Source organism: Dipteris shenzhenensis, chromosome 21, assembly GCF_047967505.1.
Source record: "Dipteris shenzhenensis isolate YYH24624 ecotype China chromosome 21, Dip_SZ_1.0, whole genome shotgun sequence".
NCBI lineage: Eukaryota > Viridiplantae > Streptophyta > Polypodiopsida > Gleicheniales > Dipteridaceae > Dipteris > Dipteris shenzhenensis.
Window position 1 is genome coordinate 39,954,986 of NC_141616.1, and position 72,089 is coordinate 40,027,074.

Sequence of the window (72,089 nt, forward strand, 5' to 3'; positions counted from 1 at the left end):
GTTGGGCAACGAATGGCCTTGTAGGAAAAGAGGTGAGACCCCACTAACATCCCATGAGGGGCAAATGGAACCATAGACATTTACACCCCCACTTGGTATGGGACAGGTAACCATGAGGTTGTCAATGTGCACATTCCCCCTTGAGCATGAAGCCATGTGGATTTATGACAACTGCATGCTTTGAGGCCTCATGATTCTTGTAATGGGTTTCGTGCTCTAGATCAAAGAAGTAATATGAGCATAATGGATTTCAATGGATTGATTCAACCCACCACACTCATACAAGACCTTCCTCCCTTGAGCCTACCTCATGAGCAACTTGGGATACCTGCTGCAGTATCTAATGCGGGGTAGAACTGCTGGAGCACACTAACGCATAGCCGATGATGGTTTGACAAGCTTCTATTTCACTCTAAGGACTAATAGGGTGACACGTAACCCAAAGAGTTTCATGCTTCAGAATTGACTCCAACCAGGTAATGTTATACATAGCCTTGCTAAGGTCTCAGGCTCTCGGGGCACGATTGAGCATGTTCAACAGAGACATGCCCGAGATAGATTGGTTTATGTATTTCCGCTATGTCAAACTTTGTGCTAAGTGCTTGAGTCAAGCACAATGATGTCGACCCTATTTTTGATCGATTAGTTGTGAAAATATGTCGTTTGCTTAGCAACACTTCCCCTGTGGAAAAGAGGGTTAAGGAATGGGATAGAAAAAATTAATCTAAGTAAAGGTAATCTAAGAAGAAAATATTAAAGATGATGAAATGTTTAAAATATTAGGTAAAGAAAATGGAAAAAAAGAGAGGGGTAAGGACTTTGATGGGATGAGGACTATAAGAAACAACCTTTTTGAATAATAAAATAAAATCTTTTTCTTTTAATTGAAAGAAATAAAATCTTAAGAAGGGTTAAGAATAAAATTTGGAAAGTGTAGGGTAATAAGGGAGATAACGAGGAATAAAGTAACAATGAGAGCGTTTAATTACACTATGATTAAAAGGGGAAATAACAAGTATATAGACATAAGAGGGGAAATGAAGAGAAACATTTTGAAGATGGGAGAATCAAAGAATTAAGGAAAATAAAAAAGAGGGTTTTTTAATTAAAATTTTTTAAGAGAGATAAAGAAAGGGGGTTAAGGAGAGGCATATTTTAAAGATAGAAATTAAAAGAAGGGGGTAAAGGAGAGAGATTTTACAAGGGGGGTTAAGGGGGACATATGGGGGGGTTTTCAAAGAAGGGGGATAAGGGGGAAGGGGGGGGGGGGGGGGGGGGGGCACCTAAATAAAAAGGAGGCTAAAATTTTGGGGGGGAAATTAAGGAGCACCTATGACTTTGTGAGTCCAAGGTTCAAAAACTCGGGTACGACGAGTAGCAAGGATGGACAACGGGACACAGTCGCGAATCATGGCACTAGGAGAGTGTGTGAAGCGTATAGCGATGGAGTGGTGGGAAGAGTTGACTAGGGTCATGGTGCTACTGCGGGCGGAGAAGGTGCAAATTGCGGTTGCTGCTGCAGGGGGAGGTGTAGACAGACATCACAAAGCTGAGGTAGGCAAGCAGCTAGTCTGAGCGAAAAGGGGGTAGAGAAGACCAGCGAGCTAGCGAGGACTTAGTGGTGAGAGGACTTAGGAGTAGACAATGAATACGTAGGAGTGTAAGGGGTTTAAATAGGGTACGTAGTCGGGGAGGAGAAGAGCAATCGAGAGTGGAAGGTCGTGGGAGAGTTTGGAGGTTTTAGAAGTCGGAGGGGTTGGGGGTTGGTTTGGGGGGGTTGGGAGGGTTAGGTTAGGGATAGTTGTAAATAATTATAATAATGAAGGGAAGATAAAGAGTAGTTAGCGGGGGCGGTTACTTAGGGAGATAAATGTAGTCAGATGATTAGGTAGGGAGAGTAATATGAATTAGCGCAATTTGGGGTAGTGTAAAACTAACCCAAAAAGGAAAAATTAAACAAGAAAGGAGACATTAAACAAGAAGGGTAAAAAACCAAGGCAGGGAGGGTTATTTGGGGGGAGGTCAGGGAATACCTTGGGAGGCCAGGGCATTTATACTATTATCACAAGTTGTAATGAAAAAGTAGACTTAATTTAAAAATTGGGGATATAAAATAATTAATGAGAAATTACAAAGAAAAAAATTAAGAGAAAACATAAGAGAGAGAGAGAGAGAGAGATCCCCGGGGGGTAGGGTCAAAAAAGAGGAAGATGTAGGAAGAGAGAGATGGTAGAGAGAGACAAGGAGAGGGTAGAGAGAGAAACAAATATGAAGAAAATTAGAGACAAATTAAGGGGAGAAAAAGGGAGTTTGAGGGAAAAGAAATTAGGGAAATTAAGGGGGGTTGTCGAGGGGAGATCTAATGAGAGTGGCCAAACCAATGGAGGAAGGGATTGTGTGTGTGTGTGTGTGTTATCAAGAAATAAAAATAAAAAAATAGTATCTTTGTCTTATCATATTCACATTAGTTCTAATTACATATACTACAACCCTTGTGCAGAAGTCATGATGTTTTTAAGAATTGAATGAATGAAGATCCATGAAGTGAATGAAAACTTTATGATATAGCTTCATATTTGATGGTTTTATTGCAAGAATAATGGATCTTGTCGAATGACACATTTGTTTCCTATGTTAAAATCGTATTCTATGTAAAGTACCTACGTGAATATTGATACTTCTTGTATCTTTTCTCCAGACTTCTCCAATTATTTATTTTCACAGACATGAACAAGGTAAGTAGCGATTTCACATTTTATCTAGTAATTCAATTAACCCTCCTACCTTGAAGGGATTAATTAACAGATTTGAATCATAGAAATGACATACCATAATGTACTTCAAGATGGGATGTACTCTTATAAAGGACAAAAAAAACACCGATCGCTAGTGGGTACAATATGTCATCGTGTGAGATATGGTCCCATGTGTAATGGTACAAATTATCTATATGTTTTAGAGCCGTTATGGAAACATAGATTTTCAAACGAGAAAAGTGCATCCTAATTATCATGTGTGTGGCCATTGACTCATTGAGATCCATCCACATAAGCACTCATATTCACATCCTCCTCTCTTACAATTTGGTATATAGAAATATAATTTTTCTTGGAAGTCACTAGGGCAATTGGAGCTTAAACCTTTTCTTCCCAATGTGTAACGATAGCCGATGGTAAGCTTTAAATTATCCTTATGTACCAAAATAATTGCCTTCACGCAAAGTGAGACCCTTTTCTATCCTCCCAATGCCCACACTAGAAATTGAAGATAATGTGATGGCGAATATCCTAGGTCCATGAAATGTTGAGCCTTGTATGTAACTTGTGTACATTGCTAAAACTACCAAGCTTTGAAATGGCAACCTAAACACACTTTTGCTCAATTAAACTTCTAAATGAGTTTTATATCATGGTACAACTCAACCAATTATGAGCGTGATGCATTTGTTGTTGTATCTTCCAAATTGGTCTAGCTCACCCAAGTCCTTTAATTTGAAGGACATTCAATACCCTAGTCCTTTCATTTAGAAGACTTAAAGAGTAATGGATAATATAGCTACAAATAATATATATCTAGATGTACAAAAAAGCATGGCAAATAATGGAATTTACTATACTTATCAAAATTATGCCTTCGATTAAACCTGAAAAATCTCAATAATCTCATACTAAAATTAGGATGATTGCCTCAACACATTGAGAGCCTTCACGTTTTGTTCACACATCAATGCACTTTCACTATAAACTCTTTCAACGATTCATAAATTCTTTGGTAAGTCCCCACATAGGAATTTGTGTATATATCCTTTTGGTGGTTCTTCATGTCATGAGCAATTGCAAATGCCATCACTATAATCAATCCATCACGACCATAGTGAATATATCATTTTAGCAATTCATGTATTGAACCCATTCGATATAGGTGTATATAAACCCCGTCATTTTAGGTGATTGTCCACATCTAATAAAAAGCAACCTTTAATGACATTTTCCCTCTATTGTAACACCAAAATCATAAGCCGCCAAGTTGCATGGCTGGAGAGTAAGGAATGAGAGGAATGAGACTACACAAAAGCTAGCAAGAGTACCCATAGGTGGCAAGGATAATTTAATCGTGTTACTTTTGTTTGAAAGAAAAACCTTTCACATGCCTACACATACTGGCAAGCATATATACCTTACACATATAGAGCGCCATCCTAGTCTTATTTAGAACTTGTGGTTTAATTTAGTTTGACAAGACCATAACCTTTCACCTAAGCAAACTACTTTTAAAAATAATAATTACATGTGAAAATTCACAAAAGGAGATTCCAAATCTCCACTTCCAAACAATGCTAAAAATAAAAGCAAACTCACTAGGTGACAATAAAATTTACAAAGTTAAGGATTTTGTAAAGATTTGCAACTAATTTTCAAAGGGAAAAACTTATGGGACGTGAAAACTTTGACCAAGAATTGATGAAAGGCATGTGTACTTCTTATACAAAGGTAGTACAGATTGAATCCCTTGGTGGGATTGAAGCTCAGACATCAAATCACGTGACATGTCTTTAGGGAGAAGAGCAAGGTCTTGTGAATATGATTGCCTACAATTTTGCTATAAATCTACTCCTCTCACTTACTCTTTCTGTTTTGACCTCTTTATATCTCTCAATCCACTTTTGCATGTCAATGACTTCTTTTCTATGGACCCCATTCGGACGTCAATGAAAAAGTTCATTTTTTTGAAAGAGTTTTCTCGTTTTGCCCCTTATTCTATTTATGTCCACTTGCTTCAAAGGCTTGCATGATAGGGCAGTACTTATTCCCTTCAAAGTGGAGCTCCATTGGTAGAAAGCTTCTCTCTATCTGCCCCTATTCTTTTATTATCATCTATATATGTTTAATCGGAGTACCCAAGTAGCACGTTCCATTTTGAATTTGCCATACAATTTGTGTGCCCCCAATCACAAATCCCGATTTACACTTGCTTGTCAACGCATAGTCTAGCATTGCACCTGCTCCTCTAAAGCTTGTAAGCCCAATCAAAGAGCAAATGAAAGTTCTGGTACAAAAGCCATAGTTTTCTTTATCCTATCAAAATACTCCAGCTCTGCATCAAAATCAAAATTAGAGTTGATAAAAGTTTCTCATGTCTGCAAAGCATTCTATGCAGTGTACCTCCATTGAAATACACTGTGAATGCAGGCATTCACAAAGCCTACGGTGTGAATTCCCAATGTAGAGAACCTATTGACATAGCAAGGACTCTCCCCAGCACACTATGCTTCAGTTGCGTAGATGCCTCCTCCATCAACCTCGTCAGCTTTGCCTCCGCAGTGTGCCCTGTGCAAATGACCCAGATTGTCCCTCCCATATTTGTTAAGTTATTATAAAAGCTACAAACATGGAAAACCTAGGCAAGAGCGCTAAGAGGCTAATTTTTCTCACATGGTGCAAAAGCTCATAAGCACTCCCTTGAATTGTCCTTACTCCTATGTCAAAATTTAGAGGTGTCCAAAAGCTTAGCACCATTTAGAGCTTACTATCTCAGTCCCCATACAAAGATGCCGACAGTTGTTACATCTCTGTCACACCTTTATCAGTTCGGAGGATTGAGGAATAAGGAAGAGACAACAAACTCTCTCTTTCAAATTATTCCAGTATGAATTTGTTTTAAAAACAAAAATGGTGCTTTCTGCAGACCTTGATACATGCTGGGATCAAGAAGAGATAAAACATAGATTAAAAAGTAGCGAGTCACTACTTCCAAATGTGATAAACCTGCATGCATGCTAAACTTCTGCAAACATTGAATTGCACCACAGATGAGTTTCAATCTGATCTATCCAGCAAAGACGGGTCATCACCCTCAATAGACATTTGCAGCTTCACGGCCTGTGCCATAACAAATAAACACCATAAAAATCCCCACTTAATTCTTCTGACATGGAAAATGACCCTTGGGGAAATAACAACTATTCGGGAATTTGTTGCCAAACAGAGCACTTACTGTCTCAGGATTTACACCACAGGTGAGTATCAATCTGGTCTATCCAGCAAACAGGGGTCATAACCCTCGATAGACATTTGCAGCTTTACAGCCTGTGTCATAACAAATAAACACCATCAAAATCTCAACTTAATTTTTCTGATCCAGATGCCAAATCGAAAATAACGCCAAACTCTTGGGGAAATAACTACTAATCAGAATTTTGTTGCCAAAGAGCGCACTTACTTTCTCAGGAACCCCAACCCGCAGCATGCGTAAGAACCGAGAAAAGTTTGGGTCATCCTTAATCTGGTAACAAGGTCATTCCACCGCATGATTGCAAAATAAGTCCATACTGCTCTGCTTGAAAGATTGTTTGATCTCCCACAAAAACGTGTCCCCCTGCCAACCTTGTAAGCACTTACCATGGAAATGGGCTGCTGCTCCGTTAATGGGGACGATAAATCTGATAATGTTGGCTGCTCGACCAATGTGGTTGAAGTTGATGCTGTAAGAGCCCCTCCGCTGCATTCAATTTTAATAATATTTATTATGAGATAAAAATTGCAGACAATAGCAGAAAAGCTGCATAGAGCTGAGAGAAGTTTGGATGATATCTCAAAACCTTGATAAGACTGTAACACCACTGTCATCTTCTGAAACTCCCTCAGTGCTCAACAGGGGTACATCTGGCACTACATCAGGAGCAGAAGGGTCCTCCACCCTGTCCAGACCATCTATACTTCGAAGTTTTCCCTCCAAAAGTGAAAGCATTGCATCAATCTGCAGTATCCTCCTGCAATTTTAGCAAACTGTCAGTGGCACTGAAGTTACCTCACCACCGCCTCATTGGTTTGCATAATTACTTCAATTGTAGTGCTATGTCTTTTGGTAAGTTGCATTCAAGACAAGGCATTTCACACTCTCACAAGCTTTTGTGAGCCTTCACTTTAGACAAGATTTGAAACCTTGAGACAATAGACAGTAACCCAAGCTGTTGCTGCATGTAAAGCTCTCAGGAACTCACTTAAAGGCATCACATACTCCTCTTTAGCCTTGAGGAAAAGAACCTGGATCCAACGTTTGAGAAGTCTATTTTTATTAAGGATATTCTGAAATTAGGGTTCACCCACACAAATCTAACTTATTCTAAAAGAAAAAGGGAATAATTTTCCCTGAACTGTTTAGGAGTTTATACACACACACACACACACACATGGGAAATCACCAAGATACAAGCATGCTAGAAGCAATCAAAGACCAGGTCTTCAAAGACACAAGCACAACTCCATGCACAAAACTTGCACCAACGTGAAGCACTGGTTGAATTTACGAACTGCATGCAGGAGACACCAAGGCTGCAGATACAAGCCAGTCCTATGCTGCTTCACATGCACTCTCCTGACGGACATAGTTGAGGGTGTAGTCGTCCTTATAGGTCATGGGGTGGCAGAAAAAATAGAGAGCAATTGTACACCTTCTTCTGTTTTCTCTTTTCAAAAAGTAATTGAATTGTGAGTATCAACCGCCATTTATGATGCGAATCTGTCTTCTGCTTTTCTGTACGACCTGCAAATGTCAGTACATAAAGTCCTAGTTTCCGGATTTCCTCTGGGTATGAGAACAGCTTAGAAGTCAGGATATCTGCGAGCACATCCTTTTGACAACAGGGGCAGTACATAAACTTCACCAGAAGCTTGAAACTCTCGGGCTACCGATAGGCCATTTCATTGTTAACATATGTTCGCCATTCGACTAGTATTAATTTGTTTGCTGTTACTTTACATGTAGTAAGAATGACGGCTAGGCACATTCGTGCGCAGCATGGCAAGATGCGCTTACCGATGAACTTCCGCAATCTTCTCCTCACAAATTGCGGAGAATTTGTTGAGAAAACGAATGGTGTGGATGATATAAACGTTCACCTAAGAATGCCCAACACACAGAATCGACTCTCCACTCAGCAAAGGCCTCCTGGCTCTGTGCACCGGGGCAAAATTAAAACAGCGTGCACACGAAAGCAAAAGCTTAAAAATGCATGGAAAGCAGCGGCAAGAAAGACCTAATTACAAAGCACATACCAAGTAGAGAGGCCTTTGATCTGGCGGAGGGTCTCCATATCGATCATCCATGGAGGAACCCAGATCGACAGATATAAATAAATTAGCGATAAAAAAACGAAGACCTTTTTGAACACAAATTGGTAAAAATTTTGCCTTGCCTTCCTGTAAATGCATTCCAAGCTTTAATTTTGAGGCCTTATGCACTTAGGTGAAGGTTTGGAGAGCCATCTTTCTTTAAGCTCTTAACCATGGACAAAGGGAAAAAAAAGCAAGGACACTTGGTACCTTGGAAGAGAAGAGCCTTCCACGTGTCACAAAGAAAGAGCTCTTGGATGGAGGTTGGGAGAGGGGAGGAGGTGGAAAGACAAGAGGCATGTTTTGAGTGGGGAGGAGGAGGAAAGACAAGAGGCAACTTTGGGAGAAAGGAGAAGATAGAAGGTCAATGGAATGGAGGAGATGGAAGTTTACCTTTGGGAGGAAGGAGGAGATGGAAGGTCAATGGAATTAAAGGAGGAGATAAAGCCATGGGTTAAGACTTAGTCAAAATTTCAAAAGCCAATCCAAGTATGCAAGGTTAATTGATTAGCTCTCTCTCTCTCTCTCTCTCTCTCTCACAGCAATGTGTGGGTTTTAATCCAAGTATGCAAGGTTAATTAATTAGCAATTTAAGAACCAATCAATGCATGTGCTAAAAGGAGCTCTCTCTCTCTCTCTCTCTCTCTCTCTCTCTCTCTCTCTCGTAGCAACGCGCAGGTTGCATACTAGTTACTACCTATTGTTGGTTAATTCTTATTACCCACAAGTATCTTGATCCGTCTCCCATGGGCAAATACCCAAGCTAGCCAAAGCTATAAGTTTTCTTACCACTCATATGGTAAACTAAAATGAATTATTTTCTCAAACATTTTATTAACTAAACCTTACACTATCCCACCCCCTCGACTAATACTGATATCTGAATTTATCTCATCGTGGGCTGAGGCAAGTGTAGCCTTGATATCTATCCCTTATGACCATAAAGCTCATCACCACCTCTGACCTCTTTTGTTTTGTCCTTCCCTCTCTACTTTCTCTCCTCTCTTCCTAGATCTCTCGCCACCCTTTGCTCTCTACCTCTCTCTCAATTCCGCTCACTACTTCATGATCCTCCCACCCTCTCTCTAGTCTCTCTCCCTTCATGACCTTCACCCCCTCTGTGCAATAGTTGCTCCCCTCATCACTGCTCCAGCCATTATCCTCACCTCCCCTCTCCTCGTGGTTGTTCCTTCACCGGAGCTTCACCTCCCCTCTCCTTGTGGCTTCTCCCTCCACCCCTTTTCTCTACCCACCACCACCCCCCTTGCACAATTGCTCTCCATCTTCGTCTTCTTATTCTTGCAAGCTAGCCTCCTTGCAGTTGCTCTCTGTCCTTTTCTCCATGTCTCCATCCTTTCTCCTTGTGGCATGGCTGCTCACTTTGCCCCTCACCTCTGCTCCCTACCAACTTCTTCCACCACTTTTTTCTTTCAGATGTCTTTAAACCCCCTCAATTTTATCCACCTCCTCCTCCCCACTCCTTATGATTGCTCCCTTAGTCCCTAACCTCCACTCACTACTCCCTCCTTCCACAGCTACTCTCTCAACCTACATCATCTTTGCTCCACCTTCCCCTCCCATCTCCTTATGGTTGCTTCCCCTCGCTTCCATCATCACTCACCCACTCCTCCACCCCTCCACACCTAACCTCAACTCTTCCTTACAGATTCTCTCTTAGACACCGTCCCACCTTTGCTCACTATGGCTACTCTCTATGCCTCCCTCACCTTCTCCCCTCTCTCTTTTCTCTCTCTCTCTCTCTCTCTCTCTCTCTCTCTCTCTCTCTCTATACACACACACACACACACGTGTTTTTGTTTATCTAAATAAATATCAATATATAAATATTATATATATACATATAAATTTAAAAATAGTAATACACACACACACATATATATACATATGTCTATAAATATATATAATCATGTTTACAGTAGGCAGCCTAAAGAGATGTTTGGGTTTTCTCACATCTCCTTGAGCCATGTGTCATGAATAGAGGCCATTGATGTAAATTGATCTAAACGGTTGATGTTTGACAAAAGCTTTTCACGTGAGCTTTTCATGTAATGCTTTTAAAAGCGCAAAAATAGAAAAAAATGGCTTTTGACAGAAGCTTTTCAAGTTAGCTTGTGCTTATATATGCATTAGATGTCTATGTTGTCCCCAATCTTTGTCAACTTGGGATTGCGTGGGAGTTTTTGTGTAGGTGGGATTTTTTTGCGCAAATAGCCCTTCTTCGCGCACCCAACCTTCACTGCTACTAACCATTGATCGTATGTTCATCGCTTCTCTGAGTGTTCAATAGGTTCTTGTTTAGATTGATTCCTGGAAAGTAAGATGAATGCCACCATCGTTTAGACAGAGAAGAAAAAGAAGATTGTCTTCTATCTATTGTCATCTAATATGAATTGCTCCTTACAACAAACACCACCTAGCTTTGCAGCTTTTCCAGCTCCCCTTCTGACGTATTGATGGCCTCCCTTCCATCCAACATCTCCACTCACTCCATCGATGGCCTCCACCGCTGGATCCTCCACCACATGCAGAAACGCTATGCTTAACATCCTCCTCAGCTGCCGAGTGCTATCCCCTTCTCCTCCCACTTCAGCCAAGGTTGCCTCACCCGCATCGTTGACCCTGACCCCCTCTGGTCTCTCCTCGCTTCTCGCTCCATCGCCCATTACTCCCCCTCTAGCTCCACTTTGGCATCCCTTTCCATCACCCTGTCGGCTCCCTCCACATCTCCCCCTTCTTCGATGAACCCGACGATAGCCTATGTCGATCCCTCCACGTCGGCTTGGACCACGATGCCTGCTTGGAATTGATTGAGAACTGCACTTCCTTACAACAAAAATTCCCTTACTACAACGCCCTCCCTCCCGATGTCTACCCCCCCCTCCAACTCCACTCTGCTGGCATCCCTTTCGATCGCCTCGTCGGCTCCCTCCATGTCTCCCCCCTCCAACCTTGCATCCGTTAACCCCCTCATTTGTAGTCCTTGGAACTGCTTGCAAACTGTGTGTCTCGTCAACCCCCTCTGCAATAGCGTAGTGAAATACCTTCACCCACCAAAGAGGATACAACACAAAGGAGGTTGTTGGGAGAAGCATGCCTTATGAGTGCAAAAGTAGCTTCAGAATACAGTTTATGTGCAAAAGGTCCAAGGCATGTAATCGACACATAAAAAATAAATTGTAAGGCCAGAAAATGAAGGTATTGGAATCGGATCTCTAGAGCCATTATCAGGCCGAGGATTTTGCTATATGGGATGACAGTCTAGTGGGGGCATAACGAGATTTTGCAGCGGTTTCATAGGGATCTTGAGGTTGTTGGCTATCCCAAATCTTTGAATGTGGTGCTGGGTGCCAGTGTGCAGTCCATCACCCAGCTCCACAAGATTCCCAAGTGATCACTCCAGCTGCTTTGTGCAATATGCAAGCATTGGAGGAATCACTGGAGTTTTCTAGCCCCAGAGAATGAGCTGCATTCGTAGAAAGAGTAAGAGGAGGTAGGAGCGTCGAAGTCATAAGGTCCTAACGCCTAGGCCAATGCGTTAGCAGTCAAATAAATCATATCTCCTCTTCATAGAACAAATACTAGTCATGGATATTGAGCGCTCGTAGTCGCAAACCCTTTTTATGTTGAGGCTTTGGAGATTAAAAAATATTGTTGCTTCCGAAGATTAAAAAATCTTCTCGCTCCCTACTCATGTGAAAAGCACCTGATGCTCCTCTCGTCACTGATTCTTCTTTCTTCATGCTTGCCAAGTAAACGAGCCATAGAGCACAATTCTTTGCTCTAAATCGCTTAAACCTAGACTCAAGCTACAGCTCCTTGGATAAGCCCATACAGACCCTTCAACAGCTGATCTTGGTAATGTATCTCAGAGGTTACGGACTCTGGTAGAATACGAATGTACAAACATGTCATGAAAGGAAGCTTTAACATGTTCAACAACCTTTATTAATTTTATAAGCTTTAATATCTTGAAAAGTTTAAATATCTTTACGGTAGTTTTCATGGTTTCAGACCGATGCATCTCAATTTTTGTTTTGACTTGCACGATTTCATTCACAACGCAAAGAGAGAGAGAGACAGAGAGAGAGAGAGAGAGAGAGAGTTTAAATGTCTCAGGATTTGTCCTAAAGGAGCTTTAATCCGTTAACTTTTCTGCTTCCTACAAATCGTGCTATGGTAAACAATGTAGAGCATGTAACATGGTCAGATGAATTGGAAAAGCATGTGACGACTATCGTAGGAACTATCACATATCATGCACAACATGTAGATGAATCGCTATCTTCGAATGAGAAGTGTTTGGCTTGGCACAATATGTGGAGACAAAGGAAAGCTCGTGGTATACGATCAAATTTGTACGTGATAGCTTAGAAGAAGATTGGTCCAAGTCCAACCGAGGAATATGCACATGCCACAATAAACACATCGAATAATGATTCTATGCAAGAAGTGGACATTATAGCTACGAATTTTCCTAGAGCGACCTATACTACCTGGCTACAAGATCATGCATATGAAATATATAAGGATAAAAAAATCGGTGCTGGGTCTGAAGGGCAACTTTTCCTAGCAAGAATCAAAGGAGTCTTAGGCATCAGCCCAATTACTTATTATGTAGCCAAAAGTTTTAAAGGCAATGCAGAGAAGAGGCAGTTTACTTTCATGAAGGAATCAACAATGCATAGCGTCCTGGTTCGGCCAATGGCTATGTCAAACAAGTGCACCACATTGGATTTTCATGCCATATATTAATGGAGGGACACTGTACACATTTTTCAAAGAAACCAAAAAAAGGTTCATGCATTGCAAACCTAAGTTAGATGCAAAGCCAATACCTTCACATAATATAGAAGAGGTCGTGACTTTGGTACCAGAACTTTCTTTCCAATTGGGGGACTTGTTTCACTAGAAGTGATTAATATTTAAATTATTAATGAATATCATCATTTAGAAATGATATTTACATTATCAATAAATATCATTATTTGGAAATGTCTTTCAAACACTGCATCACATCTTTATATAGAGGATAAGATAGCATTGATTTTTTTTTGTCTTCATTCTTGCATAATAATATAATAACAGATGGAGACATGTGGGGATGTACATGATCCAAATATTTGTTTCCAAAAAATGATAAAATAGATGGCCTTTATTATAGAAAAAACCAATATGTACAAAATTGTGATCGGCTACCAGGGGCAAACTACCCACGGCCAATGCCAACCCAGAAGATAACCACCTAACTCATCTTACAAAACTATACTCAACTCAAACAAGCATGAACCCACTAGTGAGCCTCTCTTGGCCACTAGCTTAGCCATATCTACCAGAATGCTTCTAGCTAACGCAACTACAACACTCTCCCTAACTCACACCTTTACAAAACACCAATTCATTCTAACCCGCCATACTACCACTAAACCAGCAATCCTAACAAAGCACCAACAAGCTACCAAAGTAGATGGCAAGCCTCAGTATCTCCCAACAGCATAAGTCCCCAATTCGCTCAAACTTAGAACCTTCCCATCAACCCAACATTTATGACTGAAGGTAGGGTACACCCAACCCAAATCCATCTTCTAAGAAAGAAAACCAGTTTCCCACATCTAAACAAGTCTATGTTTCCACCAGCCACCATTGGAGCATCTCAGCTTCCACTTCTCATTCAACTTCGACACTAGAGATAACCTCACCGTAAGATTTCTGTAAATTGCTCTAGCTATAATCTTTCTAAAGTCCCGACGCGATCCCAAGCTCCACTGATTACCTCTCCAGGACCTAGATGCAATATTATTAGTCGGCCACCCCTCCGGAATACTGAGAAATATCTCATTTAGCTTTCCCTATCTGACAACCCATATTGGTCCTTGAGAGACTAAATTGATCCCCAATCTGCTCTCCTTTGATCCCATATATGCACCCAAAGCCTAATCCCTTTCTTGTACATCTCCCTTGCGCTATGAACATCTACCCTAACAAGAGCTTATCCTTCCAGAGTGATTGCCCAACCCACCAAATCCCTTCAAAGAGGCTTGAATCCTCCCTAAGGCTTGATCTGTACCCTTCCATGTCATTAGTGGGCTACATGTCTTCCATGCATCCCCACTACCCCCGCTACTAGATTCAAACCAGTAATCTTCAATGGGAACAAAGAGCAAAGCTTATCATACCACTCCATATTTTTACCCACACCCCTTCCTTTCACTCTCACAATGAACCACTTGCAAAATTAATCCCAAAGGGCAATACATATCAAACATCCTTGGCAATTGCTTGCTATCAACGCAACATTCCTCAAATCCACATCCGAGACTCATAGCCCCCTAGCAGACTTTGAAACTTTCATGTCTTCCCATGAGACATAGTGCCATTTTTCCTCTCCATCTCTTTGGCCCATATGAATGCTCTCAACAACTTTTCTATCTCTTGCCAATGATTTTTTTTGAACCTACACAAAGTAGTCAAGTACGCGGTGGATGCTGCCAACACATGTTTGACAATCAACACCCTTGCATTTCATCCCAACACTACCCCATGCCAGGCTTGAGTTAAGCTCTAATCTTGTCCTTGAACCAAGCAAACCTCTACCTTAATTTAACTCCCATCCCATGCGGAGCCCCCAAATATCTCACCACCACCCCTCTATCAATCCATTTCATTGGCCAAGCATTCAATGAGTCAGGTAGTGTAACCTAAGCCCAACAGTTTTAGGCCTACTACAAACCAACCCTGAGGCCATACCAGACACCTACTTGATCTTACTCTATTATAGAGATCATATCATTTGCAAATAGTTGAGTACAAAAATGCTCCCTAGAAGGCAACACTACACCCCTAATCAACCCGTCCATCACAACCTTCTTTATCATATTTATTAGGGGTACCATACATATTGCAAACAATAGGGGTGCTAATGGACACCCTTGTCTCACCACCGACCTATAGAGCTGGATTTGCCCCACAACCCCACCATTCACATAGAGAGCAAATGAGGCATTAGCGAATAGCATATAAAACAACCAACATGAGGTCCCATCTCACTCTATCATATGCTTGATTAATATCAAAACTAAGTATTACACATTTACACCCAACACCAGAGGCATGGTCTAGCACAAACAACACATTTAGTATGTTTTTGTATATGTTCCTTGCCTTAATAAAACTATTCTACTCCTTGTCTACCACCTTCATGCATATATTGCTTATTTTGCATGCCATCGCCTTGGAAATCAACTTATAAGATGTATTGAGCATAGAAATTGGCCTCCAATCTCTTACCTTGAGCCTATTTTGCCTCTTGAAAAGAGTTTGATAAGTACCACATTAACATCTTTAGACAACGACCCTCTACCCACCGCGTTAATAGCCATTTTTGTAAAATCACCTTTCAAAATATCTAGAAGGCCAAATAAAACTCTGTTGTAAGACCATCTAGCCTAGGAGTTCTATACTCTGTCAAGGAGTTAAGTACTTCCCATAATTCTTTTATAGAAAAAGCCAATTCAACACCTGTATAATGGCAACCCAAAACCCTCTCTTGCAAATCACCTAGCACTTCATTCACACTTTCTTCCCAATCCTTGCTCACCTCCCCTGGAAGCCTCACAATATTTTCCAATTCCTTCTTAAAAACACGGGCTATGTGCTAGAATTTTGTAACCAAATTCTATTGTTGGTATTCCACATGATCAAAGCCTTCCACCATTCTTTTATGCTTCACAGCCTGGAAAAGGAACTTTGAGGGATAGCTCCCAAGGGACAACCATGTCAGTCAGCTCTGTAATTGAGCCTTTTCAGCCCTCTCTACAAAACTTCTTCCACTTCCACCAATGGTGTTGCAATTGAAGCATCATCCGGTAGACTCAGAGACAGTGCCTCCCTCATACTTGCTTTGCATAGAGACAATCTCTCATTCAAAATCCTCTTATCCCTTCTAGTTCTTGGATGCCATTGCTTTGAACACTGCATGACCTCTCAGATTGCCACATCCCACCTTAAACATGGATCTTCCTTTCCAACACTTGCTACTATTGATCTCACACTATTCTCGCGTCTTCACATAAGTCCTTCTTCTTCAGCAAGCTCTTATCAAACTTAAACAAGATATTAAAGGATCTACCATAATAATACAATGTAACAAGAACAACTAGTTAATAGGGACATGGTCCAATAACCCCGAATCTAGCAATCTCTCACCCCCCATGGGTGCACATAGCCACCACCCTTCTCTTGAAAATTAAAGTCTATTCAGCCTACTAGCTCTATATTCACCCCCCTTTCTCCTATTACTCTAGGTAAAACCACTCAACACTTTAGGGTCTAATTCCACCGCATCCAACAACCCCTTACTTAGACAAAGGTCCTCCCATAGTTTCGACTCTTGATCCAACATCCCCCCAGAATCCATTAACTTATCTTCACTAGATTGAGCCATATTCCAATCTCCTTCCAACACCCATCTATATCCTACCAACCTATCATACAACTCTCCCCAACACTTACCAACCTATCAACCTATCACACAACTCTTCCCAACACTTACACCACTCATTTGAATCATTTGAGGCATATACACTTAGCACATTCACAAGATTCCCACCCTTAGAGACCGACACAACAATCAACTGGCCAATGTCATCATGAAAGGTCTCCTTACCAACAAGACATTTGCGGGTCAGCATAGCAACCCTCCCCTTCCTCGGATTGGAGCATTAACAAATACATAATAACCAATCCTATTCACTAACATCCACACACTATCATCAAGGACACATTTAATTTCTTGTAGACAAATAACACCTAGATTCCACCTTTTGATTGTAGCCACACCTCCTTTCTATTTGGATATCCCACCATCCCTTGATGCTCCACAAAATTAGAGACATCCTTCCCCTACCTCCACCTAAACCCCTATTGAGCGAATGCCTTGTAAGCACATCACATAGGAAGTTAAATCTATTCTCCTTACCCTTGCACTCCTACCCATGTTCTTAATCTCTACTTAAACATTCCTTTAGCCTGACATTTCTCTTGCACTTCTTTCTCCATCAGGTTTTTGGAGGTAGGCCTTTCCTCAACACTCTCTTTCTTATGCTTGCAACCGAAAGTTCCTCACCATAATCTTCAATAGCCATCAATGATTCACCAGACCTACCCACCTCATATATCTTCATAACTTCTTCCACGTCCACCTCATGGCACCTTTCTTGGGAAGGTTTGATGCTCTTAATTTGAGACTCCACCAATACTTCACTGTTTTTACCGACTGTCTTCCAAACTGCATCATTTGTTTCACCTCCTCCCATGTGCTTTGAATCCCTTGCCTCCACCCGTATACTCAATGGAACTCTCCCTACATGCACACTTTCAGCATCAAACCAGCCTCCTCGATGAAAAACACCCCCTTGCATGTCATCATTGACCATCTTCCTGCTTTCCTTGGCCTTCGAAGCACTTGTTTCCTTTGAGAAATCTCCATTTGATTGTACCGTCCCTGCCTGATTCTCTATATGATCCCCTTTCTTCTACATGATTTTGTTTCTTTGATATGAACCATTCCCATTTGACTTGGATTGCTCCTAAACATCATTCATCTTATCATTCCTTGCTAGACGTGAGTTCTCCTCTCGATTTGGACAATTGTGAGCATAAAGACCAATTTTTTGATAGATATAGCAAGAGTTTGGAAATGGACCAAAATGAACCTTCTGTGTACACTTCGCCTTCTCTGATAAATGTACCGCCAAGAAAATCATGTACTGGTTTACTGAAATCCCACAAAATCCAAGCTCTTTTGGCACCGAGCACCTTCCAAGCTGACGTCGGCACCACCAAGATCCTACCAAAGGAATTCTCCACCATGTCGAAGGATCTTCCCAACCAAGCAGGTATCCCAGAAAATCCCACCCGAACAGGACACTCCCTAAACATAAATTCATTAATATTGAAAGAAGGCCTCCATGGAATTGAAACACCAGAGGCCGAGTCAATATGTCCTCCAATGTAAGGTGTGCCAAGGCATCTTTTATTGATTGACACATAAGGATGCTGGCACTCATCCTATGGTACTCGATTGGATTTGATTTTGGAAGATTGGGGTATGCTTTTCACCTCATTCCCTTAAAATAGTTTTTTAATCCTCTTTGTGGAAATTTGATATTACAACAAGTGTGGAAATTTAGTTGATCATTTTACTATTATTAAACACTTATTATCATGAGTAAATTTATATCAATAGTATATGTATATGCTATGTAGGTCTTGTCATAAAAAGTTATTGAGCAATTATTATCATGAGTAAATTCGTTATGTGGATCTTGTTATCACTTATTGGGCCTTCCTAAAGCTAATTTTTTTTCAATGTTCCTGACATTGTTGTTCATAAAATTAAGCAACTAGTTACCTTCAAGAGTAATAGAAATTTTTGTTGAGCATAGCATTAAAATTCTTTGTGCAAAAGTTGATTATTATATTTTATCAAATAGAATATGATGTAATACATAGGAATGGAATAGTAAAATACTCTATAGAGAAGCAAAAGATATGTGGTGAAAAGTGGTTCGTCTCATATCAAAAAGCAAAAGTGCGAAAAGAAGAAAAGTCTAGCTTTACTTTACGTCACACCCCTTATAAGCCCTTACACCACTTATACAAAGTCCTTTACTTTACATATCAATTTTGATGTCTTTTTCAAACTAGGGAAACATCTTGAATGTAACTATGTCTACTATCTTGGTGTACAATACTTTTGATGATGTGCAATGGACTAGAGTGCTGGCTATATCTAGTAATGTGAAAGGTGGAAAGCGGGTAATTTTTTTGCTAATTTGGGTTGATGCCCTCTATTCCAATGCTTTTGGCCAAGCTAACCCTAATGAATATTGATATGTTAAGGGTTAATCATTTTTAAGCATTTAAGTGGTAGCTCGACCACTCTTAGTGTCATTAAAAGGAGGGCCATGGTGGTTTTGCCACTTGTTTTTCTTAGTTGTTTTCTTTCGGGGGATAAGTGTATGAATTGGAGTTGGAAAGGTGCTCCTAGGCTCTATGAGCAAAAAGCTATCTTGCTTTGGACTAATTTCCGTAAGGGACAATTAATGTAAGGGGGGAACGTGGAAAATGAAGCATACCATTGACCGTATGTTTTCCCGATTGAAAATGGCGCCATGCTTTTATAGCTTCTTCAATCGCAGCTCCGTCTCTTTGCTTCCGAATTTTTGGAGTATTCTGTGCCCCTGATTGCCTTTCCCCGCAATCCATCACAGGCTTGGTCCGCCTCCATCACCAGCCACCAACAGGTCAGTCCGCTGTTGAACTCATTCCTAGGGTTCTTCCCTTGCCTTTTCACGTGCGCAGGTTTCCCGCCCAAACGTACGTAGTCTTATTATCGTCTTTTTTCAATTACCCTTGTATATAACGCGGATGAGGCTTCAGCATTCTGGCTCTTTTGTGAAATTCGACAGCATATTTGTTCGCTCACGTCTGGTCTTGTGTAAAAGTTGCTCCATCACAGCGCCTACACGTAATGCGTAAACATTCCCTTGCCGCTTCTGAAGCTTCCAAACTTGAGTCGAAGGCGGATAACGGCAGTGAGACTATGTGATACTGGGGCTTGTTCCAGGAAATTTAAATTGACAGAGCAAAAATGTACCGCGTACAAACACACTAGAAGCTACCAACAATTAACATTCATTTTGCAAGCCAAAGAGCATCTCATACCACTCTCCATTGAAAGCGGAGTTTGTTTTATGACTTACAAAATTACTCATGAGCGTGATTTGAGAGAGAGGGAGGGGTGGGTTGGGTTGGGGGGGAGGAGGGGACGGGCTGCCTGTGTGCTTGTTTGCAAGAACACCATCAGTCTCTTTCAACGAGCTATTGTCCTGTAAAATGAGATTTATGAGTTAAAAATTTTCTGCCAAGGCTCTTTAATATTTTAAAATCAAACCTGTTGATGATGCAGCTCTGATAACTTCAAAATGCTGTCAGATTTCAGATGCTAGTCAGAGTGAACCTCTAGTAATTGGAGCAGATAGTATGGATACTGAGGGTACACAGACTGAAGGAGTTACAAGTCAGAAGGACATTTTGGAGCCTCTGTTGAAGAAGCCTCCAAGTTTTGTCGAAGGAGAATCAAATAGAGTGCAGGATCCTGCTGATCCTCCATTACCTCAGCTGTATTATCCTGGTTCTGGTTATGTGTATGGGCCAAGACCATTTCGAGACGTTGCATTTACAGTCATATTTGTAGTTTTAGTCCTTGCTAGTATTGCATTTGGAATATTTGCAATTGTCAACCATAACTCGGACTATGGGCTAGCGGATTCTGCACTATACAATAGCTCATCTGGTCTGTGTTATACTTCCAACGAGTATGGAAGTCTTTCATGGAAGGCTGAAGATGTAAGGGAGAGAGTTACAAGGCATAAGCAGTTGCAAAATCAGAGCGCCATGGACACATTAAAGCTTGCGTTGGTACCGACGCTCTCACAAAAAGGACTTCAACAATCTATAAGTGGGAATTTGTTTGTAACGGTTTTGGTGTGGACCTTAGTGGTGACATTGGTGCTGAGTATCCCCTTTGTCTTTGGCTTACTGTGGCTTCTAAAGGCATTTGCCAAACAGCTTGTTTACGCCTGTATCCCTTTCTTTGTTCTCATCCCCATATTCTTGAATGTTTTCTGGTTCGTTGCCTGCACCATTACCATTGAATGCCAGGAAGCTTTCAACCTTTATGGTCGAATTGCGGTTTTAGTCTTTGTCTTTTTAATATGTGGAATATTTGCATGGATCATTTATGCCAACTGGTACCGTGTGGAGCTTACAATCAAGATTATGCAGACAGCAGCTGAAGCTCTTCTAAGAAATTGGGGACTTTTACTCGTCTTACCCAGCCTCACAATTGCACTTCTGATTTATATAATACCTTTCGTAGTCTTCTTAATCTATGCATACATGAATGGGGAGATTGTTGCAAGCTCAGCATCAGATTGTGAGGGAAGTGCTGCCACAGATTGCTGCACATGGAAGGTGGACAGTTGGGTTCCAGCATATTATGTTCTTGCAATTTTTACAGTGCTTTGGTCTTCTTTGATATTAGCGGAGGCCCAGGTTTATACAATCAGTGGCACAATCGCTCAATGGTACTTTGCAATGACAGGTTCTCGTGTTACTGGGAGCATTAGGCATGCTCTTCGGTAAGTCACCTCTGCCAAATGACTCTTGTTAGCGTAGAGCTGTGGAAGATTTTACCGTCACGTCTAGATTTGGCCAGCTGGTCAATTCTTCCTTCTTGATTTCTGTAGTGCTGAGCATTAAATGATTACCCATAAACCAATGTCTGTGCAGGAATGCTTTTGGGCCTTCGTTTGGCACAGTTTGTCTCTCAGGACTCGTTTTGTCCTTTGTGCGCATGATTCGAGCAGCAGTTGACAATGCCCAGAATGAACAAGCTGGAACAGGATGTTTTCTCATTATCCTTCGCTGCTGTGTAAACTTCGTACTTTTTGCTATAGAGTTCCTCAATAAGTTCACCATTAATTTTGCAGCCATAACTGGACAGAGCTATTGTACTTCTGCCAGAATGTCATATGACCTTCTAAAACGCAACCTTCTATCTCCCATTTTTGTGGAGGTAATCTCCACGCGTCTACTTGGCGGGATGGTGTTCGTCGTCTCTGTCGTCTATGCTATTGTGGTATGCTTTCTTCATCTTCTTGAGTTGTCAAACCAATATGAATTTCATTTTTTAACGGTTTGGTTTATTGGTTACTTCTGACAGGCTGACATAGTGATTGTGTTTAAGGTTTTAGTATATTCCCTAAAGTACTGCATTGGATATAAGTTAAGGACTTTTTGAGCAGAATACCAAAGTGTCTAGGAAGGTTGATTTCATTTGGTAATTGTCTCGTTGTCCAACTTAAGCAAGCTGATTTGTCTGTTTGTGACATTTAGGTAGCAATACTCATCTTTTCCCCCATCATTTTCTCTCTCTTTTTTTAGGCTCTTATATCGGAAAATTTGGGGAAATGTATACTCAAGTTTGTCATGAAACATATTGTGCTGTAACTGTGCAAGAGTCTTTTACTAGACCTTTGTGTCACTTGTAACGTGCATCATGCCAGCCATTCCCTCCTATTCCTGGGCTACGTCTAGCCCCACGTGCTGCCCTGTGTGCCAGTCGTGCTTGCTGTTCGTGCTGTCCACGTGGCAGCTCTCGTTCCTCTTGTCCAGATTCCTTCTCTCAGATCCCATACCCTGCTGCAGGTCATACTTCCTCTCCCCATGTTGTCCTCATATTGGAACTCACAGGGGGGGACATCCAAATCCGAATACCCCCTCTCATAAACCTATGCAAATGTTCCATCAGCTCCCTATCATGACAAGAGAAATCACTAATCCGTGATTAGTAGACATTAACACATTATTATATAATCTACGCCAATGGTGTAACAAGTATTTGTATCTATGATGGACGCCAATTGATTTGTTATGGTGGTGGATCATCTGATTAGGTAGGACTAGTTGAGCTAGAGCCGCTGCTACAAACGGCATCAAATTTGGACATGTGATACTTATTTTATTAATAAAGATATGCACACGCGTGTCTAGGTCCTAGGGGCAATAGGAAGGGAAGGGTGCATTAAGGTGCATTGAATGGTAGATGCATGGGTCATAGGATAAGGGTAGGTGTAAATGGGAAGATGGAACTTGAGTGATCTCAAGGGACATTAATGAAAGGGTATCTCACCCTTTCATCGTGACTCTCACGTAGCATTCTCTATTCACCTTGCATTCATATGCCATCTCTCACACACCTTGCTTGTAGGTCGAAATAGTAACAAGTACTCTCATGAGGGCGCTCTTCCCCACTGGAGGGCCAATCGGCATTCAAATTCTGCATGCATTGCACACATTTGCATTCTTGAGAAGCTTTGAGGAACAAGTTGAAGGCGTCCTTGATCTCTAGTCTTCGAACTTGTAGCTTTGTTCATTTAGGTCCAGCCCCGCATAGGTAAGCTATCTTGGACAACAGATACCATCGGAGTGGTACCAACTATCCATGCTCCTTGTTCACGAAACCTTGAGCAACATAAGTTTGTCTATTAGCAACACAAGCATATCCGTTAGGTTCATTGCTATCACCCTCATAAGCCAAGGACAGCTTGGCTGTGGTCAAGCACCATGTTCCCAAGGTTCACCCATCAGAGATCTGGCACCATCCACAACCAATAATCACATGGGGTAATGAGATCCCTGATAGGTCCTCATTGTCATGTGTCCTTCCATAAACCTTGGATCACTCTTCAACAACCTCTAGAAACAAGCTCCACAATTGAGCTCCTCCTTGAGTACCCACTATTAATAGTACTTCCTTCTGATTCCCTAGTGGTAAGCCAAGTGGTTGTTGCTAACCTTGCGGAAAAAACTCTTGCCCTAGAGATTTGTTTCCCCACCACAGAGAATCTGAGGGAGCCCAAAGGGACTTGGATGATCGGCTTGTCAGTTCCTCTGCGTGGGAGTGTAGCGAGTAAAAGTGCAATGTGGGGTCGGTCTTAACTACTCGATGAGTTCTTACATGCAAAGAAATGCTTCCCACGAGGGGATTTCCTATTGGAATTCCTCGGTCGAAATAGCAACGAGTACTCTGACGAGGGCGCTCTTTGCCATTGGAGGGCCAATCGGCATTCAAATTCTGCATGCATTGCACACATTTGCATTCTTGAGAAGCTTTCAGGAACAAGTTGAAGGTGTCCTTGATATCCAGTCTTCGAACCTGTAGCTCAGTTCATATAGGTCCAGCCCCGCGTAGGTAAGCCATTTTGGACAATAGATACCATCGGAGTGGTGCCAACTATCCATGGCACCACTCTCCTTGTTCACAAAACCTTGAGCAACACAAGCATATCCGTCAGGTTCATTGCTATCATCCTCATAAGCCAAGGACAGCTTGGCTGTGGTCAAGCACCATGTTCCCAAGGTTCACCCTTCAGAGATCTGGCACCATCCACAACCAATAATCACATGGGGTGATGAGATCCTTGATAGATCCTCATTGTCATGTGTCCTTCCATAAACCTTGGATCACTCTCCAACAACCTCTAGAAACAAGCTCCACAATTGAGCTCCTCCTTGAGTACCCACTAGTAATAGTACTTTCTCTTGATTCTCTAGTGGTAAGCCAAGTGGCTGTTGCTAACCTTGCGGAAAAAACTCTTGCCCTAGAGAGTTTTTTTCCACCATAGGGAATCTGAGGGAGCCCAAAGGGACTTGGATGATTGGCTTGTCAGTTCCTCTGCGTGGGAGTGTAGTGAGTAAAAGTGCAATGTGGGGTCGGTCTTAACTACTCGATGAGTTCGACATGCAAAGCAATGCTTCCTTTGAGGGGATTTCCTATTGGAATTCCTCGGTGAACTCAACTTGTGTACATTACTCTCGAGTTATTCTAATGAGGGACTTATTGTATAGAACATCGGGAGGGGAAAGTACTTGCCTAGCCCTTAGCTTCAATTCACCAAGATAGATTTCGAATTTCAAAGATATCAAGGAAAAACAGCATCTGATAGCTTTGTGTGACGAGGAGCAACAGTAGATTTCTTTTGGGAAATAAAATAAACTGAGAGAGGGAGAGAAACAACAGAGATTGCTACTTCCGTGCGATACTTTTTGCAATATTTCACAAGAACTTTGCGATAGAAACTGGAGAACACAAACTGAAATCTGAAAATCAGAATTGCTGCACTTATCTCAAAGGTTCTTGGTGATAGAACAAAGGGAGAGAAGAAGGAGACGCAGAACGCTCAACACGAGGGCCCAGAAATAAGGGCTGGACCCCCCCAAAGGTCTTTATTGCAATAAAAAATACTTTGTACAACTGGCTTTGAAAAGAGCATGAAGCTGAGTATAACTCTTGAATGAATTTGGAAGGCATGGGGCCTTTCTTTTATAGACTAGGCCTAGCTAAAATCTAGGGCTTGCTTTTTAAAAGCTACTTTTACAAAAAAAACTAAGCTTTTAGGCTCTCTTTTTAAATTTGGTGCTTTTAGTGCCTTTTTGTCTCGTGGGCCATCTTTTTAAAGAGGTGCCCCCTTGTCCATTCTTTTAGGCCTCGTGGGACCTGCTGTTGTGCTTTGCTCCCCACTCTTGGGTCCTTTTTGCGCTCTCTTAGGTCCTACACATTGCACAAACAACTTCTCACATTTAATCCATTAGAGGTTAGCGAAATGCATGCATTCCTAGTTCTTGGACTAATCCTAGTCCCTTGTGGGTGTCCCCACAATTCCCTTTTACCAGTGCAAAGCAAAAGTAAAAGTAGGAAAACTTATTTTAGTGAACCAAAGTCAGTTATTTTTGACCATAGTCAAATCTAATAAAGACTCTTCTTTATTTCTTGGGAGAAATACCAATTGGTGAGATCCCCTCGGCTTCTAATTAGTTGTCATGAACTTAAAAGCTTCTTGATACATTTGTAAAACTTGAGGATGCCTCCCTTTTGGGCATCAATTGCCTAATAGTTCTGGTACTTGGCAAGATACCTACATATAAACTTGCCTCTGGGTTTCTTCTATGTGCGGTACGCAGTCTGTTGTTGGAGGATCTCCTCCATCTCTTCCACCTAAAGTGGATCTTGGAATTTGGTAACTTCCAATCATTGACTTAGATCGGTCTTGTGGCATTCTCTGCTCCTTTTGGCCGAATGGTCTTCCAGGGCACTAGGCAGCCACACGCCCCTCTTTTTGCATCTAAAACACTTACTTTCTGTACAGAGATTCTTGTTTTTCTTTGGCATTTCCTGCTCTTTAAGAGCTCTGGGCAGCCATAGGCCTGTCTTTTTCTTGGCGTTTCTTGCTCTTTAAGAGCACTGGGTAGTCATGGGCCCTTTTGTTTCTTGGCGTTTCCTGCTCTTTAAGAGCGTTGGGCAGCCATAGGCCCTTTTTTCTAATTCTGGATTGATTATTCGATCCATGCTGCCACTACTATGTAATAATCCTCTTGCTATGATCAACCCACCTAAGTCCTTTTGATTTGGTGCCATTCTCGATCATATCAATATTCTTGGTCCAAATTCCTTGGAATGACAAAGCTCTTGACATCTCTGTTTCTAAGAAGCAACATAATGTCTGTAGGTATATACACTCATAGAAGTTTCCCATCTGGTACTTATAATGTCCTTTCTTGGCAAATCCGTGTCCCTTTCACTTGGAGTTGATTGCTTCTTCTTTGACTTTCATAAGCTGGACTAGAGATAGTTCTGAAATGATTGCTTCTTTCAAGGGCTCTGTATTCCCCTCGGTTTCTTTGGCTGCAACTCCATCTTTAATCCGAATAAAAAGGAAGCCATAAATTGGCATGGCCAATATTTGGGCATATCATACTCATTGACTTCTCATTCATGAGAGGTGTCTTCCTGAAACAAATTCAAGAAAACAGTCCACTTTTCTCCTTGTATTGCCATACAAGGGTTAGGTCTTCAAATAAACATAAGGCAAAATTTATTAACATGAAAGAGATACTTAGCCTAGTATATTTCTTGGAGCCTTTCTTTGAGTTCTTTTCTTGAGAGACCCCCTCGAGTCATGGAGTGATTTCAGATATACTGATACTGTTTCCAAGTCATGTGAACCTCTTCTTGGAATGGCTTTAGAAAGAACTATTCTCAGTACAAAAGTGCTCCCAATTCTCAATAGTCTTCTTGCTACCAAACACTTACTGTGCTGGTCAAACATAAACTTGGAGGGTTCTCAAACGTTTCAAAAGGACATATAACTGACAGATGACTGTAAAACTATGTCGCTTTGGCCATAATCCATGAGAAACCATAAGAGTTCTTGTATAAAAAAATTCTCAATGGAAACTATTGTATAATAGAATCTTGAAGAAAATATTGGGTTAATGACCATAAAATGCTGCCATAATGAGGGCTGGTACTTGAGCATGTCATGCTCCATAACAAGCAAACAACAAAACTGAATACCATAACTTAAAACCCCTCTGGAACTGAGATAATGTAACTTGAAATTGAAATACTTGGTTAATAATGACCACATGGAATTCCGCCAGAAAGGATCGGATAATTGATCATCTCATCCTCCATAAGAACATAACTGATTATCATGACTAGTTATCATAACTCAATTCCCTAATTGAAGGTCATAAAATCAGCCGCATGACTATCAACTTGCCAACTTTGAACATACCATCCTCAAATAGGGTTTGATCTTGAATCTATCATGGATCTAACTCTTCAATTCATAAAAGATATACAAGTAATCTCTAACACTTCTTCTCTTTGGCATAAGCTGCTCAAACCCATAAACTGAAAATAATAGCTTTGAGATTCTTTTGTCCCTGTACTATGTATACAAAAGTTTGATGAGACCAAACAAATAGTCGATAGCCTTGACCACATAGTTCACAGGAAATTGGTTCCATAAGAGGGACTATATCACTCGTGTCCAATAACTTGAAATCCTCCAAAACTGAAATATAACTCGGAATAACTAGTTTGACCTATCAAGGCATACTTTAGGACCACATATGTATGTATAAGCAATCTTGTGTGCTTTGCTTTTGATCCCTGAAACAATCAAGGAAACAACACACTTCATTCCTTGTAACAAGATACAAGGGTTAGGTCTTTAAATAAAGATAAATCAAACTTCATAATCATGAAAGAAATATTTAGCTTTAGATGTCCCATAACATCTCTAAAGTCACTTTGTTCAAGGACAAGCTTCAACTAAGAAGTGGTTATCTCTTGCTTTTGCCAATTCAGCCAATAGTTCTCGATAGGAATCCTCATCCTGGGAACTTTTCCCCTTCATCTCGCAATCTTGCTTAGGTGCTTGTACTTGTGAAGGCTGAGAGGTCGCGTCCATGATGAGAAAAACGAAATAGCAATTGCTTTTTTACGCCGCTTTGGAGAACGGGAGGCTGCATGTGCACAAAAAGCTGTTGTTTTTGTGAAAAGCAGGTGCTTTTTTGAGAAAAGCAAGTGCTTTTTGCTGCTGTGAGAATTCTAAGCAAGAGATTGGAAGCACGTCACCAAGGATGACGATAGGATGAACGTCTTTTCCACTTGATAGATCACAGAGAAGAGAAGGAAACAACCTAAGAGATAGGGCAATAGAGAGAGAAGAGACGTCTGGCCAAGACGAATTTGTGCCTCCTAAAGATGCGCCTTAGCTCCTAGTGCCACAACGAGCCTCCAAACAAGACTGCCCCACCTTCTCGAGTAAGAATCAGGTCAAAATTGGTGCGTCTCACCCTCCAACACTCGAACTGATGCAAAACAGGTGTGCCTCACCTTGATTCACAGCTGCATTCTAGCCTTGGACCGTTTCCACCAAGGAAAGTGGAAATCCTATGCTCTAATATCACTGAAACCGGACCAAAAATCCTAAAACGAACTGGTAATAAGCCTTAAAACCCTAAAAACGAATCAGTTCTGGTAGAAATGCAGCCTGGATCTTCAATTTGCAGCAGATATTCACCAAGATAGATTTCGAATTTCAAAGATATCAAGGAAAAACAACATCTGATAACTTTGTTTGACGAGGAGCAGCAGTAGATTTCTTATGGGAAACAAAATAAACTGAGAGAGGGAGAGAAACAACAGAGATTGCTACTTCCGCATGATACTTTTGCAATATTTCACAAGAACTTCGCGATAGAAAGTGGGAGAACACAAACTGAAATCTGAAAATCAGAATTGCAGCTCTTATCTCAAAGGTTCTTGGCGATAGAATAGAGGGAGAGAAAAAGGAGACGTAGCATGCGCAACACTAGGGCCCATAAATAAGGGCTGGAACCCCCTGAAGGTCTTTATTGAAATAGAAAAATACTTTGTGCAACTGGCTCTGAAAAGAGTATGAAGTTGAGTACAACTCTTGAATGAATCTTGGAAGCTTGGGGCCTTTCTTTTATAGACTAGGCCTAGCAAAAAGCTAGGGCTTGCTTTTTAAAAGCTACTTTTACAAAAAAAACCAAGCTTTTTAGGTTTTCTGTAAATTTGGTGCTTTTAGTGCCTTTTTATCTTGTGGGCCCTCTTTTTAAAGAGGCGCCCCCTTGTCCATTCTTTTAGGCCTCGTGGGACCTGCTTTTGTGGTTTGCTCCCCACTCTTGGGTCCTTTTTGGGCTCTCTTAGGTCCTGCACAAACAACTTCTCACATTTAATCCATTAGAGCGAAATGCATGCATTCCTAGTTCTTGGACTAATCCTAGTTCCTTGTGGGCGTCCCCACAGTTCTCTGCTACCAATGCAAAGCAAAAGTAAAAGTAGTAAAACTTATTTTAGTGAACCAAAGCCAGTTTTCTTTGACCATAGTCAAATCTGATAAAGACTTTTTTTTAAATTTCTTGGGAGAAATACCAATTGGTGACAGGCAGCCACGTGAGCAGTTGCCATGTGGGACTGCCACGCAATCAGCTAGTAAGGACAAGGCACAGGAACAGTCGTAGCAGAGGCGCCAGCTCAGCAACACCACGTCAGCAGCCAATCGGCTCCTACGTGGATAGGTTTGTGCCACGTCAGCAGCCAGTCAGCCACATCAGCCCCAGTCGGTGGTGCATTAGCAGGGTTGTCCTAGCTGGTCGGTATTTTGAAGCCCAAGGGGGGGCTATTAAAGCAGCCCCCTTGGCCCTCATTTTCCCTCCACTCCTCATGTCTTCAGGCCTTGAGAGCAGCAGAGCCAAGCTTCCCCGCAACAGATTAGTAGGGTGCCTCTACCTCTCCAAGGGATCTAGTGAGGATTCACCTCTTCTAGCTAGCTTAGTCTTTCCAGTTTGCAAAAACGGGACTACGAGGGTGCTTATGAGCTTGCTCAGAACTTTGAGCTCATGCACAAGGGTCAAGGATCTCAGAACTTTGAGCTCATGCACAAGGGTCAAGGATCCAAGTAGGTCAACAGTAAGACGTCCCATGATTCGACGCCAAGTCATGGTGGGAATGGGCAGTAGAAGAAGAGCTGGATGGTGAAGGATAACAATGGCTATGGTGGGGTACTTGGATACAGCGACGCGAGCAATCTATGCCAAGGAGAACCGATGCTTCCATTGTCATGTGCCGGGTCCTAATGCTCGCATTACCAAAAGCTTCTAGCAACGTCAAGTGGCTCAGCATCAGCCTAAAAAACCTCAGTAGTCATCAAGGAGCTTGATGAACAACAAACTACAGGGACATCCTCAGTAGTCATCCAGGAGCTTGAAGCTCAACAGAAGGGGGAGCCTTGTCAGTTTCCCAATATGTTTTAGTTTTATGGACAAGTCGGTGGTCAGAAGGTCCTTATCTTGGCAGATTCAAGCAGTTCCGAGGACATCATCTCCACCAAAGCAGCTCAGAAGGCTTTGTTGCCTCTTACGCCAGTGGAACCAATGACCTTGGATGGTGCATTTCCAAGGCAGCAGATAGAGAGCAACATGCAGGTAGCTTCAGCCACTTTGAAGATCTCAGGGTGGGTACACAGTCGGCCACTCAGGGTCGGACCTACTCAGGCAGCGGACATCATCTTGGGAGCACTGGCACCAGTTCAAAGTTCGACCAGAATACCAGCACCAATGCTTGGATGTCAAAATCCTAGGCCATGGGTCCAAGTTCATCTATTGGATTAAGGGTGTTTCGCCTCGACCTTTGATATCAGTCATTCAAGGGGTTCGAGACCGGCGCCAACAAGCTATAGTATTACAACAGGATACAGTATTACAGCAGGCAACAGGGCTACACCAAGACCAGGATGCCTCTCTCAAACCTAGTCTCCTCCGTCCCTATCACCTATATGCACTGACAAAAACCACATGGAGCATCATCTTGCCCCAGCACCTATCCTTACCAGAAGTTAGCACCAAATCCAAGAATTGAGTACCTGCAGATTAGGATTCATGTGCTTAGCAACCATTTTTGGATTCATGAACCAGGTATCCAGATCATGATTTTTTCTATGGTGTTTCGGCCTTAGGCTTGTTTAGAATGATTGAACATAAGCTGAAAACAAAAAGCAGGGAGCTGAATAGCCCGTTTTTCTTTTAGTTTCTAAAGAGAGTTTGTTTGAGTATACTTGTGCTTTCTAAGTTAGAAATGTATTTTTGCCTCTTTGCAGAAACGAGACATAAGTGTAAAGTGCCATTTAACTTTTTATGTTTTAAATAAGAGAGAGAGAGAGAGAGAGAGAGAGAGAGAGAGAGAGAGAGAGATTCTAGTTTTTTGGAAGTTTTTGTTTCTTGACTTGCTTGTTTATTTTTGCTTAAGTCACCTGCTGCGTTTCTTCTTTATTTCTTGTTTTCATTCTCTATTGTTTATTTGACGTATTTTAGTAAGCACTGGGTTTGCCCAAGAGACTCCGCGGGTCTTTAGAAACCCAGTATAGCTGCTTATGCTTGGGCACTGATGACGACATAAGTGTTGCTTTGCTTGCTTAGTATGTCTTCCTTTTGCTTTTCATAAAAGTTTTTGTTTACCTCTTTTTTCTTCTCTTTCATTTTCTCTTTTATTTTCTTTGTAGATTTTTGATCTTTAGAACAACAAAATTTCTAAATTTGTATGATTGGACTTATTCTAGTCTTACAAAGGTATATCCAGATCAGGATTTATCAGCCAAAGTATACCACCGCCAGTCACCTCCATCAGCACGACGGGAGGCCACTTACATACCCTAGTTCTAGTTTCAGCAGAAGGGGATGTCACGGGCATCCACAGCCTGTGGCCATGCTGGACTGCCACGCAGGCAGCCAGCTCAACAGCAGCCGACGCAGGCAGCCACGTGGCCTGCCACACAGGCAGCCATGTCAGCAGCTGCCATGTACGCAGTCATCCAGCAAGGACAGGGCGCAAGAACAGTCGCAGCCGAGGCACCATCTCAGCAGCACCACGTCAGCAGCCAGTTGGCTGCCACGTGGACTGGTCGGTGCCACATCAGCAGCCAGTCGGCCACATCAGCCCCGGTTGGTGGTGCAGCAGCAGGGTCGGCCCTGCTGGTCCATATTTTGAAGCCCAAGGGGGGCCTATAAAAGCAGCCCCCTTGGCCTCATTCTCCATCCACTCCTCAGGCCTTCAAGCCTTGAGAGCAATAGAGCCAGGCTTCCTTGCAGCAGACCAGAAGGGTGCCTCAGCCTCTCCAGGGATCTAGTGAGGATTCACCTCCTCTAGTTAGCTTAGTGTCTCCAGTTTGCAGTTGAGGGTTTCATCCCCTCCATACAGTTGTACTTTGGGCATTCATACATTTCAGTTATATGTTCCTCTTCGGAGGTCCACTAAATTTCTCTCCCTCTAATTCTCTTACTCACATCCAAAGCATCACTTTGTGTATTGAGTGCATCATCTTGTAGTTGCAGTTAGTATTGAGCAAGAGAGAGAGTGAGGATAGTCTATCTCCTGCTGCAGACACTCATAGATGAAAAGCAACGCCATAACTCTATAAGCCTGTGTTGGTGTTGTTAGATAATCTATGCACATATCTCCAATAAGGTGTCATATGAGAGCTGCTTGTTATAGCCAACTCCCATTGTGGAAGACTTGTCCTAGGGTTCACACAATGCATTAAAGGTGGTGTTACTGAAGTAAATTACAGACAGGAGCTTTTATGCATGGAGTAGAACAGCCAAATACATTGATTACAAAAAGCTCCAAAATAGGGAAACCCTGATACAAAATGGTGTGCTCATATCTATCAGCCTGGATGCTGCCTAGATGTGGGCTGTAAGAACCTTCGTGTGCTGCCTGCTACCTCCGTAGATCGCCTCCAAGTTCCAACACATATCAGCCTGCTTGCTCCTATGGAGCTTCACTAGGCTGGCAAAGTGCTATTCCAAGTTCTCTCCTTATTGCTTTTCTCCCTGGTGGAGGCCTATAAACTGAGGCACACTGCTGAATGGATCCCTAGACCTCCTACCTGCTCTTCTATGCAGCCAAACTGTGAGGCACTAATGAATTTTAGACCCCACCAGTGGGGGCCTTTATATAGGGCAAGTGCCCCTCAGATCTGGTCTACAGCAGCAGACCACAGGCAGGCTGACCCTACCCCCTGGCAGCTTCCTTCATGCGTATGTTGTTTTGGATAAATAGGGTCAAGGCCTCTTCTGTTAGTCTCCAAATGAGAGTGAGATGGGGCTTGACACCTTTCTGTGTAAGCGTGGAGACGGTGTGTTATTGGAATCTGTAGGGGGATTGAGAGGGGCCGCCATGTTCTCAGCAGACAGGTCGTCATGTGGGCCGTAACATCACATCCTTCTTGAGTTAGTTCTTAGGGAAGCTCATGGGCCCACCCTGGTAAGCGCATAAGGCTGACTGTGTGCCCAGATATAGGGCTGGCTGTGGGGGCTAAACAGGCCCAGCCACAGGCCCTGCTATAGGGAAGAAGGGCTGGAATAGGACTAGCACAAAGGTGCCTACCGGCAGGGCCTTTTATAGGCCTGAGACAGGTCAGCAGGGGCAGGTTCAGTCGGCTGTACAGTCCATTAGTATGCAGACTGGGTTGGCCCAGACTAGATCTGGTCAGCTGCAGCAGCAGTCTGGCTGGCTTCTTGCCGTATATTAGTGGAAAGTAAGATAAGTTTTGAGCAGCGACTGGTTGGCCCTCTCCTGTGTGCAGATCGTCATCAGAGTGAAGAGCAGCAGGGAATTCCATGTGCATAGTGAGCAGCAGGGCTCTGATGAGTGGGTACTGAAGCCTGACGGCAGTCTACAGGAGATAATCAGCAGAGGGTACAGCATATGGAGGCTCATGATGATCCTGTACCTCAGCAGAGTTTGCTGCAGTTGTTGGTACACTTTTAGAGCTCCTTTTGTACTGATTTTTATATCTATTTATGAGATCTTTTGGGCTGTTCTTCTGAGACTTCTTTCTCCCAGATGTGCAAGTGTTTTGTGTATATACACGTGTTGAAGTAAGATACAGTTGTTGTACGTCGGCATATCTTCTGCACTAGATGTTGTAATTGCAAGGAGGCTTCAGCTTGCGGAACCAACCTTTCTCATTCTTTCAGCTGCAATAGAAGTCCTTGACTTTGTTTCTCGTAGTTTTGTTTGAGCTTCTTTGTATTTCACCACCTCTTGAGGCAATCAATTCTGAGCAATATATTGCATAACCAAGAGGGCTTGGTTTACTTCATGTTGTGCTTCATCTCATAAATTCTGCATTTCTTTGTGGGAAGCTCCGTGTGGGGAGAATTTTTACATCCGACAGCATGGATTCATCTATGAGAGCATTTGTGTTGGGCGCATGCATAGTGGTAATTTTAATTCCCTTAGGGGGTTCCTTGGTGACCTCGAGGGTGAATTTGCTTGGCCTTGGTGCTTCAAAGGCTTGCTTGACTATGTGTGTTTGGGTATCTACCTCCATCCAAGCTTTATCCTTGTCCTTGAACTCGGAGAATTCTCCTTGAAAATCATGATCAGCATTTGGTTACAATATTTTTCTTTGAAGTGTATATTGACATAAATGACTACAAATGGAGAATAACAACTTTGGTAAAGTTCTAAATACTTTGATATACAACTTTATGGAAGTTCTCAGAAGTTGGACGGAAAGTTCATAGTCTTCTAATGTAAGAAAGGGCATTGTTGTAGGGCCCTAGATAGTGTTTTCAATTTATTAGTTTGTGGAAAGACATGAATGATTAATAGAATGATTGTGAGGCCCCTAGATAAAACACTTATGAGTACAACTTTAAAAAGCCCTAATAGTGTCATGGAGCATTAATTTGAAGTTTGAAATGTTATAATGGAATTTGCATTAAATTTTTGATGTATTTTGAGATTTATTTGCATTTCTTGAATTTCAAATTTATTGGAATGAGGCATACCGAGAAGATACACACGGTAGTTACACTAAATGGTTCTTTTTATACAAAACTATGGTGTGTGGTGGTAGTAGTTATGTATCGAGAGAGGTTTCTCATTAATTTGCAATTGCCTTAGCTCATCCTCTTGATTGACAATGTGATGAGTCTAGAGTACCTGGGTGGCTTAGGTTTGCATCAAAAGATGCAACATTGGCTTGGAGAGCAAGCTCAAGTACAAGAGCAAAATTCTAACGTATTGTTGGGCCATAGATTAGAATTGGTGGTTTGCAAAGTGAGAAACTACATGGCCTAAGAAGGATTTAGGTGTTGTATGGCCTGCTGTATCCCTATCGGGACTATAACCATGGTTGGATGATCTAGGTTAAGGCCAATTGAACCTAAGATCTAGATAGAAAAGGATCTTAGGAATAGTCTTACCCAGGTTAACAATACGATGGTTAGGACTAGGCTAACCTAGCATTAGTAATTGTTGAGAGTTGGGACACAAAAACCATCATCCTCGGCCGGCTGCCGGCCCCCCCTCCCCCCCAAAAAAAAAAAAGAACTTTTGTCCCAGTCTCTAATTTATTGAGTAATGGAGAGAAAGAAAAGGAAGAAAACATACTGTGCAGGAGTTTGAGGTGGTCTTGGTTCACATAAATATTGAGTACTGGGTTTCATTAAAGGGTTTTGAAATTGTGTAAGGCAGCTTATGCCTGGGTATTGATGCTTGCTTACTAATATTTTATCTTGTGGTTTTGATGTCAAATCCTCCTGAAGTGATCCTTTTTTCACTATGAAGGATTTTGACCCTTGGAGCTATATGGCATGTGGCTAACATGGAAGGTAGAGATCTGGTGGGCATAAATCTTTCAAACATGTAGTCAGGTCCCCACGTAGTACATGCCCCTCTGGGTGTTTGCCATAAGTATCAGTAGTGGGCATTATTGAGACCAGTTTTAGGGACCCTTGTAATGGGATGTTCTGATGTTTATAGCTGGTTGGAGCTGCATAAGCATTCCATGCAATTCTTTTGAAGGCTTTGAATAGAAACCAACCTGGGGTTGTATAACAATGCCCTGATACATAATGTCTTTTGGGTGCATGCCATTTGAATGCATTCTAAACAGTTTACTATCCATAGTAGAGGCCATTGAAGGCTTATAATCATTCTCTCATATGACTTAAACCTTCGTGGCATGCATATATTCATAGCAGTCATAATCATCTGCTTTAGGCAGCACCTCTGTCTATCATGAGTTAACTCATTGAATGTGACTATTGTTCTTCTGGATGCGACTTAACGAAGCTTGAGTGGAAGTTTTAATCTTTTGATTAAATTTCCGAGCTCACATTTCCTTAATGAGTGCCTTGCTGTACATTTCTGAAATTTGTGAGGTTCATATCATCCTAATTTGTGGCCTATGCTCAATTTTACAGGTGTGTGCCATTGTAAGGTCTGCAACAAGTTTGGGAGGAGCTGCGTATTATGTGGCAGTTCTTGCTTGGGTTGTCTTGTTTGTCATGCTCCTCCTCTTCATTCAAGTCTTGGACAATGTCATTGACACAGTTTACATTTGCTATGCCATCGATAAGGACTCTGGAGTGGTGTCGAAACCAGGGGTACATGATATATATCTCATGCTTCCCGTATCTCGTGATCTACCACCGACATTGGCCATACAGCAGCCCTGAGATGTTTCTGGTACCAAAATTCTGCATGCTTAGATGTCTTGATATTGCTGTTGCATTTTTGTCGAGACTTTGCACACTAGATATGATGCTGCAAAGACTTTCTGCTCAAATGCAGGCTCATGCAATTGTGTGGCTTGTATGATAGAGAATTAGTTGAATGGTTTGCCAACTGTATGTATTCTGACAAACAAAAATTTCAGATTTCTATGAATTTAATGGCATTTTTTCAAGTAAATTTGCATGTTCTTGCTGCACTGTGGCTGTGCCCTGAAGATTTTCACGCCCATCAGATCTGGCTGTTAGCTTGTTCATGTTGCTTCTGCTCTTTCAGATGTGACCTTCCTGCTGTAATTGGAAGCAACTCTGGCTTAATTATAGATATTAGTTCTGCTAAACAGTGCTTGGCAGCATACCAGTCTTCACTCCATGTTTAATGCCATGCTAGACTTTTGGTATAAGAGCAGCCATAGGTGGCATGAATGTATAAGTTGGAAGGCTCTTCCTCTGAGAATATTTCTAGACTTACAAAAATCTCTCACTCAATAGCTCCTTGAATGCACACCTCACTTTTGCCTTTCCACTTCATTGACATTTAGAAGCCCATATATCGCCTTATGTTGAATGTTAGAACATCCTTTCAAACCACATTAATACTTTGACTATCCCTTTGAGGTCTTTTGGATTCTCATATCCCCCAAGGCTTCTAAAAGATTGTGACACTCCCTTGATGTGAATGATGGTGATTGAATAAGGGCTTCATTGATCTCCTCCATACATATGAGTGACGATGTGTTGGGAGTCATTCCCTTTGGAGCAAGGGGAAGTAGCTAGCTTTGGATTTTGTTGATGCAACATATGGGTTTTGTGGCCCCTTTGAGTCATGAATGTGTATCATCCAATTGACATTCTACACTTGGCTAAGGATATGTGTGGATACGGCATTGATAGCATGCATTATGTTTGATGAGGCAAGCTTTATGTAGATTACATTCGTCGTTCCTTTCAAAGATTACACTAGCCTCCCCTACTAATATGATGAAATGCAAGTAAGAGCTCATGCAATTGAACTAGGCATGGGAATACTACACGTTCCATGCCTCATGGGGGGAATATGAATAGTAAAAAAAGACCAAGAGGCTTATGGACCCATGGTTGAGGTGGCAAGATTTCTCTTGTGCCAACCCCTTCATGTGGACGGACCCATATGTGAATTAAGAATGTGGTTGTGCATAGTGCACCAATTGAAGATATTGAGCTGAGATGCCCAATGGAAGATGCCCTCCTTCACATTAAACATGTGGGAGGCCTCTTTACTGATGAGAAATTAGCTATAAAATGAAGGTATGTGAGTAAGGAAGACTCACATAGATATATAGGCACCTTCTATTGTTCATATCTCATCTCATGTATATGCTATTGTTCATAGAGACCTTCTATTCTTCATATCTCATGTCATGTATATGCTAGAATTCTCTCAAATTAAGCTATGAAGGCTCTTTCCCTTGCTTGATGTAGCCTCTTCCAATTAAGCTACGAAGGCTCTTCCCCTTCTCTTATTGCTTTTTCTCCTTTCTTCCACCCTCCCCATGTGTATATTTTCCCTTTCTTCCTCATTCACTCCCACTCTTCATTCTCCAATCGACTCCCCCTTCCCTCCTCCTATGGTTATGCCTCGCCATAGTGGTTATGCATATTGCTAGTGGAGATATTGTGTAGCATGAATTGTTTTCCTGGTGGTCTATGGATTTGAGCTCCTCCCAACGATGCTCATGCTCATAATTGTTAAAAAAACGTACTATGGAATCATTGTGAAGATGTGCTTCTTTTGTGAGAGAAGCTAACATGAAGATGTTTGGATGTGTGATTCATGATATCTATGTCAAATATCGAGATCTTGTCCAATTCTTTCTTTATTTTAACATTTTTTTCGATTGGTTATAAAAATGATAACTTTCCTTTTGTATATGAATCCATGTTGTGCTTGTGACAAATCAAAAAATACTCATCGTTGTGAAATGTAAATTGGAAATGTGCAATGCTAGATGATTTTGCTTATTAAGGTTTTCCACTTGGCACTTTTTTTATCTTGGGCATTGAGGTCCCATAGGGGTGCCATATGTGTCGATAGCTATGCCATGCATGGCACATTCCTATGGGCTTGGTCTCTTAGGGCCTTGCCTCTAGAGCCATTGTGCATTGGTGGTTGTGCTTTGAAAACAGTTGCATCACCTTGTATCCTAGGCCTTGGAGCACTTGGGCTCCTTGACCTATGCTAAATCCCTTGTGGCCTTCCTTGGGTGGGGTCATCACCATGTGTAGCGAGTCAAAGGAGGAAGCTTTAGATAAAAAAGAGTGGCCAAGTGGCTTTTCTTCTACAAAAAATTCAAAAGAGAAGGACATTTCATTCTTAGACGACAAAAAGGAGGAAGGAGAAGGCCGCTCCTTCTCTCTCACACAAAGCTTTGAAATGAAATTTCAAAAGCTATAGAGCTCCAAACGAGAGGAGAGTCTTGAACCCAAAATCATTGAGTCAACAAGACCTATATCTTGATGTACATGTATTAAGACCTAAAAACCTCACCTTTGTGGCCAAAACTTACTAACCAAGGGATTTACTATGGCTTGATCACACAACACACAAAGGGATGCACCATGGCTTCGGCTTGAAGTAAGGTGGGCACACTATGGCCTTTATAGAGAAGAGAAGAAAACGATGATACCATGTTTTGGGGGAGAGAGAGAGAGAGAGAGAGAGAGAGAGAGAGAGAGCAACACATAAAGATAACATGTAATTTGAAGATCTTTTACATTATATACAAAGTATACATTATATACTAAAACCTTTAGGTTTTTTAAAAATCATATCCACACTAAGCCTAAATTTATGCTAGAACAATACTAGGAAAAGCTACACAAAGTGTTCATTCAACTAGATTGTTGAAAGTAATTGTAGTAGAGCATTAGTCAATAACATTACTACCTAATAATAGTTGAGAGAAGTTGCAATATTAAGAAGTACTATAGTACTAGTGACTACATTGTAATATTAATAAGCGATGTAGTGCTAGAAAATATATCTATCGAAATTGTATTTTTAATCAAAATGTTTTTCCTAGCATCACTATTAAGAAAAATTGTAGTACTTATTAAGCACTAACTAATTAGTAGCATTTTGATACTTATTGGACTTGTTAGTTGCAATGCTAATAGATGTTACTTAAATTGGGATACTTACAAGGATTGCAACAGATTTGGTACTACTATTAATACTAAAGTACTTATTGGTATTAACTTCCACAAGACTTACGAGTACTTATTAGAGAAAGTACTTACTAGTATGTAGTGGAGATGGCACAACAAGGCTTGTATGTATTGTAGTACTTACTATTTTTGTGGTTCTTTATAGTACTATAGTAGCTACTATTGTTACCTTAGAACTATAGTACTTATTAGTATAGTTGAACTCATTATTGTTATTAATACAAAACTTATTTGTACTGTGCTAATAATAACTACAGGCATACTTCTCAATACTTGTTGGGATTGGTACTACAAGACTTGTTAGGATTGCAATACTTATCAATACAACTGTAGTTACTAGCACTACAAATTATTGCTATAATCCTCCCCTATTGAAAAAAGAGATTTGAAAAGCTTACAAATTTCATGAATTTAGAAAATTGGAACTGTCGAGGTGGAATAAAATACCACATGATCATGTGACACTATTGAGATGCATGAAGGTATTGTACCTTTAATTTCAAGCATTAAATCTACAACTTTATATAACATGCACTTAGTACATCAATTCTAGAAAATTGAGATGTGACATTTTATATTTAACTTGAGTATTTAAGAGATTTCAATATTGGTGGGATCAAATTTATATTTATAGGGTGAATTCTTTGGTGAAATTGATTATTGGCCCTTTATAACCTAAATGGTCTCTTGATTATTGGTCCTTGTGACCTATTTTATAATTTTTGCTCATAAGTTGAATATGGATTCTGTATAACTACAAGAATGTGTGAATTGCGATCCTTCATTGGCACCATTTAAATTTTTATTTGAGGGAATCATGCCACAATCATGGTCAAAGCATCATTGATTTGTAGAGATTAATATGCACTCAAACTCATTGTAAACATAGAATCATGTACTTGAACATGGTTATAAAAAGTTTCATTTGTTGCATGATTTTTGAGATTTATTATTTTCTCCCCTTTTTGTAATTGATCACTATCTGTTGTAAAGTGAGATAGAAGAGAATTATCGCGGTCTCAATATTCTTTATATACTGGTATCTTCTTTTTGCATTAAGATGGACTACGAATGATTGTAATCACTACTAGTCTCCTAGTACTAACACCCCTACTAGTATTTTGACTACTGCTTAGTAGATGAACTATGAATTTATCTTCTACTAACGTCTATAATACTAGTTATACTAACATGCTACTAATAGATGGTTTACTACCTACTCATGAAAAAAATCCTAGTAGCTATTGCCTATTGACCATTACCATTGAGAATACTACTATAAACATACCGTCACGCTACTATTAATTAATGTTGATAATAGCTACTTACTTACAACCCACTAACAAATATCAAGTTTAATAAAGACAAAAATCTTCTTACACACGTTTTGCACATGGTGATTAAGTTAATTCATACTGTCAATAGAGCACCATGTCATATTTGTAAAGGTTAAATTTTAAAAACAAAACTTTTCTTCTTGCAATAGATGAGCTTCCATTAATAAAAAATGGCTTCATAAAAGCACCAATCAAGACAAGCATTTGCTACATCTATTTCCCTAAAGCATTGTTAGACAATTTTTCACAAATCAAAATCAAGAAGATTTGACAAATTATTATTATTTTTACTAAATTAAAATCAATAAGGTCTTCCATGACCTTGCCATGCACATCTGCTATGCTGCAATGGAATACACTATGTCTAATCATCCTTCACATTGTGAGTTTACATTGGGAACTTGAAAGCCACCATAGCTTTAACATGTGTAATGCACTTGTGTGCATCACTTGGTGACACAAATATTCTGGCTAGCTTGAAGTTTTTAGTAATAAGTACTAGTGAAAGTCTTTCACCTAGATGGACACATAAATATTTTGGATAGCTTGAAGTTTTTAGTAATAAGTACTAGTGAAGTATTTCACCTACATGGAAAAAATTTCCCCAACCATCCACCAACTTTGCTTGTAATACCTTTTCAAGGTTCCCACATAATATCATAAAGAACATTGGGGGAGATTTGGGGTCTCAAAAGGGCCACCTAAGGAGGTTCTAAAAGTTCCAAAAAAGTTCATGGGCACTTTGGAGGGAAAATTTGGTGTCCATGGATGATCGATATGTAGAGTCACCCAAATTTGTCAGACCTTATATTTTTGGAAAAAACTCATCAAGAGATTTCTAGTGATATATATGTTGATATACTTTAAACAAGATGTATTAGAGTTTTAATTTTCCCCCAAAATTCAAATTTGAATCTTATACGGCCTTGGAGCTTGTGTGTCATGAATGTATTGGCCTGAAGGATTTGACTAGGATGTGGAATTTCTTTTATCTTCCTCTTAGGGGGCCCTTTCCCCTAATATCATCATTTTTGGATTTCCCAAGGATAAGGCTATCCTATAAAGTTGCTGTTGCCTCGAACAAGCTCATCCTAGTTTGCTTCAAAGTCATAACACAAGTACGTACTTCCTCTTGCACATCCTCATTCAAGTGACATGAATTTGTTCAAGCTTGTAAATTGTAAATGTTCTAAGGATGAAGCATTGCAACCTTATGTGCTATTCCCACATATTGTTGATGTAATGGACACATGAACAAGACAAGTTATGATAAAGCCATGAACAAGACAAGTGACATGAATTTGTTCAAGCTTGTAAATGTTCTAAGGATGAAGCATTGCAACTTTATGTGCTGTTCCCACATATTGTCAATGTAATGGATACATGAACAAGACAAGTTATGATAAAGTCATGAACAAGACAAGTTATGGTAAGGTAATTTTCCCTCTACTTAGTCCCAATTTAGAGTGAATGATTTTATGCTTTTCATGGTTTTGCAGATGCAGATCTATTTTTACTCGAAAGTGCTATGTTCAACCTTACACTCACTATGCGTACATCACTATGCTTACATCACAGCTCTCAACTTAACAACCACACCACGACATCATATGCAATCTAATGATTTGACACATTGGCCTTTATTTACTCATTGTTAAGTGCACAAGTGACTACCCTACAACATCAACTGTAGACAAAGAGAAAGGGGATGACAACATCTTTAAGGAAGTTTTTTGTGTGCATAGAAATTGGGACAACAAACCCTTTAACTAGATTTTATATTTCTACAAAAGTACATAAAGACTTGTTTCAACATGCCAAAATTTAATTATGTCCTTCTTATTGTGTGATTTATCATCTTCTAATTTCACATATTGAATTGTCTTATGGTAATCTTTTGCATCCCCATTATGAAGCAATCCTCGACAATAAAAAGACAACTTGCGAATGCTACTTCCAACACATACTTAATGTAGACATCTTGATTGGTGCCATTCAAGATGCACACACACACACACACACACACACACACACACACTTCCTATCCCTTTCCCCCTTTTCTTTCACTTTTCCCTATCCCCCCCCCCTCTCCCTCCCCACTGTTCCCATCTTCACTTAACTTTCTTATAATATTTCTCCTAATTTTTAAGCCCCTTTCCCTAAGTGCACTTTATTTTCCTATTTCTCTGAACTTTTCCCATTTTTCCCATTTCTTTAATTAAATTTTTTCCTAATTTTTCCTTTTCCCTACCTCTCTCTCCTCTTTTTCCAAAATTCCCCCCAAAACAAACCTCTCCCTTCCCTACTTCTCCCCACTACTATCCTAAATTGTCCTTTAAATTTTCACTATCTTAATTAAACCTGATATGCCTAATTTTCCTAAATCTTCCCTAGTTTTTTTCCAAAAAATAATTTTCCTATTCTTCCCCTAATTTTCCATATGTTTTCCTTTTTTGCCCTATCTTCCCCTATTTTTTCCTAATTTTCCCTATGGTCTCCTATTTTTCCCTATTTTCCCCTAACTCCCCCTAACTTCCCCCCTTTTTTTCCCTTTCTTTTCCTAATCTTCCCAAAATTTTCCCTATTCCCCCCCATTTTCCCCTATCTTCCCCTATTTTCCCCTATCTTCCCCTAATTTCCCCCTATTTTCCCCTACTTTTCCCTAATCTCCCCTGTTTTTCACTAATTTCCCCTATTTTTACCTTCTATCCCCTATTTTTCCCTTATTCTCTCCAAAAATCCTATATACCCTACCCCCCACACCTTCCCTTAAACGTCTATTAACTATCCCTAAAAGTAACCCGACTTCTAGCCCTTCATCTCCCCGAATCCCGACTCCCCACTTCCCAATCGACCTATGAAATTCCTCTCCCTATAAATAACCCCCTCCTCTCACTTAGCTACTCCCACCTTAATCTCCAAGCTCCCTTCCTTGCTATCTCTGCTCCCTATGTTGCGTCCGCACTTGCTCCCCAAGGTGACCCTACACCCGTGCAATCTAAAACCCTATGCCCGCCGTTCCTATTTGCTAATCCTCTGTTGGTCCTCTAGCTATCCGCATGCGAATCCTCGAAGGATAGCCTTGACTACAACACCCTTCTTCGCCTGTGCGCTCACCATCTTTACTCCTCATGTGGATCCTCCCTCTGTAATCCTTTATTCAATAGCACTGCAGCATGTCTCTGCAGCGGCCCACCACTTGTTGTACCCGATTGACTAGGTGGATGCTCCAGAGTCCATGTGATGATCACACGTTTACATCTTGCATGTCGATCCCTACGTGGACTTTGCCTATCCCGCAGTGGAATCACAGGTCCCCTTCACACTTTACTGCTCACTCTCTCTCCCCTTTTTTACGCTTTCTGTTCCTTAATTTTTAAATCACCCCCCCCCCCCCCCCCCCCTTTTGCCTATTCTTCTCCTTTTTTCTTACCTTCCCCCTTCTCTTTGTACACTATTCCCCCCTCTCTTTGTATTTTATTCCCTATACAATTCCCCCTTCTTTGTTTATATAAAATTCCCCCTCTCTGTTTTGCATTTTTTCCCCTCACAGTAGAATTAAAAACTCCTTACCTTATTCTTCTCTACTTCTTGTTAATCTATGGCACCTTAATTCTCATTAATTTCTTTGATTTTTAAAATCTATGGTCCTTTACAAGACCCCTTGCATTAATTCCCCCCCCCCCCCTTCTCTCTCTCTCTCTCTCTCTCTCTGTGTCTTGCAACAATCCCCCCCCCCCTTTTTACCTTTTATCTGCTCTCTATTTTTTCTCCCTCTTTGCTTACATTTATTTAAGATTTTTACCTCCTTTCGTAACCTCTTCAAAACACCCCTATTCATTAAATTCCTTTTAATTAAACCCTTTCTACCCCCATTACTTCTATCAATTTGTATTAACCCCCCCCCCCCCCCCCTTTTTTTTCACTACAAAGGTTCATTATTTTACTCCTTAACCTTTAGATTGATCGTGCTAGCATTACTTCTATTAATTTGTATTAAACCACCCTTTTTTAAATAAAGGTTCATTACCTTTGCTGCTTAAGCTTGATAAGTGTATGGCCAAAGCATCGATTTTTATTGTGACTCTGATAACAAGGGAGGGGTGTTGAAGACACTTGTCTTCCCAACCAAAGTTAAAGTTGGTTCTTACTATTTTGCTTGTTGGATGGTGGCAAGTAGGCAGACTCCCCTTTCAATAAAAGTCATGCTGCCAATGACTTATCAAAGCTCTACTACTCACATTTCCTCTCTCTTAAATAGAAAAAATTGTTCACCTTCTAGTGATGCTACTTCATTTTTGGTGGATGTTTATTTCAAAGTTTATCTATTAAACATTTCTCATTCCTGCTCTAAATTGTCTACTCTTCACTATGGAAAGGGGTGTTGTAAATGTCTTCTACACACACACGCTTTCCCCTGCAATTCTGGATGGTTGCACATAGGACCTTTAAGTCATCAAGGTTGTTCTTTGGCTTTTTGACTCCCTGATCTAACTTGGTTTTCCTTTTTTTCTCCCTTATTTTCAGAAACATTCTTGGGATGTCTCACTCCAGTAAAAGACCCTCAACAACCCACTTCCTGCTCCCTCTCCCGCTTCTCAAGCGGTATTATCTTGCTTCCAGGTTTTTGAGTTCTTTTCTTTTATTAGGACTCACGATCTCAACGCTCTTGCAAAAACTCCCCTTTACTCATCAAAACCCTCTCCTTCAATGATTGGGTTAAAATTCTGAAATTGTCCTGCACTGAAACTGATGGCACTCTAGCAAGACTTTAAAGAGTCATGTCTAATCAGCTCCACTCGATTGCTACTTTGATTACTTGGCCCCGGTGCCATATCTTCACGTACCTGTATAGACAAAAGCTAAGAAAAAATTTTGGCCGAATAAGTACCCTGAAGTGTTGCGAATGTCACCTGGGACTATTGTTGGAACTGTAATAGTTGTTGCTGTAATTCTTGAATCTGGTTTTCCTGTTCTTGAACCTTATCCTTCAAGATATTTGCAATATATTTCTCGGAAGCAAAAGCTTCATAAGGCCTCTAAGCCAAAATAACAGCCTTTCTTTTAAATTATCCCACACTCCTTGAGATATTACTACCAACTCATTTTTAAGACTATCCACAACATTTGCTACTGCCATAAATACTCCCTCCACCTCTGTTTCATCTGAAATGTCTTTCAACTACTGCTCCAAATTCTGCAATGCATCTAGTCTTGCTTGCAACCATAAGTTATTGGTTTGCAGCTCTGTGTTGCATTTAGACACTACTTTCAAAACATTAAAAAACTGATCTTGCATCTCTTTTAACCATTTAGTAACAATAGGAAGACATTCCTGCTATTTTTCTATCTGTTGCATTAGCTTTTGCTGGTCACTTTCCTTCTGCTCTTTATAAACCTAAAAATTTTTATGTAACTGTGCCAAGTCTTATTTGATCTTCTGCATCTTAGTGCTTTCATGGACCTGCTGTAACAATTTACGATTTGCTTCTTGTAGATTAAAAATATTAGTAGTAGCTTGACGTTGAGCTGCCTGCATCTAACTCCCAAAACTACGTACAATCTCAACTGCATGATTGAATTGCTCAAATGAAATACTAGACACCGAATTCTTATTGACAATTGGTGTATCCATTTCATCTACACCATCTACACTCTAATCTTGAGACATAGTCAGTCTTTTCTTTAAATCCATCATGGCTCCCTTTCTTACCAAAATCTTTGACTTCATAACTGGTTGATCTTTAGCAGTAGCTTCTCCTTGCTAACAATAGGTGTATTCCATAAAGCTGAAGATAGTGATTTACCTGTCACCATCTCGATTGATTGTTGATAAGTGTATTTGTCTTGTACCAAATTATCAATTGTATCACTGATAATATCATTTGCATCTCCAAACAACTGCTTGCCCTTCTCCTTGCGAGATAGAGTCCTCTCCTTTTTAGGAGTAACATGATTGAATAATGCTGCTACATAAGGAGCAATTCTCGAAAACTGATTTGGGATGCGAACTTGCTTTTTGGAAATTTCCTGCAAAAGCTTTGTGCACAACAGTGTAGCCCATGACACCTTCTCCCCTTGCTCTGCTACCGCCAGATAGGCATAATTTTCCTTTGCCATATAGTCATTGTGAACTAACGGAACCACTCGCTCTATGAACTAGGCTAACTGTTGTTTCCTGATAGGATCCCATACTTTGCTTATCATATATGAATTCTTAGATGAATAAGGATTCCCAAACTCTGCCATCATCACATCATCTGAACACTTGTCTAGTTGAATCTCTTCCTCATAGTATGGCAGACGAAAAATTGCAGCTACTAACTCTGGTGTGATTCTAATCCCCAAAGAAATTTCTCCCGTTGTGCGTTGCAATATCTTGAACTATGACTCAATACTTCGAGGTTATCCCTCCACAGCTTCACACCCATACACTAGACAAAACGGTGTCATTCCAGTAGTTACCTTGTATGCTGTTCTCCCGAGGATTTTCTTGAATGTCTTATTTGAATTTTTAGCTTGACCATTAGCTTGTGGATAATACGTAGTTGATTTCTTATGCACAATCATATGTAAACTTGTGCGGCTTTTTCATTACTTTGTTCAAAAAATGAACTCCCTAATCAGATACTATCTCAATTGGACACCCAAATCTAGTCATAATATTATAATATAGAAACTTAGCTGTGCTTGCAGAAGCTGTATTATCCCTCAAAGCAATTGCTTCCACCCACTTTGTATAGTAATCTGTAGCCACTAGGATATGCTTGTTTCCAGTATACTTGGCAGGAGGTTTGATAGGACCCATAAAATCAAGCCCCCATTTCTGGAAAGGACCTAGAGGTAGTACAAGTTGATGTGGCATTGTCTCTGCATCTGTTGGTCTTCCATCGCTGACAAAGTAAACAAGTCTTGGCAAATTCATGAGTATCCTTCAAGACTGTGGGCCACCACAAAATGGCCTGGAGTATCTTTTTCCTAGTGATGTCACCCGAATAGTGACCCCTCGAACTTCTAGCACATGCTTCCATCAAAACAGCTTTTCTCTCATAATTTGGGACACACCTCTTGATCGCCTGATCAATGCCTCTCCAGTACAACACTCCAGCTATGACCAGAAATGGTTTACTTTGTAACACAAATTTTTCCTTTGATCTTGGGACAATGACTGAGGTACCACCCCATCTGTCAAAAATACAACATCCGATCATACCAATCCTGCCCTTCCTCCGTACTGACAGAAAATAAATGAGCATCAGGTAAATCATCTTGAACCCCCAAAGGTTCTTCACCACACAACAATCTTCTTAAATAATCTGCAACAAATGCTGTTTTCCTAGTGTATGTACAATGTCATAATCATATTCTTGAAGCAATAATATCCACCTAGCTAGTCAGCCAGACAATTGTGGTTTATTCACCAAATAAATAAGCGCTTGATGATCCACATGTAGTACCACTTTATTTCCCAACAAATAATGTTGAAATTTCTAGAGAGCATACACCATCCCCTATGCTTCTCTTTGAGTCACACTATAATTTTGTTCTGCTTTTGTCATTCTCCTGCTTGCATAGTATATAGGTTGAAACCAACCTTTAACAAATTGTTGCATCAACACTGCTCCAATAGCCACATGTGAAGCATCCACAAAAATATGGAATGGCAACTTCCAATTAGGTGGTTTCATGATGGGTTATACAACTAACATTTTCTTTAACAGAATGAAAGCCCTCTATTGTGGTTCTTCCCATGTAAACAATTCTCCCTTCTTGGTAAGCTTTGTTAGCGGTACACAAACATGAGATAGATACCATAAAAATCTGCTATGCCACTTGATCTGCCCAACAAAGCGTGACAACTGCTTCAAGGTTCTAGGTATAGGGGCATTTTGAATGACTTCCACTTTTTGTGGGTCTATGGTCATCCCTTCTTTTGAAATTATATGACCCAACAAGACACCCCTTTTTACAGCAAATGCACACTTCTTCGAGTTTAAGCTCCGTCATGCAATTTCGCATCTCTCAAGGCATAACCTCAGATGCTGCAAATGCTCATCCTTTTTTCCGAACATAGAAAAATCATCCAGAAAATCTCTAATAAAAGTAGTCAAGTAAGGAGAAAAAACTTCCTGGATCCATTTCTGAAATGTGGAAGGTACATTCTTAAGACCAAAAGTCATAACATTACTAGCAAAAACTCCCCATTCTGCTGATGAAAGTTGTCTTATCTCTGTCCTTCGGAGCCATCCTTATCTAATTTTCCCTTATTGGATTCATTTTTTCTTATTCTCTTGGACTTCATGTCCTCATCATCCGAAGAATCTGAATCATCTTCCTTGGACTCGGATTCTGCATCATCATCCTCACTATCAGTGTCAGAGTCTTTGGCCGAATCTGTGTCTGAATCTGAATCCTCTACATCCTTTTTCCCCTTCTTTGATTTGCTTTTGGTCATCCCAAATCTCAATTCCGCATGTTGTGCAGCTCTGTGACCATGTTGTTGAAGTCGTTCGCTCCTGCCAATGGATCCCTTCTTGCCACAACACTTCTCAATTCCTTATTTAACCCTTTGTAGAAGTAATCCCCCAATTGCTCCTCAGTCGGTCTCTGAGCGGTGGCTAGCCTCTGGTTCAGATTTTGGAACGTCTGGGCATAGTCTTCTACCAATAGATCCTTCAGTTTCAATTGTCGGAGTTTCTTGAGGATTGCTTCTAGTGTTTTCTCTTGTCTGAATCTTGACAAAAAGGCTTGTTTCAAAGCATCATAATCCGAAAAGTGATTCATACCATATTGAATGAACCAACTCATGGCCTTGCCCACCAACGTTGCTGCCAATTGCTCCTTCTTGACCGCATCGCCAAGCTGACCTTCGAAACCACTTGCTACCCATCGGGTCTCAAATTGCCCAATGTGACTATCAGGGTCTTGTTTTGTCTTGCCACTAAATTTAGTAGAGCAGACTCTAGGGTTCTGCATGTTGACTGCTAGATTGATTGGAACTACTGGTTTTGCTCTCTTTGGGTGGGGTTTACTCAAGAGTGGATCAAACAATTGCCTTTGCACTCCTACATATAGCCCAACTGCTGCGTGGTACCGAAAACTTGCTCGCATTAATGTTTCTGATGGAGACCATGTGAGATTTTTTGCATTAACTGCATCTTGGTATTTTGAACTTCCTGCAAAACTCATGGAAGGATCTTCACTGGACGTTGTGTTACTAGGAACCCAGACTTCATAGAAAGGGAAGCATGTGGAGTTTGATCTCAACCCTCAGCCCAAAAAGAAGAGTCGAAAGGCCAAGAAGCATTACAAAACTTCGGATTTGCATATTCGTTAAGGTCAGGAGGAATATACACTGATGAATGATTTGAAGGGGAGGACAGCCAATATAACTTTTGCACAGTTGCTTGGTTTATGCCCGAAGCTCAAGAGAGAATGGAAGAAATTGGCCAATCCCAAAAAAGGTAATGAGTAGGAGTCCACGAGAAGAGAGATGAAGATGATGTCTGTGGAAGATCTTCCAGATATATGCCCATCAGTGGATGCATGGTGTGGAGGTATGAGTGTTGGACAGGCATATGTTGATGGCAGTGCAAAAAGTGTTATGGCTTAGGCATGTATGGAGAGGTTGGGATTAAAAATGAATGCACATTCAGATTTTAGGCTTGGCAAACCATGCACTAGGAATGGAAAGGAAAGATAACAAGCATAATGGAAATGAAATGGAAAGAAAATGAAAGCAATGGATAAGTACTCACATGATACCAAAGAGCTTGATGTTGACTGATATGATAGACAATAGACAAGTACAACACTATATAGTGTGACACTAGACTCTAGAAAGCCATAGTGTATATGGGATAACTCCCAATATGACATGTGGCATGTCTAGGACTCACTACACTATAAAACACACCTAGACCACCTAGAACACTCATTTTAGACCAATTTTGGCTTCATATTCCAATACCCCCCAATGAAGGCAAGGTGAGAGACTACTAGAATGGAACCAAGAATAGAACATGACAATGACAGTCATCAAACTGTGCACCCCATGTAACTCCCCCAAGTCACATTGCTCAGTTTGCCTCATTTAAGATAGTCTTAGCCCGTAGCAGTAGGTTCAGCCTTTTGGTTGAACCTGCTGCTGCAGATTCATCCAATTCTAATTGGATTCCGAATGGTTCACCTGCCTCTTCCTACATTCCAACCGTTTCATCCAATTTTGGCTGGATCTCGAATTCTGGTTGGATTCATCCAATTCTAGCTGGATTCCGAATGGTTCGCCTACCTCTTCCTGCATGCCAACCATCTCGTCAATAGTTTAATCCAATTCTGCCTAGATTCCATGGATTCTGAATGGTTCTCCTACCTCTTCCTGCATTCCAACCGTCTCGTCAAGTCCTTCCTCATTTGCATCAATACGACCCCTTGCTCGGGCCCTTGTAAAGTACAGATGATTGATACACCGAGGAGATGACTCCATTTCCTCCGTGTGTGACATCCGCTACCACTCTCTCCATGAACATTCTATGAGATTGCTCGATTCCTTCTCCCTTCAATCTTCAGATTAAATTATTTGTGCCAGCCTCAATGCTCCCTGACATTTCCATCCATGATTTCTCCTGCAAGGAATTCTCACCTCCTCTGTTGCAAATCGCAGATTAATTCCCGCACATTGCTGATGATCAGTTGATGTGCTTTATAATTCCCCCCATTCACAGTTGTCTGTTGGAGGTTCCTTAGTGCTTGGAGAGCACGGTAGAAAACATTGATTTCTCTCTGCAAAAGTGTTGGAGGTTCTCGTTCCACAAACTAGACGCTGTGTGTGCGTGTTCTACCACATGCGCTCTGTTTCCACAACATTTGCGTGAAGGAGCCATATGCTCTCTCTTCTCATGTTCACAATAAAAAATGGCTAATTGCTTTGCCGCGTTGGATTGCTTGTAGGCACGGATTGTGTTGACTTAATCTCTTTGATCATTAACTGTCTCAAAATTCGATTCATTCGTTCTAATTGTCCATCCCCTTGCGGGTAGCATGCCTACGGCTTCGACATGTTGACCGCCTTCTTTGTCTTTCAACTCCTTTGTCGCATTCGGTCAAAATGCCCAATTTATTTGCAAGATTGCCAGTGTAACAAGTAGAGATTAAATCCCAAAATCTACCTATTAGTAGAAATACAGCATCTTCACAAATGCATTCAGAACTTTTGAAAGAGAACACATCAACTCAGGATTTAGTGCAATACAGATAGTCAATTAAGGTAAACAACTGCATATTTCTTGTATTGCAAATGTCACAACAACATATATAGAATAGGCATAGAACTAGACAAAACAGAGTTCGATGAGAAACATCATATCCGCATTTGAAATACTGCATGACAGGTATATGAGTCGAACAACTAACTTCCTACATATGGTAGTTGCTTACTAACTTGTAGATGCGCCTCATCAACGATTGCACAACTAACTCCCATTAAGGTTTTCCATACATCCTATATCATTGCTAAGATAAATAGTTCATAAATGTGTTTGAGCTACACTCGCCCACATAGCCAAGTCTCTCACATGCTCCATCGACTTTACCTTCCCCTCCTCCTTCCAAAACCTTCCTAGACCCTCTCTTGCTCTCAGCATTCTCCCCCTTCCCTCCTCTTTTAAAACCAACCTCCATCTCAAATGCAGATACAGTTCCCCTCCCAGGTATACCCCCAAACTTCAAAAGACATCCCCTCTTGCTCCTGATGTTAATCTTTCACAAGCTTCCCTTGTTAAAAATTCCCTGCCGACCTCCTCCACTACTTTAGTTCGCAAAGTTAAAGCACTCGATGATGATTATCTGATGGGATAAACACTGATCTACTTAGGCTCTTTGATTTTGCAGATTTCCCCTTTTGGTTCACCCGAGGTACGCACTATTGCTCTTCTCAACAGTGGTTTACTTTCTGCTGTCTCCTAATCAAAAGAATATGAAATACTTTCACGTTCTTTACGCTAACAAAATTTTAACTAAAATGCCCCCCAAATCCCTTTATAGAAATACTTTGCTTTTATATTACAATTCTCTTTTAGACACTGTTCAAGCTTTTGACACTTTTGCCTTTAGTTGGAAATATACACCTCCCCTTAGATCCCTTCTCTATAGGCCTAAACTTACCTTCTTAGCTCAAAACTTCACCTCTTCTTGTCTCTGCATGTCTCTCAAGAGATTTAAACCCTCCCTTAAATCCTTTGATAACAAACTTCATGTTTGTACCTTTGACCCCAACTTCTTTCATCATCCCTTCCTCCGCTCGCACATTCAGTTTGGCCTCAACCACATTCCTATCACACCCTTAGACCCACATCTTGCTCTTCAAGCACTTATCCAAACCTTCCATGATGTCTGTCTCTCCCTAAACTTGGACCCTACTCCTCTATTAAAAAGCCTCTCCCATCTCTTTTGGATAGATTTTTGTTTCTTTTTTCCCCTCCTTCAATTCCAAAAGTCTCCTCTTGAAGACAAAACTCTTCTTGGTTACGAAGTTAATTGGCTTCTTGGCCATGTGTTCATCGCCGGTCTAGATAAAGCCTCCCAAACCCGGGCCAAACCCCCATCATCCTTTGTAGACTTTTAGTACATACCCTGACCCTTGAAAGATTAAAATCCCCTAAATTCCCACCCTCTTCCAACCCCCCTTCCACTACTCTTTCATCCATTTCTAATACCCTTGACTCTCTCAATCTTCCTTTACTTTCAATTCTTTACCCTATCTCATGTGTACCTATAAGGCACACAAACATAGCTTTTGTTGGCTTACCAATGCCCATAACTACATCTTCTCCTCACTTCATCGATTATAACTTACAGTTCCTCATCAATTTACCCCTTGAAATTCACTCCTTATATTCTACTGACATAGCAAACTGCTATGAAGCTATTTCCCACTTTGGCCCTTTCAGCCTTATGGAATCCCTCACCTATTTTTGCAAACTTGCTTCTAAAGTTGGCTACAAAGTCTTTTTTCTCAAATTTGGTAGCTTCCACCTCACTAAACGGGATAATGTAAAATCCCTTTATCACTTTGATACTTTTCTAAGCTACAACCACCTTCTTCTTGATTCATGTGCTATTCACGCTGGCTCTCATTGTTGGACCCAATCCAAAGGTATCCCCATGGGCTTCTCTTGTTCACCTCTTTGGGGGTCACATGCAGTGACTGTGCCTAGCAGGGGCTGTGCCTGTGGAGCAGTGTGCTGATATGGCAAGTGGGTTCACATGCAGTGTGAACAATGTGCCTGCAGAGGGGTAAGAGTGCCTAGCAGGGGACTATGCCACATGGCAGTAGTGATGATGTGGCATTGTTGATTAGGCACTAATGAGTCAGCTTTGACTGGTCAACTACTGATTGGATACTAATGTGGGTATTGATTGATGCTGACATGGCATGATGACATGTCAGGATAAGAAGATGATGTGTCATGAATTTCAAGGATGCTGACGTGTCAGATAAGGTTTCCCTTGATGATGTGGCCTAAGTTAATTGGTGCCATGTGTCACCTAGAGGACCAACTAGAGGTCTAGGTAGGGTTGGAGAGATGGAGCTAGAATATCCATCAAAATCTATTGAAGATTTTGTCAATGGACGTAGAACATTCGTTGTTGTGTAGAGGCTTGCATGACGTGCTAGGTCATTCATTGAGCTGTGTGTGTAGTAGGTAGCTTGGAAGGAGTCATAGTCGAGGTGCTAGCTTGCTACTGTTAGCCGACTTGGAGTGGGTGGCTATGGAAGTTGGAGATTGTAGAGCCTCGTCCGGAGACAAGATGTTGCAATTGGAGATGGATGTGAGCTACTCGGTTTGCTAGAGCCAAAATCCGTGTTGAGTTGAGTCGCTCAGAGATGTTTCATTGCACTACTATTTTTGTTGCTACTCTTGTTTGCAATATTTTGAAAGTCGGACCATGAGCCTATGATTGTTGAAGAGGCAAAGCATTGAACAAGGTTTGATAGCAGTGCATAACGGCCTCCTTTGCAAACATCGCCAATAGCGTGGGTTGATGGTGTTGCCTCTACCCAGTACTCTAACTGTCTATGGCTAGCAAGGACATTGACATTTATGGTCATTGCAGAGTAGTTGAGTGGTGGTGGCTAGAGGCTTGTTGTTCTGCCTGCTGTCGCCTTGATTGCTGTTGCTGAAGGATGAGCTTTAGTGCCAGGAGCATCCAACCAAGAGTGAAGCTGATGGAAGAGCCGCCTTTTGGCAGAGGCGACTTGTGGAGGCTCTGTTAATAGAGGATGGCCATGAATGTCATTGTAGATGGTGGGTTGATGGAGCTACCATGAGCATCAGTTAACGAAGGGAGCTTCTTTGCTTGAATTACCTCTCAATTGCCTTTGTTGGCTCATTGCATAGCTTTAGTCCCTGCTTGTTGTAGAAGGAGGCTTAAGGTTGGCATTAGGGAGTCGTGTAGGAGTCGTCTTACCTTGGAGTTGTAGGTGTGTGAAGCAATAGGATGGTCTATGTGGTTGCCTTGCTTTCGGCTCTGCAAAGATGTGGTCGGCGGTCAAGGACTAAAGATGCAAGTGTTTGCAGAGGCTGCCGAAGTTGATAGAGGGTGATAGGCATTGAAGCCTTGTAGTTGATGCTTGGCTGGAGTTAGCCACTCCTAGCTTGATGCTTGGAGTGCTTAAAGCTCGTCATTGGAGCCTAGCTTAGACGTAAAGTCTCTCTTTGATAGTTTAGAAATCCTTTCTCTCAGGAAAACTATCTATCTCTTTCTTGCTACCTTCAGAAGCTCTCACACGAAAATCTCTCACTAACAGAAAATGAACCAATGGATAAACGGAAATCTCTTCTTCCTCTCAGCAAAAATCTCTCAACCCAAATTTTTTAAAAGCAATGACAATGGACGGAAACTGAAAGAATGAACACAAGATCCCTCAAGAACTCTCAATCACTCAATCTCTCACACTCTCTCGTATGGATCACAATGCCTCAACGGAAGGCAAGGGAGCTTTGATACCATGACAAAATATGAAGACAGGAGAGGAGAAGAGTGGAGATGAGGAAAGAGGGCATAGCTAGAGAGCACACCACAAATGACTAACTGTACACTGGATTTAGTTGAAAATGTAGAGTATATACAAACCCATTTAGGGTTAGGGTTAGGGTTAGGGCATCTAACCCTTTCCTTTATAGCACTCTATAAGTGCTAGTGCTATGCACATGTAATTACATGATGCTAAGCGTGGTCTCTCAACAAGCAGCACAAAAGTTCCAGTGTTAGGAACAAAAGCTTTAATTGGGGCAGTGGAGACATCAATTGGTATGGGAGCTAACCTTGAAGATCATACTATAGCCCACACTCTACTCCTTGACTCTAAGTCTCAGCCACCTCAAGGTCAATCACATTTTCAAGTAAACAATCTTGATAAGAGTACACAGACTTCTCCCAACTCCTATTTTGATATTGTGGACCATCCTTCATGAAAGGACACAATTTTGGGAGATTATAGCCTAGATAATCCAATCAAACCACCAAGCCCCTATCTATAAGACCTATAGGCCCTTTTGTGAGTCAATCCTTTGAGCTCTTTACATAAATTACCCCGAGATGAGTACTAGTTTTTCTTAACCTACAGGTCCATTTGGCTAGAAGATGCATTTTTGGATGAATATGATAATCCCACTAAGAAAGTGTTTGAGTACAAGTGACCAACTGGCGCTTTGCATCTAATGGTCAAAGAGAAGGCCACAAAGTAGAGAATAGCTTTTGCAGCCAAGCGAGGTAGAATATCCAATGAGCTAGTGAAACTAGGTTGGTTTATAGTCATGTCATCCAACTTATCTCTCTCTGCAACAATGCCTCCTTGAGAAGCTTCTGATAAACTCAATTTGCATTGAGGAACCAACTATTTATAACCACATTTTGTGGGTATATAAGCCCTCTATTGAAAAGTGGCTAGATCTCCCATACTATCTACATTGTTACCATCCACATTTTGAGAACACAGCATAGTATCAAACAAAAATTGAGGTAGGTGTGCAAAAATGAATCAGGATGTGGTGTAACTATCAAGAGTGAGCAGTAGGTATAAGTGGCATCTACCCCTAGCCTCCACAATTTACTCTACCTAGAGAACCTAGCCCTCCAGGACAAGTCCTACTCCTCTGTATTGCAACAACATTGCTTTGGTCCTCTACTCTAACTCTCATCAAACTACCTCCAGTGCCAATGCAGTAGCAAATTCTGCCACTCAAATGCAAGATACTCAGTTCTGATCTGCGCAAACAACGCTCTACCAATGGACCAACCATGTTTGAACAGAGGCTTGAGCACGTTTCTAGAGAGCCATGAAAACACAACACAATCAAAGTTGAGGCATGGGAAAAATAATTTGCATGCATCTCAAAATATGTGGGATTTATTCATGTGAAATGTATTGTGCCCATCCGGTATGTGCACTTTCGAATAACATACCTTAGAGCATGTTTTTTTACGGTCCTGCATAAGACTTGGTGAAAAAGAGAGTTTATGGCAACTTTGAACATCCAAAGCATATCCGATGGACACAATACTTTATACTCACCTCCACATAGGTGTTATTGATGCGTGTGCAAAGTATTGTGTCCATCAGGTATCTGTGGATTCAAATAACACACCTCAAAGCATGTTTTTTTATAGTTGTTCAAAACACTTGGTGAAAAACATGGTTTGTGGCGAGTTCGAGGACCACTTGAACAAGTTTATAAAGCATAACTTTGTCTACAGATGGCAGGCATAGCAATTCAAGGAGTGTCTTGTTCGCTTCCTCGAAGAAGTGGTGGTATCTGTCATGGATTTTGCAAAAAACTACACTTTCAAAGAACAAAATCAGATCCAACCCATGCATTGGCACTCCAACCAAGTTACAATCTTTGTCCAAATTATGTTTATGCATATCGTAGGCATCGTCCACAAATACTATCACTTTTATATATCTGATGATAGGATGCATGACACTCTTTTTGTCTAGCATGGCTTTATGCTCCATTATAAATGGCTGAAAGATCAAGGCATTTAGGTCAATGAACATTGGGTGTGGTCAGATGGAGCAGCCTCACAGTTCAAAGCAAAAGAGGCCTTTTTACTTCATTTCTTGATATGGCACAATGAAAGGCACAGAATTTTTTGGTTTAGGACATGGAAAGGGTGAACACGATGGTGCAGGGGATGTTCTTAAAAGGCATCTTGCTCATGAGCAGCTAAAGCCAAATGGTGCAAATCTCCAATGTGCAAAGGAAGTGGTGTTATTTCTAAGAGAGACATTGTCTGAAGGGGCTGATGCCACATACCCCTCAAAGGCTTGACCCATTACCAGAGTGTTTTGAGAAATCAAGGAAGGTGATGTGGACAGAAGCAGGAATTGGATTGTAAATCTGTGCCTAATTTGCATGAGTTGCATTGTGTATCGGGATGTTCTTTAACAAATGGAATAGCTTTGAGGTGCAGGAAATTTTTGTGTTTTTGTAGTGCTTGCATGTAGGGCAAATGGAGGAGGTGTTCCAATACATCACACCTGCCCTCTTGGGAGTATGTTACCCCACAACCCTCAGAGAATATCATTGAAGATGAGGATGAAACTATTGATCTAGCATTTGAAGGACACCATGATGCCTTGAGTGATGCACTTTGTATTGGTGATAATTCTGCTATTATAGCTCCTCCTCAAAATGATGAGCTTATGGATTTCTATATTCTAAAATGGACACAGGGGAAGGAAAAGATAGACATTCCACTTAAAGATGCATGGGGGAATGTTTGTGGTCGAGGCTCATTTGTGGCTAGGTACCACTTAAACACAAATCTACTTGCCAGGCCAAATCAAAAGTATGAATGTTACAATGTCATTATAGGTAGCTACAGCTATGTAGAGAATCCAACACCGTGAAGAGGTACCTACAAAAGGAATTTTAGCTGCCATTGTGTTGTAGCCATCTATCCACCATGTGGTGGACAGTAGGTAGCTACCTATTCCATGGAGTAGCTACCACTATGACATAGCTATCTATCCACCATGTAGTACCTACCATGGTGTTGTAGCCACCATGAGGTAGCTACCATGGTGACCACTACTCCTTAAGTTGTAGCTATCTATGCACCATGTGGAAGGTACCATAGGTCAAGTCATAGCTATGTGTCCACCATGAGGTAGCTACCATTGTGTTGTAGCCATCTATCCACTAGTGGTGGAGAGCAAGTAGCTACCTATTCCATGGAGTAGCTACCATTGTGTTGTAGCTACCTATTCCATGGAGTAGCTACGATTGTGTTGTAGCTATCTATCCACCATGTAGTACCTACCATGGTGTTGTAGCCACCATGAGGTAGCTACCATGGTGACCATTACTCCTTAATTTGTAGCTATCTATGCACCATGTGGAAGGTACCAGACGTCAAGTCATAGCTATGTATCTACCATGAGGTAGCTACCATTATGTTGTAGCCATCTATCCACCATGTGGTGGATAGTAGGTAGCTACCTATTCCATGGAGTAGCTACCACTATGACATGGCTATCTATCCACCATGTAGTACCTACCATGGTGTTGTAGCCACCATGAGGTAGCTACCATGGTGACCACTACTCCTTAAGTCGTACCTATCTATGCACCATGTGGAAGGTACCATACATCAAGTCATAGCTATATATCCACCATGAGGTAGCTACCACTATGTTGTAGCCATCTATCCACCATGTGGTGGATAGCAGGTAGCTATCTATTCCATGGAGTAGCTATCCATTGTCATAGCTATGTATCCACCATGTAGTACCTACCATGGTGTTGTAGCCACCATGAGGTAGCTACCATGGTGACCACTACTTGTTAAGTCATAGCTATCTATGCAACATGTGGAAGTTACCAGACACCAAGTCACAACTATGTATCAAGCATGAGGTAGCTACCACTGTGTTGTAGCCATTTGGTGTGTGTTAGCTATAGCATTTGTGGGAGGGCCTGGTAGGTAGCATTTGGTGGGCAAGTATCCAACCCCCAGATCTTTGCTACTACCATACACTATGTTGTAGGATGTCTATGCACCATGTACTAGCAATAGCTATGTTGTAGCTAGCTATTCATGTCTGGCAATTGCCAGCAGTAGATTGCCAAGTACCTGCCACCTAGTATGTGGAATTCAACATTTATGGTATGGCCTGGTAGGTATCATTTGGTTCGTAGCAGGTAGCAACCCTCGAGTGCTTGGCAACTACTATAAAAATGGAAAGGCCTATTAGGTAGCACATGTTATAGATAATTAGATAGCTACAACTTCACGGGCATGCACCTTGCACCTCATAGATAGATAGGTACCACATACATAATTAGAGCATGCAAGATACAAAACACAAATTCAAGTTAAATGATTTGTGAACATACCTTGATGAAAGCTTTCGTACGATGCATCACAACTCTCAAAGAGCACCAATGACCATATCTTTGGTGTAATTATCTGGCTGTATTGTTTGTCTATACACTTGTCCAAGCTGGCAGCAGCAGCAAGGTGTGCAAAATAGTATATGTGGTATGCATGCTTGCATGGAAGCAAGAACATGCCTAATTCTTCGACATCATACATCAGCAACCCACAAGCTATACAAATATAACATGAATCAGATGTGTAAGCATGAGAAGATGGCACCTTAGATGGTGGAGCACTCAACAAAATAGGACTTTTGTTCCCCGCATGTTTTTTACAAACTCCATTTGGGCTTCTACACACATTATTGTCATGTCTTTTACGTTGAACTCTACTTGAGCTCTGGCCATAGCATCAACAAATTTTGTGTCTACCAAAGAACCATCAAGTGTCTCAATGGTCAATGTCAACCTCCCAATTGTGTGCTTCAATTGGTTCATCTTGATTACATCAATTGTCATAGCACTCTCCTTTGCTTGCAAGGTAGCCTTAGCACTCTCTTCTACTTGCAAGGCAGCCTTAATAGTCTCTAGTTGTGCCATAAAAGTATTTACCAGTTCTTTCACATCCTCATCATGATGCATATTTGCCTTGTGTGCCTCAAGTTCCTTCCCCACCTCATTTTGTTCTAATAGTGCTGAGGAATGCATTTTGGAAACTTGGACTAGCACACTATCCAAGTCTGCAAGAGGTAGGGCAGCAAAAATTTTCTTCTTTGAACTTTGGAAATCTGACAAAGTGGGTGTATCCCTCACCTCAACTGGAATACCCTTCATCCGATGAGAGTTAGGTGCCTCCATAGGGTGGAAAACTGCCCACCTCTGTCGTTTCAGAGCATCAGCTTGTCAGGTTCCATATTTGCAAGTACGCTCTCAGAGAAAGATGCCCAATCAATTGGCCCCTTTAGATGTTCAAACAAAAACCCCCTTGCAAATGATTCTGTGACCTCCAAACCATAATTTCCAGGAAGTTCTTGGTATATAAATGCAAATAAAGTATAGAATTTTGCCCAAAACTCTGGCCTCACGGTCCTACACTTAACCTTGGCACCTCTCTTGGGCACAATGTCAAAACAAGCCAAATAATCTTGCACATTGAAATCATCCTTGCGCCAAGGAGTCATGCATCTTCGTCTCGCTATCATAGATGTTGTATACCTCATGCGCTTGGGTTTTAGTCATGCAGAATACTTTTTTCCTCTTGAATGCCACGTATAGAGGATGCCACCAATTCATCTGCTCAAACACACAGTGTGAGAAGAAGGTATGCTGTGAGAAGGTGCATGCATTTTCTCTAAAGAAAGAATCTATCATTAGGCATCCATTGCTGGCACTTAGCTACCGAGTGCTACCAGCACTACTGAAGTAGGAGCTCTGTAAGTGGTTAATAAATAATTGAGTAGTAGCTACCACGTCTGTTAAGTATGAGTGCTCTTGTTCTTGTAGCAAGTGGTAGCCACCACCAATTGGCATGATAGCTATCATTAGGCGCCCATTGCTGCCATTACCATGGGTTGGCCAATTGCTTGAGTGGAAGATACCATTTGCTACCACAAACAAAGAGCAAGTAATTATTTGAGTGCAACTACCACTTGTTTCCACTAAGTGGGAGCAACAGAAACACAACACTTGCTACCACTTGCTACCACTTGCTGCCACTAAGCTAGAGCAACAAAAACACAGCCTTGGTAGCACTTGCTACCAATTGCCACTAGTAGTTATCAGTTGCTACTACTAGCAACAATGCCAAGAGAGCTACTAGTCCATTGAATCCATATGTGGTAGCTACCGAATGAATTTGCGGTAGCTACCATGTAGTAGGCAATTATTTTAGTGGAAGCTACCACTTGTTGCCTCTAAGCGAGGCAATTATTTGAATGGAAGCTACCACTTGTTGCCACTAAGCGAGGTAATTTTTTCAGTGGAAGCCACCACTTGTTGCCATAAAGCGAGAACAGTCTTAACTCAGGAATACAATTTAGTTGGCAAATCAAAAACAAAGTCACCTTTGAAGTGTGGTGACCAAAGGGTTTATCTGTATATCTCCAAAGGTGACCAGATTAATCATCATTGGAGGGAACATGCTGCACTCAAGATTGAAAGCCTATTAAAAAATGTAAATTTGGAGATGTTTTCATCAGGTACATTGATTATTTGAGTGGAAGCTACCACTTGCTGCCACTAAGCAAGGCAATTATTTTAGTGGAAGCTATCACTTGCTGCCACTAAGCGAGGCAATTATTCAAGTAGAAGCTACTACTTGCTGCCACCATTGAGTGAGAGCAGCCATAAGTCAGAAAGACAATTTAGATGGTAATCAAGAACAAATTCAGCTTTGAAGTATGGTTACCAAAGGGTTTATCTGTACATCTCCAAAGGCAACTAGATTAAACATCATCGGATGGAACACGGTGCACTCAAGATTCAATGCTTATTAAAAATTGTATCTTACGAGATGCTTTCATTAGCTACATTGATTGAGTACATGTTTTCACTCAATACGTGGCACTTAATTTAGGTTACAAATATTCAATTTGCATGAGTATGTGTTTTCACTCAATACATGAAAGATCTGATTAAAGTGAGTTGAAGATTTGAAATAAAGTGGTTGGATAATGCTAATGAGAGAGGAATAGGTGTTGCTATGATATCCAATATTAAAATATTGCCAAAGTGATTGAAGTGATGTTTTCTCAGCTATGTGAGTAGATAGTGTCCTTTGACAAGCCAAGGACCATAATATGAGACAAAAGATTCTGATTAAAATGAGTTGAAGATTTGAAGAAAAGTGGTTGGATAATTCTAATGAGAGAGAAAGAGATGTCACTATGATGATAGTACGGCAAGAGAATCCTTTGAGTCTAGATAGTGTCCTTTGACAGGCCAAGGACCATAATGTGAGATGAAATATTTTGATTAAGCCTGAGTTGAAGATTTGAAATAAAGTGGTTGGTTAATGCTAACAAAAGAGGAAAAAGTTAGTATTGTAGGAGAACGCTCTGAGTCTGGATAGTGTCCTTTGATAGGCCAAGGACCGTAATGTCAAATGAAAGATTCCAAATATCTATATATATCTATATATCTATATGTATCCAATATTATAAATATTTCCAAAGTGATCGAAGTGATGTTCTACAAAGCTCATTGAAAGTTGCATGCTCTTAAATACAAACCAGTGAAGAAATAGCAAAGGAACAAAGATGGAAAGCCACGGTAGCGATGACATTTCTTCAGCCTATTGTCCTGCATTTTGTAATGGGTCCCTCTGTGACCCAAGATTGCATACATGGGATTGATCACTTGGAGGAGAAACTTAGTATTTCACAAAGTTGACCCAAGATTGTCATTTGGCAGATGGATTGATTGCGAGAGAGAGAGAGAGAGAGAGAGAGAGAGAGAGAGTAGGAAAATGATGGTGAATAGGGACTTTTTAGGAGAAAGAGAAGGGGGCAGAGAAGGGTAGAGAGAGAGTGAGGGAACAATTCTGGGGAGAGGTAGTTTAGAAGGGTTTTCGAAGGATTTATAAAGGGAAGAAAAAGTTGTTGAGATATGGTGTCATGAGCACATGAATTAGAGGTTAAGGTATGGTGTAGGAAAGAATCAAAGTAGCCACCCTAGGATGTGAACTACATGATGTGGAGATCTGGATCGAGGATATCCACAAGGAGAAATGTGGATCAGAGAATCCCACAGATGTTGACTATTCAAAGGGCACTCTCCATAAGAGGCCTATCATGTATTGTTGAGAATACACATTGCAAGAGAAATGCACATTTACTCAAGATTTTGTTTATGAGTCCAAGCTAATCTATCTTGGAACCTTATTGACTTAAGGTACATTTCATGAGCACTCTCTTCATGATGTTTCCACACAGGTTCCATCCACCTTAGAGCGCTTCATAGATCCTAAGACACACATGTTTTCTCATGGTTTCAGAGCTTAGGTCTAGTCTCCTAGATTAGTTGTAGGCTTGCCTTAGGAGCACATGTTTTCTCCTAGATTAGTTTTAGTTTTAAATTGAGAGAATTCCGTTTATTACTTTGAGATATTTCCGTCATTCCTTATGAGAGAGAGAGAGATAGAGTTCTTTTTGGAGACTATTTGTGAGATAGATCTGTAAAGAGTCGTCTTCTTCTTCTTCTTAGAGAGAGCTTTTGAGAGAGACATGGCTTCGAGTCAGGCTTGATCAGCTTCATCCATATCTAAAAGCAACTACAACATTGAGCACTCATATGATCAGCCGACCAGCGCCACTTTGACGGATTGCACGCATGCGAGCAACATGACCTGTAGGACTGCCACCAATGAGCTACCACAGACCACTCCATCCAGTCTTCAACAACGGCCATCACCACAGAAACAGCTTCAGCACCAACCATCTACCATCTATCCACAGCCTTTGGAAGTGTCTGTTAAAATTCAGCGCAAACTTGTGGTCATCCAACCTTCGCATTTGCCTCTGCAAGGAGCTACAAATGAGGAAAAAGAAACTCACAAGAGAGCTCGCAACAGGAAAGCCTCAGCAGCCCAATACACCAGCATCCGAACGCCACTTCTAGGCTACCTAGCAAAAGACGCAACTCCAAAGGTGATCTTCTACGAGCCCTCTCAGCCTTCAAGCGCCACAAGCAACCCAGAGTATCGCTCCAAATGGCTCAGCCCATCCTTCTCTACACCAGCCTTGTCAACAAGCAACAGCGCCTGCGCGCAGCCTCTCTCCTACAACATCTCCCAAGGCTCCTAAGGCAACCGAGGCCTTGGAGCCTCCCATAGCCAGCAGCGGCTGACTCTCCAGCTTCTACCTCCACCTATGCATCCAACGACTCTACGCTCACGGCTCAACGGCCCAAAATCCAGCGACTACCTCTAGCATTCGTTGGAGCTGCCTCCACGCTCTCAGGATTCCAAGGAAACTCAACAACCAGCCGCTGAAGCACGTCCCACTCCACGAAATGCCAGCACCTTGCAATAAGCGGCTCTCCATCGGCAGCAGCAGCGACGCCACAGCCTCTTCACGGCACCCCAGCAGAGCCGGCAACCAAGGCTTCTACAAGCTCACAACCAACGAAGCTTCAGCATCTGCATAGCCAACGAAGTTGCAGCATACACGACCAATGAACGCTTCCTCTGTCTCAACAAACACTCGCGGTGTAGCGCCACCTCAACGAACCTCTGCCACAACAAACACTCACGGTGTAGCGCCTCCTCAACGAACCTTTGCCATCGAGCTTCTGACAACCATAGCAAGCACCGCGACGCCGCTATGCCATCACCGTTTCTCTACTTAGAATCCTATTCACAAAGTCAAGCTAAGGTTTCCTTGACAAGACACGTGGCAAAGATAAGACCATGGTTAATGTCTTGAACCTTGGTCAAGTCATTGGAGGTAAGGTTAGTCAAGTGAACCCACAGTCGTCAGGTTAGTTAAGGGCTTGGTCAGTTTTCTGCCACATGGCAGATCAAAAGAAATCATGGTTAAAGTTAACTCACTACACTAAACCATGGCTAGGTTTAAGTTTATGTGGCACAATGCCACCTAAGCACAACAACTCTTCCTAAGCACAGTTTTTACATGCACCATGTGAATGCCTTTGCCACATCATCAAAGACCCTCTTCTTAAAAAGGAAAAGTGATCGGCTTTTTGAGCTCTACGCACCTATCAGATCAGAATCATTGTATGCAATTAGACAATTCCAATATTGAAAAAAATCAATTGGTAAGACCTTTGCAATAAATGGAAAAGCAAAGCATGAATGCACACATTGCTGTCATAAGCATGCCAAAAGCACAAGTGTAGGAGATGATCATAGCACAAAGCATGGCATCCACACATAAAGCATTAAGGCACATGGAAGAGCAAAGCATCATACATCAAGCTACATTAAGCAAAGAAGCAAATGCCATTGACATCAAGCATTGAGAAGCAAAAACCTTGCCACCTTCAGCCCACACGTTTATAAATCAAGCCTGACCATCTGAGAGTAGCTATGAAACCACCAAAGGGAGGTATTGACATGTAAAAACCACACTTGACCACCTTAAGTAGCAATGCATGCACTAAGGGGAGGTGATGGAATGTAAACTCACATCTGACCACCTTGCGGTAGCCAATAGATCATAGCACCAAGGGGAGGTGTTGAGATATGGTGCCATGAGCACATGAATTAGAGACTAAGGTATGGTATAGGAAAGAATCAAAGTAGCCACACTAGGATGTGAACTACATGATGTGGAGATGTGGATATAGGATATCCACAAGGAGAATGTGGATCAGAGGATCCCACAGATGTTGACTATTCAAAGGACACTCTCTATAAGAGGCCTATCATGTATTGTTGAGAACACACATTTACATTCCCTCAAGATTCTGTTTATGAGTCCAAGCTAATCTATCTTGGAACCTAATTGACTTGAGGTACATGTCATGAGCACTCTCTTCATGATGTTTCCACACAGGTTCCATCCACCTTAGAGCGCTCCATAGATCCTGAGGCACACATGTTTTCTCAAAAGTAACTAGTATGGTCAAAAGGAAAAAAGGGGATAGTGCGTGTGTGTGTGTGTACCCACCTTTGCCCCAGTAGGATACAACACACTAGGTGAGACAGTAGGTCATCACCTAGTGTGATGACCTACTGTCTACCCGAAGAGAATAAGAAGTATTGAGAAGTGCAATTTAAAGTAATGGAAAAGGAATCGGAGAGAAGTACTTGAGTGTGGTAGTAGGTGGTAAACAGTGTGGAAGCAAATTGGTTTAATAGATATATGGGTAAGTTGTGGTTATAGTAATATTAGGCAAGCAAAGGAAGTGGACAATTATGACAACAATCAAGGTTTAGAAGAGTTTTATATAAAAAGGGAAGAACTAACAAGGTAAGAGTAATAAAACAACATTGCTCAAAGGAATCAAAAGGCCAAAAGCCATCATGACTTAAATGTATTGTTTGGGAGACGGGAGTAGGAATCAGGGGTGAGCTGTTGAGAGTTTTTGGATTTGGAATGTGACATCCAATGAATAATTCTGCAAGGACAAGAGAAGGATTAGAAAGATGTTTATTAGAAAAAATAAATAAATAACAAGTAAACGAAGGGAGTCAAGAAGCCAAAAAAAGGCCTTAATGACTTAAGTGTACTATGTGCAACCATCCAGAGTTGCAGGGGAAACGACCTGTGTGTGGAAGATTTGATAACACCCCTTTGCATAGTGAAAACACAAAAGAGAGAGGCAAGACAATGGAATAATACTAATTGTATTAACAGAAAAGTTTGTACAAGTCGGTGAATCCCTATTTATGAAGGAAACCGGCAATGACTTTGTGGAAACTGTATAGAAGTTGAGCTTGGATAAGTCCTGGCAAGCATCACTTTTATTGAAGAGGGGAGTCTGCTTACCTGCCACCATCCAACAAGAAAAATGATAAGAACCATGTTTTAATCTTAGTTGGGAAGAAAGGTTTCATAAACACCCCTCCCTTGTTATTGGGATCACAATAAAATTAGAAGCAAAGCTACAAACTTAACCAGCTAGATGTGTACTTGAAAAAGGAAAGAGAATACGTCAAATTGAAATATAAGTACGGGGGCGGGGGTTGAGAGATCTTTAAAGGTTAAGAAGGGGGAATTTTATGAAATAATGTGATAGAGGGGATAAGTATTATAAGGGAATGGGATTAAAGGTTAAGAGGGGGGAATTATGAAGTAAGGTTAAAGAGGGGAGAGGGGGTGGTGGTGGTTAAACTTCAGAGCCTAAGAAGAAAATGTACGGGTGGTTAAGAAGGGAAAAAGGAGTATGAGGTAAAAGAACTAAATATAGGATAAGGGGGAATTAATGTAAAGAGGGAGATATTAAGAGGGGGAGACTAGGGTTCAATTATTTATGTTTAAAGGGAAATTGAAAAAAATTTATAAACATGACATATACGTTGAAAAGATAATAAAACCAGAAGAAAAAAGGGGGAATATAAATTTAATGAAGCTTAAAGTAATGAAAATATAAAAAGGGAGAAAGTGTGTGTGTGTGTGTGGGGGGGGGGGGGGGGGATAGGGAAAAGTGAAAGAAAAGGGGGGAAGGGATAGGATGTGTGTGTGTGTGTGTGTGTGTGTGTGCCCTTTGCCCTAGTAGAGTACATCACACAAGGTGAGACAGTAGGTCATCACTGAGTGTGATGACCTACTGTCTACCCAAAAAGGGAAAGAAGTGTCTGTAGATTTAATTTAAGATGTGGAAAGGAGTTGGAGGCAATGTAGTTGTGAATAATTCTCCTGATTCTATGGGGGAGGAAGTCGTCGTCTTGACAAATGTCAATAAGTAAAGAGATATGAAAAAAGGCTTCAAATTCATCAGAACATGAGTAAAGGATAGGGAGAAAGAAGGTTAGGCAGACTTTGTATGAGGATGAAAAAGGTTGGTTGCTATGGCAGCAGATAAGGGAGGCAGTGGGAAAGTTGAGGAGTTTTTTCTTCCAAATGAATGTAGAAGAAAAATCTCTAAGAAAAGGGGGGGAAAGAGAGATGTGAGTGTTTAAAAAGGTGCAGGAAAGTCCAATGAGATTATGGTTGGTGTCGATAAAAGAGGAGGTTAGGCTACATTTGAGGGAGATGATGTGAAGTGGGTAGATGGTAAAGGGGTCATCATCATTGAGAGGTATGGAGGGGTCAAGGAAATTAGTAATAATGAGGGGATTGTTGATGAAGAGGATGTTGTCGACATACCTAAAGGTAAGGAGAAAGAGAGGGAGAAAGTGGGAAAGGCCAAGACATGCTAATTTCTTTATGAACTTGAATTGAACTTGAATTCGAAGGAAGTGAGATAAAGGTAAACCAGACAGGTAGAAAGATCAAAGTCATGAGATCAGATAGAGGAGGTGAATACATGTCTTTAGCATTCATGAACTTTTGTAGAAGTCATGGAATTCAAAGACAATTCACTTGTGCAAATACTCCTCAACAGAATGAAAGGAAGAATGGTACTTTAGCAGATAGTGCTAGAGCAATGCTTAGTGAGAAATATCTTCCAAAATAGTATTGGGAAAAAGAAATAGCCACTGCAAACTACTTGCTTAATCGACTTCCTACACCACCAATTCAGAGTATGACACCTTATGAAGCATTCACTGGACACAAGCCATGCATTGGGTATCCCCGCATATTTGGTTGCATAGCATATGCCCACATACATGACAACCATCGCAAGAAATTGGATGCGAAGTCACGCAAATACATTATGGTTGGCTACAGTGAAGATAGCAAAGCATACCAATTGTATGATCCCATCAACCAAAAGGTCATTATCTCCGGAGATGTAATCTTTGATGAGGAATCAGAATGGAAAACCTCAAAAACACACCGATTTCACAGTCATCTTTGATAGACGCATCGATTTCACAGTCATCTACAGAAAAGGTTGATGAAGAAGAGCAAGAATTGCCAAAAATACCCTGAGATGAACCATAGCAACTCAAATGGTCTACTAGGGAAAGAAGACCTCTAGCCAAATTGACATATGCTCAAAAAGGCAAAGCAATTCAGGTTGAAACCACCAACTATGCTCTTATGACTACCATCATGGCTACAGAAGAGCCAATGTACTTTGAAGATGCAGTTGACAAGCCAAAATGGCAAACTTCTATGAATGAAGAAATGGATGCTTTGTACAATAATAACACTTGGGAATTATGCGACCTTCCACTAGGAAAGAAGGCCATAGCAAACAAATGGGTATACAAAGTGAAGTACAATCCTGATGGAAGCATTTAAAGATACAAAGCCAGACTAGTTGCAAAAGTATTTGCATAGCAATATGGTCAAGATTATGATGAGACTTATGCTCAAGTAGCAAAGATGGATTCCATCTGGTTCTTGATATCACTAGCAACACTCAGCAGATGGAATGTGTATCAACTTGATGTCAAGAATGCATTTCTCAATGGTTACTTAGATGAGGAAGTCTACATGCAACAACCAGCAGGTTATGTTGAACCAGGAAAGGAGAATTGGGTTTTCCATCTTATAAGAAAAGTCTCTACGGCTTAAAGCAAGCACCCAAAAGTTGGTACAATAGAATCGACAAGTATTTTGCTGATCTAGGATACATGAAATCCAATATAGATCATACTCTCTACTCCAAAGTTCAAGGGGAAGATATTACTAGTGCACTTTTGTATGTAGATGATCTGATTCTGACTGGAAGCAAGGATAGCTTCATCAAGAAATTGAAACAAGACTTATCTGTAGAGTTCAACATGAAAGATCTTGGACTTATGCACTATTGTCTTGGTATTGAGTTTTGGAGAGATTTAGAAATTACCTTTATGAGTCAGCTCAAATATGTTGACAATCTCCTGAAGAAGTTTCATATGGCAGATTGCAAGATTGCAGCCACTCCCATGGAGCAGAGTTTGAAACTTACTAAAGATTAAGAAAAGCCTACAGTCAATGATGGGTACTACAGGCAGCTCATCTGATCTCTTATATATCTGACTATCACACGGCCATATATTTATTATGTAGTAAGTTCACTTGCACAGTTTATGGCAAATCCAAAACAGTCTCATTGGAATGGGATAAGGGCAAGAAGCGAGTTTTTTTTGGCAACCAGCATGTTTTGTTCCACCTATTCCACTTATGACATCTCTCTCTCTCTCACACACACACACACACACACACACACACACAATATTCTTTTTGTATCTTTTCTCTCTTCGTCGTCCTTGTAATCATTGCAACCCTCTATCTCTGTCTATGTCTAACTCTGTCACATCTCTCTCTACCCCCTCTCTCATGCATGCACTATTCTCTCTCTCTCTCTCTCTCTTTTACACACACACACATACACACACACTTCCTATTCATTTTCTCCTTAACAGTTACTTTACATTTTGTCCATCCCCCCCCCTTTTTCTTACACTTACACTCTCAGTACTTTCTCTTTCATTTACACTCCCTTAACCTTTTTACTCCCTAAAATTCCCCTAAATTCCTAACCCCTTATTAAAATTCTCCCCCCCCCTTCCTTATTTTCCTATCATTTCTATTTTTTAATTACCCTATTTTCCTATTTTTTCTAATTTTTATTTTTCCTATTTCTTCTAAATTCCTATTTCCCTAGCCTCCCTAATTTTCGTATTTTTTTCTAAAAACCTTTTTTCCTATTTTTCCTAGTTTTCTAAACCCCCTTTTTTTGCCTATAATTTCTATTTCCCTACATTCCCTATTTTCCCTACCTTTCTTTCTCCTTTATTTCCCTTATATCCCTATATAGTTTTAACTTAATTTATCTCTTCCACTTTTCCATCTTCCCTATTTTCCTACTTTTCTAAACTCCCTATTTTTCTACTTTCCTAATCTCCCTTATTTCCTTTTTCTCGTATTTTTCCCAAAGCTCTCTAAACACCCCTAAACTCTTCTATGTTTAATCTACCTACTGTTCGATTTCCTACA

The 72,089-nt window shown here is 41.0% G+C and overlaps 2 protein-coding genes across 5 annotated transcripts; one reads left to right on the plus strand and one right to left on the minus strand.

Moving 5' to 3' along the window:
- Positions 1-4,994: 4,994 nt before the first annotated feature.
- LOC147888850 (uncharacterized) lies at positions 4,995-8,495 on the minus strand. 2 transcript variants are annotated; one of them, XM_087392704.1, is made up of 7 exons: positions 8,055-8,493; positions 7,816-7,898; positions 6,599-6,769; positions 6,399-6,498; positions 6,220-6,282; positions 5,995-6,086; positions 4,996-5,879 (listed from the first exon to the last, which is right to left on the minus strand). In XM_087392704.1, exons 1-6 carry the CDS (start codon positions 8,208-8,210, stop codon positions 6,024-6,026), a joined length of 636 nt encoding a protein of 211 aa, XP_087248830.1. In that variant the 5' UTR covers positions 8,211-8,493; the 3' UTR covers positions 4,996-5,879; positions 5,995-6,023. The 2 variants fall into 2 exon arrangements, with proteins under 2 accessions (XP_087248831.1, XP_087248830.1); XM_087392705.1 differs by lacking the exon at positions 5,995-6,086 and having other exon boundaries at positions 4,995-5,879; positions 8,055-8,495.
- Positions 8,496-19,212: 10,717 nt separating this feature from the next.
- LOC147888851 (Plasma-membrane choline transporter family protein) lies at positions 19,213-36,819 on the plus strand. Of its 3 annotated transcripts, none has more exons than XM_087392896.1 (4): positions 19,213-19,435; positions 20,101-21,334; positions 21,486-21,834; positions 36,351-36,819. In XM_087392896.1, exons 2-4 carry the CDS (start codon positions 20,175-20,177, stop codon positions 36,603-36,605), a joined length of 1,764 nt encoding a protein of 587 aa, XP_087249022.1. In that variant the 5' UTR covers positions 19,213-19,435; positions 20,101-20,174; the 3' UTR covers positions 36,606-36,819. The 3 variants fall into 3 exon arrangements, with proteins under 3 accessions (XP_087249022.1, XP_087249021.1, XP_087249024.1); XM_087392895.1 differs by having other exon boundaries at positions 20,127-21,334; XM_087392898.1 differs by having other exon boundaries at positions 20,134-21,334.
- Positions 36,820-72,089: the final 35,270 nt, after the last annotated feature.

What these genes read in the sequence shown, in the direction of transcription:
- LOC147888850 (XM_087392705.1), bottom strand. Translation starts at nt 8,210, where the DNA reads ATGCATTTACAGGAAGGCAAGGCAAAATTTTTACCAATTTGTGTTCAA. An exon ending in GGTGTTACAGTCTTATCAAG is followed by an intron (nt 6,499 to 6,598) that starts GTTTTGAGATAT and finishes AATTGAATGCAG; the next exon opens with CGGAGGGGCTCTTACAGCAT. An exon ending in GGGTTGGGGTTCCTGAGAAA is followed by an intron (nt 5,880 to 6,219) that starts GTAAGTGCGCTC and finishes GTTATGGCACAG; the next exon opens with GCCGTGAAGCTGCAAATGTC.
- LOC147888851 (XM_087392896.1), top strand. Translation starts at nt 20,175, where the DNA reads ATGGATACTGAGGGTACACAGACTGAAGGAGTTACAAGTCAGAAGGAC. An exon ending in AGCATTAGGCATGCTCTTCG is followed by an intron (nt 21,335 to 21,485) that starts GTAAGTCACCTC and finishes ATGTCTGTGCAG; the next exon opens with GAATGCTTTTGGGCCTTCGT. An exon ending in CTGTCGTCTATGCTATTGTG is followed by an intron (nt 21,835 to 36,350) that starts GTATGCTTTCTT and finishes TCAATTTTACAG; the next exon opens with GTGTGTGCCATTGTAAGGTC.